We start from the raw sequence: 72,089 nt of genomic DNA on the forward strand, positions 1-72,089 counted from the left end.
GACCCCAACGGTTCTATATGCATGTTACAAGTACATGTATGTTCCCTCCAGTTCCAGTTATGAAGACGCAAATACATGTGCGTCCACCGTTAACATGTCCTCTTTTAGATCCGCCATGAATGAGCCGGATATTCCATTCCTAAGTACGAAAGGCCACCGCCTTTATATGGTTCACTTATGCCATTTTACAGTCCAGGCAAGTAGGCCCTGATCCTGTCATCAAGCTTTTCTGCTTTCTACCTCTGAAGCTCCAGTCTGAGCCTGCATCTGTGACCATGAACTTTGTCTCATCCTCTGCGCGGCTCACAGTGCCTGACATCAGCTTGCTGCCTGCCAAGAACTGTATTTCACCTTTGGAAATTATCTGCTCCGCTCCCTGCCCAATGCATTCCTGTCTAGTAGCTTAAGTAAACATTCTGCCAGCTACCGAGCAAAGGCCCGGCTTCTCTGTCTTTATGCAAGTAATTCATAGCCCTGTTACTATGGAAGATTCCTGCCCTCGCATCTAGTGTAGACACTTAGACGCTTGTACACGCACTAACAGTCAGTATAGTCAGTATAGAATAAGATTCTACTCCAAGAAGGCCTCTCTTTTGGATAACATAGTTCTTTAAACATAGGATGTTAGATATGATTTAGGGTTAGGTTGACTTGACCCTCCAGACATCTGTCGCCACATGTAGAGCTAAATGTCAAGTCCCCTTCACCTCCTAGCTGCACGTCAATCACACGTCATGCTGCTGCGCGCGCATCTCTGCAAAGTATTTCTGCTGACATTGCGAAATTATTTCATAGGTCCACCCATATGTAACATCACAACCAATGACGTTTCCTTGTTACTCCCAATTACGCCTCCTTCAGCTACGCATGTGAAATGTTATCTTTGCTATCAATTGTTACGCCTCTTGCATTTGCTTCGCTGTAATGCCTATTGTATAAAAGTTATTAACAATCAATAATGTACGTACTTCACTTCCTGAGCCTCCGTGGTGATGGAACCTGGAGTCCACGATTTCGAAATCGTCCATTGGAATAAAGCCCGTTCTTAACCTCTAATACCACGGATTCTGCCTCTTATTTATTGAGCTATTTTTATTATGTTCTGTATCAAATTAAGTCCCGGTAATTAAATTATTTACCACACCCTACTGAGACAGACGAAGGTAGCTGCATGTACACATAACAGTCACTTACGTTCATAGTCTCGACATACTCATACAGTAACTTGGTGAACACATTTAACAAAAAATCACTAATAGATTTATCATGATGGAGAATCTTTCCATCCAATGGTTCTAGTTTAGTATTAGGTGTTTCATTAGTGACATCACTCATTCTTTTTCCTGTTACATCATTAGTATTGTTTCCGTCATTAGATACCATTAGAATGGGTAAAAGGACAGTAAGTAATATCCAAATAAATGTTAACATCATGACACTACATAAGCAAGATTTAATACATTTACATTTCAGACTAGATTCTGGACGTTCAGTCACTTCTGCTTTAGCCATTTTGTATCCTAACAAGAAACAAAAAATCTATCTAAACCTACAAATGCTAAATAAAAATGTATGATGAAATAGTATATCGGTGCAAACTTACACCTTCTGACTTTCTTCTTTACCCCTTTTATTTCATTTTCTTTTCTTTGGTCTTCTGAGTCATTCAGTCTTTTTTTAGTTAGCAATTTTCACCATTCTCTAGTTCTCACAAAGTTCTTTTACGGTGGTCTTAACTTGCTTTCATCGACTCTCTTAGTATCAGAGCTGTCTTTTTCTTCACTTGGATCAGAGCTTTCATTTCTTCCAGAATTACATAGGTCCATTCTGGTGCCTTGTATCTTCTTCTTGGGATTCTTACTCTGTTTGTTTTCCATACTAGCTCTTCTCCTGACTTTTGTTGTTCTGTTTGACTTGAGACCTCGCTACTTTGTTCTGGCCTTCTTCTTGACTTTCTTCTCACCAGGGTGTATTTCGGTCTTTTTACCCCACTTAGCCAATTATCACCTTTTGTTTTGGTTTCTTGGTTTGAACTACTTTTTCTTCTTCTACGTCTGGTTCATAAGTTCTCTTATTCAGCCTTTCTCTAAGTTGTACTTCCTGATTTCCAACAACTTCTGGTTCTGCTGTCTCAACAGTACCTCCTCTTTCAACTGTGAAGTCACCTCCTTCTGGTTCAACAGCAGTTTCACTGGTTTCTTGTTCAGCTGTAAACTCACTTGGCTCCTGACAAGCAGTGAACTCACTTTCGTCTGGCTCAACAGCAGCCATTTGAGACCTAGTATCTGGCATCCACTCTACTTGACTTGTGCTCGGCTGTTCATCATCTGGTTGATCATCAGAATCTGTCATTCTAAATTCATCAGCTTCACACACTTCAGCCACTGGTTTTTGTTCTTCTCTTACCAGTTACTGTTCTTTTTGCCGTTCAAGTGGACTAGGGCTCGTTTGGTGTGTCTCGCATTAATCCAATTTGGCAAACCTCTACACTTCACTGCCGTTGTTGTCACCAGTATGACTTGATAGGGTCTGTACCACCAGGGTTCTAAACACAACTTCCTTATGTGCTTCTTGACATAGACCCATTCGCCTGGACTCAGATCATGACCTTGTTTTGGCTGTGTCGTAATGGCATCTTCTCCAACCTGATGAGACACAGAACGTACCAGGTCAGCCAGTCCTCTGCAATAATCGAGTACCAGGCCATTAGACAAACTCATCAATTTGTTGGCTTGTATGTATGCTTGTCTCATTGCTCTTTCCATGAGGATCTCATGTGGACTCAATCCCGTCTTTTTGTCTGGAATGCTTCTTACACTCATCAGTTCAAGGGGTAAAGCGTCAGGCCATTTCAGTGATGTGGATGCACACACCTTCCCTAACCTAGATTTTATAGTGCCATTGAGTTGCTCGACCACTCCAGATGCTTTGGGTCGATAGGCACAATGCAGCTTCTGCTCAATTTTCAATGCTGCACAAATCAGCCGAATTATCTCATTATTAAAATGTGTCCCTCTAGCTGTTTCTAAAGTGACTGGAATTCCGAATCTAGGAATAAGTTTTTTCAAAAGCAATTTGGCCACAGTAAGGCTATTGTTCTTTCTCGTCAGATACGTTTCCACCCAGCAAGAGAACAGACAGACAATGACTAGTACATACTTCAACCCATTACATGGAGGAAGTTCAATAAAGTCAGTTGAAGGTGGGAAAACGGTCCTCCTGCTTTCCCAGTTCATCCCCAACTAACAACTGTCTTTCTAGCTGGATTTTGCTGCCGACAGATTGCGCATCTCTTTCACAGACTCTCTGCAATATCCCTGAACTTTGGATTCTTCTCTTTTGCTACAGGCTGTTTTGTTCCATTTTTCCTTTTCCTCATCACTAGCCTCTTCCTGCATCTGTCTAACTTCCTCCCAAGTTTCAAATGTTGATGTAAACAAAAGATGGCAATCGGCATTTTCTCTTTTTCAATTGATCCGTTTAATGCCTTTGAATTTTGTGCACAAAAACTTGCAATTTGGTCAGCATATCTATTGCCCTGAGTCCCATAATTATCTCCTGATTAATGTGCAGCACATTTGATCACTGCAATTCTTTTAGGCAGTTGTAAAGCATCCAATAATTCTTTTAAAATGTTTCCATTATGGATAGGAGAACCTGAAGAAGTCAAAAATCCCCTCTGCATCCATAGCAGCCCAAAATCATGGACAACCCCAAATACGTATTGGCTATCAGTTAATATGGTTACTTTCAGACTTTTAGAAATTTTGCATGCTCTAATTAGAGCTATCAGCTCTGCACTTTGGGCCAAATGTACTCCCTTTAAACAGGATGCTTCAAGAACTCCTTCCAAGGTACACACAGCATAGGCAGTACATAATTCACCTTTCCCGTTTCTCAAACATGACCCATCCACAAATATCTCACAATCAGATACTTCTAATGGAGCATTCTCTATGTATGTCCTGGGTTTGGTACACAGTTCTGTCACATCCAAACAGTCATGATCAGCTTCCTCCCTTACTTCTTCACAGTGAGAGTTTGGCAACAGGGTTGCTGGGTTCACAGTAGTGCACCTTACCACAGTCACATTTTCAGCACCCAGAATCACTCTTTCATACTTAGTCAGCCGACTTGAGGTAAGATACTGCGTATGAGTACGTGTCAAAAGAATTTAACCAGAATGTGGCACATATACCATGACTGGGTATCCTATCTCAATTGGTTCACTTTGTTCCAGACTCATACAAGTAGCTGCTACTGCTTTCAAACATCCAGGCAATGCTGCAGCCACTGAATCTAAAGTAGCAGAAAAATATGCTACTGGACATCGGGCCATTCCATGTTCCTGTGTTAGGACTGAGTGTGTACATCCATCTCTCTCACAACAGTACAATGCAAATTCTTCAGAATAATCTGGCATTCCCAATGCAGGTGCATGACACAGACTGCTTCTCAATTTTACAAAAGCTTCCATACTTTCGTCACCCAGAACAATCGGATATTTCACATCCTTCCGTGTTAACCGCTGTACAGGTTTTGCAAACAGTGTGAAACCACTGATCCATTGGCTGCAATATCCAACCGTTCCCAAAAACATTTGCACTTCCTTTTGTGTTTTGGGTGGACTCATCTGTTTGATCACCTTTATTCTTTCAGGGGTCATTTTTCTAACTCCTTTCTATATTTTATGCCCTAGGTACTGGACTTCTTTACAAAATTGTAGCTTTCCTGGTGACACTTTGCATCTCCTTCTGCTAAATGATTCAATAGGGCAACTGTGTCCGTTACACATGCCTCTCGTGTCGCCAGTAGGTCATCAATGTATTGAACCAATACCGAATTTCCTGGCATGACTAAAGTCTCCAGACATTTTTTCAAGATCTGGTTGAAGATCGAGGGACTCTCCGTATACCCTTGCGGAACTTGGCACCATCTCAAGACACGGTCTCCAAACCGGAATGCTAACAAATATTGGCTTTCCATATGCAAAGGAATTGAGAAAAATGCTTGGCACAAGTTAATAACTGTGTAACATTCAGCATCACAGGAGATCTGATAAAGAATCACAGCCGGATTTGATACTACTGGACAAGAGGGAACTAATTTTGCACAAATACTGCACTATTCTGTATTTTCCACTAGGCTTTTTAATACCTATGATAGGTGAATTACAAGGACTGCTCATTATTTCTTTTAAAATTCCTTGTTTTTGATCATTTGATCAATCACAGGAGCAACTCCTGCAATTACTTCGGGACTCATTTCATACTGTGGTGGTTTGGATATACAGCACCATACTTAACTGTAATCTGGATTGGATTTGTCTTTAAACACATGTCTTTTCCTGAAAAATCCCACACATCTGATTTCACTGCACTTTTTAGTTCTTCAGGCAAACTCTCTTCTGTAAGAAGTGAATACAATTCATCCACTTCGCTAACATCATTTTGAATGCTACATCCTCATCAGGTGTCTGAAATGCAATTACAGCTGGTGTACAATAGATGGTGCAGTTCATCTTGCACAACAAATCTCTTCCCAAGAGATTTACTGGACTAGAATCACATACCACAAACCGATGCATGTCTTTGAAGTTACCAATGTGAACTTCAATCAGATTTGTAACTGGCATTCTAATATGCTTATTCGAGACTGCTACAACATGGATAGTTTCTTCCGAGAGGGTTAGGTTTGGAATTTCTGATGCTCTCACAGTAGAACGGGTAGCACCAGTGTCCACTAAAAATGTGATGTCATTCTGTTCCACCTTTCCATCAACAAATGGACCTGACTGATCTACCACCCAGGATGCGCTAAATATGCACTCCTCCTTCCTTCTCAGGCATCGTCACTGAGATGAGTCTGAATCATTCCCATTACACTGCAACCAATATTGTGGAGTGAATTGCAACATCTGATTCTTACCTATCTGATCACCTCAGTTATATGCAGTATTCACACTGTACCTCTGCACTTGAGCATTCGCATTATTTGTCATGGGAGATTTTGGCACCTGTAACTGTTGAGTAACTATCTGCTGCTGCGGCTGTTGATTTACACCCACCTTATTCTGTATCTGTGGAATAAAATTTTGATTACCCCTTTAATCTTTTTAGTAGATCTACACTCATTCATGACAAGGCAATTTCTTCATAGCCTCCTCTTTATTCATCCTTCCTCTTCCTTTCCCTGTACTATTATTTTGCCCATTTTGATTCTGCACACCCATCTGATTACTATTTTTTGAGAGCTATTATTCGCCTCTTGCTGCTCCGCCACCTTCACCTGTGCCCACATCATTTTCTCTTTGAACTTTTTGTGTCTTAATTCAATGTCATCACTACAATACTTGGCATATCTCAGAATGTCACCTATCGTTTTGCTTTGCCAGCAAATCATATGCTGTTGAATCATATTGCTAATTTCTGGTCTCAATCCAAATACAAAACGATACACAAAAGGTCCCATATCTTTGTCTCCAATAGTTTCAAACCCACTACATTGTTTAAATACATGCAACAACCTTTCATAGTAGGCATGTACCGACTCTTTTGGTTCCTGGGTTGTTCTATTAATTTTAACCCAGTCTGTTTCCTTTGGGGAAATTTTCCCTTTCAGAAACTTGATTACCTGATTATACTTTTTCATCACCTCATCAGATGGTGCACCTGTTTTAGCGTCTCTAGGGTATTCATCTTCTGTCCAGTCAACCGTAATCTCACACTCTGTCCACAAATCTGCTGGAACAACAATCTCAAACAATCCATCTAGATATTTTAACAACACCTTTGAGACCTTCACAAACTTTTCTACTTGTTTATACCATTCAACCAGTTTCTCTCTCAGCCTAGGAAAATCATTTGTGAAAGACAATATGTCCTGTCTGGACCATGACACGTATGCATATCCACCACCAGGAACTTCTCTCCTCGGACACACCCTTTCAGCCTGTTCTGTCTCTTTTAACAGAAACATAGATGTTCCTTTACTAGCTGCTTCTTCTTTCTTTTTCGCCCATCTAGTTTTCCATTGATCTACATCTCCCCATTTCTTAAAAATGTTAATCAATTCCCTTATCTGCAATATTTTCCCAGACACATTCAAACTTTCTAGGTCCTTGTCAGAGAAAGCCAATCTATATGACTTCTGTAACACTTTCAATTTTTTTATGTCTACTCCATACTCACTAGAACCTTCAGTTATCTTCTCATATATATTATTTGCTCTCCAAGTAATACTTTTACACACAAACAGCAATTTGTTATCTCGATAAGTCCCTAACCAATCTGGGCCTACTGTTCCAATAATCATTTCTTCCAAATCTACTTTCAATTGACTCACATTAATAATCTGGGGCTGTGGTTGTGGCTTTGTCATTTCCTTTATCTAATTACCGAATTCTTCCGGTGAAGGACCTGCTGAACTCCCTGCTACTGGAGTGAAATTCAGCCCTATTCTCCTTGGGTCTAATTGTATACCTCTTTGAGGGTTCTCTGTTTCAATTCACATACTGGAAGATATAACAATGTGGTATTCTGGTCAATTTAACTATTCTCATTCAGTGCTTTCACTACTCCACCTCTACTCCCACTACTTGGAACTGTCAATGAATGTACTTTTGGCAAATTCTGCCTTTCCCCATATAAAGGAACAACAAGACCAATTGTCACTTTTACTGTCAATGCTTCCGCATTCAGGCTTAACTGATTTATTTTCTGAACCTGTTCCAAACTGGCCTCATTCAACAAGTTTGTTTCATTTTCTCTCACTACTCTAGCTATCTCAGTAACCTGGGGAGTCAGTGCGGTTCCCATTTGTGGAGAACTCGGGGTTATTTCTCCTAAATTTTCTTCATAAGGCGGAGGTCTTTTAGACATCATATCCTCCAATAGATCATCATCCTCAGAATTATTCAGGTCATCTCTAAAACTAGAAGTCTCTATGTTCTTCTTTTTCTCTTTGCATTTTCCTCCTGTCTGTTCTTCAGCAACTAAAACTGGATAAAACCCTTCAGCTACTACAGTTCTTCTCCATCTTTTCAACTTCCCTTCCCTACTCTCGAAAGGATAACCATGTCTCCAACCCCTGTATCTTCCGTTACCTCCTCTGTATTTCTCTCTTTTAAACGCCTCCACTTCCTATTCTTCCAATGCTTCATACTGCGTCAATCTAGGATTTGGTTCTAATTCATTCATTCAATATCTCAAATTCTGCAATATCCTTACATTGAATGTACCATGTTATGGAAATGCCATGACACCATCGTCCATTGAACATGACTTTGGTCCCACGGTCGACTTCATTTTTTGGCAGATGTACGTCATTGTGGCCTTTGTTGCAGGGATTCTGCTCATGCACAGAACTATGCGCAGGAAACCAGGACCTCAGTGAATTGTGGTGTACCAAAAACTCACCTCAGAACCCAGAACCCCTATCCGACCAGCATCAGTGTCCCATTCGTTATCCGATTTTATCTCGGCGGTCCCAATGTATAGACAACCCAGAACAAGCGACTTAGTGTAGTCTCAGGAATGGTGGGAATCAGAAATACCTGTTCGTTATTATTCTCATATCAGTCCACAACACGAGTAAACAGAGACACGGTAAAGTTTAAAGAGTTTATTTTATAAACCTCGTGTCCTAAGATGCAGTACTTTGGCTAACATAAGCAGACAAATGATTAAAATCAAAACCATCAGCATAGTTAAAATACCATAGAAAATGAAAGGAGAAATCATAATAAAATGACAGTGGAATACAGCCACCTTCCTTTCGCTAGTAAACTAATATTATTATTATTAGACTAATAGAAGGTCTCTAGGCTTGAATGGGGAACCCCATACCGTAAAGATCAGCTTAGTGGAATCATATCACAGGATCAGGTATACTCTGCTCCTGGGAAAGCTCTTCTTCCGAATGAATGAATCAAGCAAGCAGCCTGCAATATTAAAAGCGCTCGACTCTCAGGTATTTGCAGCTGCGTGTGTGTTATGGCTAAATAGTGGGCCGATCAACCTGAACCCAAAAACATGCACCGTCTAGCGACCCAGACTGTTTCTTTACACAATGTTCAGACCAAGGTCGCAGCTCACTGTTAGGGATGTGAACAACAGACAGTTCTCATGTGAAGAAAAGGCGAGCAAGCATTTCTCAAATAATAACATGTAACTGCAGTGTCGTGTGCAAAAGCAGCAAAAGTGTCAAGATGGCTTTCTAACATCTAACGCGGTTATGCCAACTTAGCAATGTACGTATATAAATTGCAGCCCTCACTACACCTTCAACCTCAGACAATCCTTCTGCTGAGCACAGCGTGTCTGCCTTGCTTCTGTCAGTTTAGTTCTGATGTGTAGATAATCATGTCCCAAGTTAAATGTATTTTAGCCAGATGCCAATGTCATTGTAATGCAGTCCACAGGATATCATCATTCAGTGCCCGCAGAGGGGAGAGGAGCTGGCCTAACGGCTAGGGCGGTAGACCTTGAATCTGGGGAACCAGGTTCGAGTCTCGGCAATGACGCTGAACATCCTGTGATTCTGGGAAAATCACTTAATCTCCCAGTGCCTAACAAAATTGAATGTGTCCTTATGTAACGCAACTGGTGCTATGTAAAACGCTCTGATACCCAATTCGGGTCAAGTCCGCGCTATATAAAACTCTGTAAAAAATCAGAATAATTAATAAAAATGGCTTTTTGGTCAGAAATTCCAATGTTGTTCCCTCTGGAACAACAGTCAACAGACTGCTAATAGACATTCCAAAATTCCATATGATTTGATTGGATTTGATTTGGAAATTTCTAAAGCACACAATTACCCAAGGGCGTCTAGGCGCTGCGCGGTAAGGTGCCGGAATAAGAGTGAAAGTGGAAACAAATTAGTTAGTGAAGTGCCAAGTTTTTGTGCCTTTCTGAAGGAAAGCAAAGTTGGGCTGTTTTTTATGTCTGTTGGGAGTGAGTTCCACGACTGTCCCTTGGACTGAGAAAGCTACACTGGCTCCCAATGGAAAAATTCTTATGGCTAGCGTTCAAGGCATTGCATGGGAATGGTCCGCAGTACCTGAAACAACACTTTACCTGGTACTCTCCTGCCAGAAACCTACGGTCAGCACAGAGCAAACTCCTACAAACCCCCAGATTCAACAAAGCACGTTAGGGTGGAAGAAACGCACTCCCAAAAGACATAAAAAACAGCCCAACGTTGCTTTCCTTCAGAAAGGCACTAAAAACTTGGCTCTTCACTAACTAAGTTTTTTCCACTTTCACTCTTTTTCCGGCACCTTACCGCACAGCGCCTAGAGGCCCTTGGGCATTCTTGCACTTTAGAAATTTCCAAATCAAATCCAATCAAACCATATGGGTGATGTAGTGGAGTTTGCCTATAATCACCCATCTGATATCTTCTTCAGTATGTTGGGAAGTAAGAAAGTGTCTGGCTAATTTTGTGTTGGATTTCTTGCATCTTATGGAAATGCAGTGCTCGTAGTCATTCACACCTAATGGAGTTTGCAGTAACATGTAATTAGGTATATCACCCACTGGCGTTGCAGTTCACGTGGCTTTGCAATATCGACCGGGTCCTCAGTTCTAGGTCTATCTGGGTAAGAGATAGTGTCAGGTGGCAGACTGAACAAGATCCACAGGGGAAGTGTCCCTTTACAGGTGATAAAGACCATAACGTGTCTTGATGTTTTCTATGGGTCGTTTGTGGTCTAGTGTAGACCACTATGTCTCTAATGTTTTTTCTCAGTTCAAGGACAAATAAGGGTTTTTCAAGTTTACCTTCACCTGTGTTGAGAATATGTCAGTTTTTATTGATGGCCTTTTTTACGGTGTTTGTCAGGTGACTGAATGTGCTCATGCATTCCAATATATCTAAGGTGTGTTTGGGAAGTACCTCAAGAAGAGCATCTCTGTGATTATTTCTAGCCCTTTTTCCTACTGTTTAGATGAGGCTCTGTGGATACTGTCTCAGTGAAAGATTGTCACTAAGTTCTGTCGTATATTTTTTAACTTATCGAGTTCTGTACAGTTCCTCATTCTGAGGAACAGTCCCACTGAAAGGTTGTTGTAGAGTGCATGTGGGTGGAAACTGTTGTTAAACAGTAAAGAGTTTCAATCCATAGGAGTTTTATAATTCTGCGAATAGACCACCATCTTGTGGGTATAGTAACAGGTCTAATATGGGTAGCGAATCCTTGCTATATTTGCAGGTGAATTTGAGGCTGTTGTTCCTGGTATTTAGCCATTCCACAAAGTTATTTAGTCTAGTAAGATCACCCTGCCAGATGACCATGATGTCATCTTTGTATCTCTTCCATAGTTGGAGGGATGATTAGATGGGTAGATATAGGTGCTCTCAAAACTGTGCATGTAGAAGTTCGCCACACTTGGAGCAAAGATACTGCCCATAGAAGTCCCAGTGACCTAAATGTAAAGTTGGTAGGGAAAAGGTTTCCTAAATACACTAAGGACACTCAGTCTATGACAATGGAAGCAGGGGTTAAATACTCTCAATCTCTTTGTTCCAACTGTCCTTTTTTGCTGCGGTTAGAGGCAGTGACAATGCGGGATGTCATGCACTGCAGATGAAATAAGCATCAAGGAAGTGACCCATTGACATTTCCTGGGGAGATGCAGTATATGCTAAAAATGGAAATAAAAAGAGGTGATAGAAAGAAATGAAAGGGGACCTATGAAAGTAGAAAAAGGAAGGACTCCCCCATGTGCCCACTGAAGAGCACTCGTTTTCAGGCTGATGTGAACAGACAAATGCTATCACTGCAGGGCAATAGAACCAAAAGCTTAACTGGGCTGACCCACTGCCCCATCATATATGCTAACATGGTTTTAATGAGAGTGCAAATGAAACTTATACTGATCAATGACAGAAGAAGGTTAATCCAAAGCCCCTCTATTTATGCATGTATGTATACAGTTACCTCTGGGTAGTTATAGTTAAGACCACATTTCCATAGGAAAAGCATTTACTGGTTTTCTTATATCTTTAGTGTCGTTTGATGAACATTCACAAAACTTCCCCAAAAAAGTCTCATCTATGTCAGCTCTTTCCTGGAAGGTTTCGGGGTGATCAGTCAAGCGGATACCAAGAATAAGGATGCGCGAGGCAAAATGCATGTTTGTCATTCATTTTTCCATAGATAAATTAGACACAGCAACAGCCAAAAAGGCTAAAATGAATTGCACCCAATTTGGCAGAAAGATAGATCATTGTAGAGAATGTGTCTTTGAGATTTGGTGTAAATCTCTTTTTGAAAATTATGGCTAAAAATGTATAGGTATTTAATGCTGCAAACAGTCTGCAGAGCCAACAGATCTTGAAATAAGATCAGATTGTCTATTACTACATCAACAAAGATGTGATGGGGGCATGGCTGACCACACATTAGAAAGGCTGCATGGGCTTGAGCTCATGGGCTGGCTCCCTCTAATCACCCTATAAATCCTCCATTTTTATACTGGAGGGACCACATCCAGGGCTGAATATCATTGCTGAATGGTCCTCTCTTGAAGATGGAGTTGCACCACAGATTTCCAACTCTGATTTACAGGAGTCTTAATCAGCAAGCGCGTCATTAGCCTGACACGCTGTTGCACCTGAGTGACCATCCTCCAGGTCTAGGAAGCAGACAGCCCATTATGGCCTCGGTGGCCTTTCCAGACTCTGAGCTCATCACTTGTTGATCCCTGGTGCAATAGAACCTCAACACAGGATGGATCTGTGCCCCACCCACGACTCATATTCTGTGTTTATCAGCCTTAAAAGAGGTGATTACATGCATTACCCTTTAATGGCAATTCCTAGCTCCTCACAGCAGTAAGGACCTTGCAAAGTGTGATAGTGCTGTCTGGTTACATTTTGGACACACAGGAGGAGCTTAACTGTGAAAACTTCCTAGGCAACAAAACAACATGGTGAAACCTTAGCCACCCAGAGATCGTGACTCCCAGGAGGGAACCAGGGACATGAGGTGACATGCAGACCACGAGGGAGGCGAGACTTCAACGTGCAATGAAATACCTGTTATCCTTCAGCAACACCTGGATAAACTCTTGACAGCAATTAACGCCACAAAAGATGTCTTAAAGTCCAAGATTCTTGCTGGAGGTGGAGATTTTAGTTGCTCGCCACTGAAAACTGGTTGAAAGGGTTAAAGCTAATAAGGCCTGCCCTCATGAACTGAGTCCTAGTCACAAAGCAATGCAGATCGAAATGCAGGCCTTCACTGATTGCATAATGGAGCTGGAGCAGAAGGCAGAAGACGCGCCAGAACCATATATGGATAGTGGGCCTCCCTGAAGGAGCTGAGCAGCTCAGACATGATCACTTGTCTGGAAGAATTGCTGTGCAATGTCATAGTGCCACGCAAAATCTCACATATCTTGTCTTTAGAAAGGACACCTTCCTCTGATCATCCAGAGGGAAAGGCCTGTTCAAAGTGGAAAACTTTACAATCATATTATTTCCAGACTACACAATGATGGTGCAGTCTAAAAGGAACTTCTTCCAATCAGTCAAAAAAGCACTTTGAGAGGAGAATTGCTAAATAAAAGATGATGTTGGCCAGCACCTCTATGTTTTTCAGTGATCCAGTGAAGGCATAGGACTGGCTGGAGACTGATAAAAGCAGCATGGATGCACATACTATTCAGGCTCAGCCTCCCCTATTTCCCCAAAGAAAAGACGAAAGAGGAAACAACTTTGGTCAAGGATACCTAGTCCATCCAGACACTAACTTTCGAGTGTTAGAGCAGTACAGGCAGCCAAGGAGTTAGGAAATAAGAGACAGTCTGAAGCTGAGAGCACGGTATTCTCTGATCAGTGGTCCTCTGAACCTGAATTGGACAGGACCTCCACCCTAGGATATCCCCCTGTGGATTACTTCTAGAACTGCAGATGTTCTTTGAGTTGTGGAGCCGGTCATATTTGGTCTACTGACGTATTCACCAATTATTTCCGAGAACACTTGGCCCGCTATACATAATGCTATGTGATTGCATCATTCCTGGAAATTGCAGGTGATGGTACTGTTTCTGGGCACCTAGGATTTGGTATGACCTCAATGGATACAATGGGTGGGTCTCTGAGATATCAAAGCATTAAGTGAGAAATGAGAGGTTCGGGGGCCAGAGAATAGGCGATACTTGGACTAAGTTCCCCCTACGCAACCTGATTTTATTGGGTACGTTCATTCATCAAGAATGTTTACAATTACTTTATTTAGGCAGAAAGCTGTTGATATTTCGCCCTGGAGTTTGTTAGTTGGGTTGATAAGATTACACATGGCTTTTTGTACCAAATATGGTACTGGGTGGCACATCAGCAAGTGATGCAAGTGAGGCGCCATTAAAGGACCCTCAAACTCAACAGTATCATAGCCAATAAGTTAAAAACCTATAACCTCCTGACCTGGAATGTGAGAGGTCTGGAATCCATGGTCAAGAGACATAAAGTACTGGCTTCCATTAGGTGGAGAGGGGTGGATATATGTCTTCAGGAAACTCATTTATCTATTCAGGAGGTATCTCACCAGATGGAGGGGCAAATAATTTGCAATAACATATTCTGTTCATGCTAGATGAGTACTTGTCTTGGTAGGCCAGGGGTCCCATTCACACCCTCCAATACTAAGACTGACAGGAATTGGGAGATCACTCTTAGTTACAGGCAGATTAGATGGACAAAAAATCCTCTACAGAAGCCTCTATGCCACAAAACAGGGCCAACTGGATTTCCATAACACCCTCTCACATCAGCGGGCTCAAGTTGGGAGTTGCTTAGTGGTGATTATAACTGTGTCAGTGATTTAGACCTCAAGTTCTCCACAACTTCTCTCCCTGGAGTTCAATACATCAAAGTGACTAAGAATTTCTCAACTTGGCTTCATAACTGGAAACTGGTAGATATTTGGATGCTGCACCATAGAGAGGCTGGGGAATACTCATGCTACTCAAGTTTATAGGATATTCATGTCCACCCAACTTTGCTCTTGACTGCAGAGAGTGGAGTGCCTTGGATATCCACTATCTGACCATAACCCACTGCTGGTGACAGTGCAAACTGGTGCTCTGACATCTCCTGTGCTGACATGTAAAATATTGCCCGGCGCACTGACTGACCCGCCATTTAGAAATTCAATTAGCGAAGTTATCACTGAGTCCTTCAAAAATAACAAGGGAACGGCGTTGATGCCTTGTTGAATGTAAGTCACTAAAGGTTGTGGTTCTTGGCCACTGTATGGGGAAGCCAATTGGGATCAAAAGAGCCTTAGACACTGAACTGATAGCTTTAGAACAGTTGATTGATGATGACCTTCAACTGGAAACTATCTTGAATCCAGTAGTGAAGGAGAGGTTACACAACAGTAAACTTAGATGCACCCAGGTTTTTTGAACAACTACGATGGCATCATTATCGTGAAAATTTAGATCAGGAACATGAGGATGAAAGTAAGCCAGAAAGGCTGCTGGCTCAGTTAATCCAAGTCTGAAGGGTCTATGATCCCTTACATTTGAACTGAGGTAGATTCTATGGTGAATGAACAGGAACAAATTAATGGCATTGCCTATAATTACTATAAAAACGTATATGACCCACATCTAGAGATAGCCTCTGAAGAGATCCTGCCATTCCTAGATAGGGCACCCCTTGCCACACTGACCCAAGAAGACAGGGAAGAATGTGGTGGCTATATTACCCTAAACAAACTCAGGGGAGTCATCAAAGACCTGGCCAGAGGGAAAGGACAGAGGCTTGATGGGCTGCCCGCTTTAATAATTCCCTGACTGGTTGAGGTCTACAGGGTGGCCATATACTCCTCTAGGAAGTTGTAGTGATACCTCTGATCAAGCTAGTTGAACCCAGGGATGTCACCTGTCATGCTGCATCTAAACTTCAAAGTACTTTGCAAGGTATTGGCGAACAGTCTTTACCTTTATATGTCAACTTTGGTTCATAGCAACCAGAATGGGTTTATGGCAATAGAAATACCGAGCACAAATTGCAGAGGTTATATAGAGTATTGAACGAAACAGACAGAAAGGCCTTCCCCCATGAACTGGTGGCTTCAGTTGACCTGGAAAAGCATTTAATATGATACACTGAAGCTTTTTTAGAGCAACTACATGCTACTAAATGGGGAGGTGGTTTAAAGATCTAATATACTTGATCAGTTGCATGTGTTAAAACAGGGTACCATATTTCACCCCTACAACCCATCTTCCATGGTACCAGACAGGGCTGCCCCCTGTCCCCACTCCTATTTGCCATATCAATCAAACCATTGGTGACTGCGGCTCGAAGGGAGTGCAAAGATAGAGGTATTCCACTCTGCGACGACATCCATGTGATATTCCTATAAGTGGATTATTTTCTCTTTGATATTAGAGTCGAGAAGCAAGATCTGGCAGCTTCAGCAGTATTACTGGTGACTTTCTGCAATGCTAGGGATTGCAGTCGAACACCTCCAAAACAACACGGTTCCCAGTACAACTAAATCTGGATAAGGCAGGACTGGTCACATATGGGATTACCTTATGATAAGTAGGCATTAACATCTACTGTTTCCCTGTTGATCCCCGGAATGGGAACCGGGAGAGTTAGCACTTTGTGTTCTGAAGGGATCTGTGGCTTTCTGGTGCTCTCTGCAGTTGGGAATTATGGCATACAACACCCTAATACAATTGGTAATTCTTCCTCGACTACTTTATTTATTTGTCAATTTGCCCATCTGGATACCAAGCGGGTGGTTCCAGAGACTTGATATACCATGCAGAACATTGTTTTAGGCCTTGGGTAGGCAGCGGGTGACCCTTAGCACACTGTTAGGTTTGAAAACCCCATTCCTGCTATGCTCTCATTACATGTTATATTAGGTTTGCAGTGTGTGGCTAAATAGACACCATGTGTATTCATGTTATGCAACCAACTGAGTTATCCCTCTAATGTGCAAGCTTTAGTTAGCAAATGTGGCTCCATTTTATATTTCGTAATCCCTATTAGGCTGTTTAGGCTGTGCCTGAACTAGGCCTCATTACTCGTATTGCTTGCCTCAGCAGAACACTGTATTTCACTATTATTTTCTCTTCTGTTCAAGGCTACTTCCCAACTTACTAATGAATAGGCCATTCTGCCCTTGCATACCTACCCGAGTGTGTAGTTCTGCTCCCACGTTAGGAGACGCTGAGACTCAGCGCGGTAACCTTGAATTACAGATAGCATGTCCCATCTGGCAGGTGGTAGGCCATCCTTCTGTGCCTCCTTTGTTCATGTTCGGCCCAGGCCGGTAACTTTCCATTGTGGGCATGGTTGGAGGCTTCTGGGAGAAATGATTATGTGTTGTGGGCAGTTCCCTCTAATTTGTTTCCTCTGTGTGCGGCAGTGGAGGGTCTCTGTGCGCTGCAATTATGGCTATGTGCGCCAGGAACGAGACTGAGCGCGTGTGCAGCGCCAAACCTACTAATGCTAAAACCCTTCTGGCATACTCTTTACAACATACAATGCGTTTCAGCTGGGAGCTAGGAAGATTTCATAAAGCTACCTATTTTATTGATTAATCCTTTCTCTTCAAAAAGCCTTTTTTAGTAAAACACAAATAAAATATGATTCTCTTAAAGTCCATTCATAAAATCCATGCTTGAATTTGACATATTCTACTACTTCTGCTCCCCCAGACTCCACGTAGACTCCTGTTAAGGGCATTCTACACATCACAACCTGTCCCATCCAGTGCTTAAAGAAATATGATCTTATCACCCCCATCCTTATGGAACTCCGTTGGTCCCCTTTGCCGGTCCACACCACTTTCAATATCAGCTCCATCATTTACGATGGCATCATGACCACTTATCTAGCAGAAAAACTCACCATGCCTGATCACTCTTTGCTTATCTAAAGCCAGAACACCATCAGGCTGGATGCTACGAAGAGTAAATCCATCAGTACTTCCCCAACACTACTCAACTGTAAGAAATAGTTGAAGGCCTGCCTCTTTAATATCACTACATCTCAATGAAGTAATAGTATACTTCTGCTCCTAGAACCCAGCTACCTCACCTATGGCTTGTTGACTGTGTATTTGTTTTTGCTGCAGTACAGCGCTCTGCTGCCTCTTTGTCTAGGCTTGTGCTATATAAATACCAATAGGTTAATGGTGACCAGGCGTCCAGGATTTTTCACCAGCTGTCCCCGCAAATTTTTAGAAATGTATCTCAAATCTCTTTTTTTGGGAGAAGATTGACTGAAGACATGGAGAAGCAGTTTTTTAGGTGCTCTAAGGCAGGACGAGTTTGCAGCTCTTTTTAGAGCACGCTTTAAATAATACCCATGCGGCTTCGTTCAAAAGTGCCCTTTAATTTAGTTCCGTAGTGCCTCATTGTCTGTGTTGATGTGTGCTGTCATTTTGTGCCCCACAGATAATGTAAAAGTGTCGTTCTTCTTCTATGTTTGCTAAATGTTCCAGTTTTTGGTTTTTAACATGTGGTCACCCTAACATGGATACGTCCAATTAAATGGCTTTCTGCTAAGTGCTGCTAACTAATCATGCACTGGAGCTCAACATTGAAGCTTTTCTCCACCTGTGTTCAGTGGACTTGCTCTGAAAGCTAGGACATGAGCTAAATGTACAGAAAAATATGGTGAAAAACAGGACTGCCCAGCAAATCTGGAACATCCGGTCTCCCTACAATCACACAAAAATGGGCAAACAACAGGATGTTCTTTTTGTTAAGCAAGATGAACATCACCAGGAAAGTCATTATCTTAAGCCACATCATTTCATAGAGACCGCAATAAGGACCATGTCTTAGGTTAGTGAGCACCTGCCACCATGGGTCTACCTGTCACACACTTCTGCTTCTACCTAATACGCCCCTAGATTTGCACATGGGAATGTGGCCACTTGTGCTACATAACATTCAGGTATTTCAGTAAGGATACTACATGAGCATTCAGTATAGATCACAGCTAAGTTTAAAGTACTTTTTGAGGACATTCTCTTGTTTTGAATGTGCACTGATTATTTCCTCAGAGCTGTACATGTTACCATCCTAAGGGGCTTGATAACTTCGTATTAGCGAATTGAAAAGCCTTTCAATATCTTTCCCGTTTTGTGTGTCAGTCAAAATGAATAGCCTTTTGTGACGCTCCTACCAATCTGAATTTGCAGCCCTATCTAAGCGTAGTGGTGCTTTACCAGTGCTAAATTCATCCAAATACATCATTTTGTAGAATTCATGCTCGGCAGCTATGATGTTTACTAACTAACTAAAGAGCACCATTACAAAGAGCATCAGTACAACCAGGAATAAATTTCAGATCACCAATTACTGAGAGGCCTTAAAACCATCTTCAAAACCAAGCATCTGAAAATTCTGGGACAAATTCTAACCAATCTTTCAAGTCTACAATAAAAAGGGAACGGGGCATGTTGACCTACCCCACAATCTGTACGCATTTGCTCACGCTAGCTGGAGATGCCTTTACCCACTAGCAAGAAAACAGTATTCCGGTCACCTGAGATGGTTATTGCTTTCCCCCCCAAAGGGGGAGGGAAGACAGGGTATATGTCAGACCTTTTCAGGTGAACAAAGAAAATGAAAGCTGAAATACTTTAGCACCTCACCTGCACACAAGATTGCACACAGGCTGGGCTGGGATTTTATATGGAAAAAAACCTGGAAGCGCCTCCCTGTAGGCAACCCTCCCACCCAAGCACCAAAAAGGTTACCTCATCACTGTCATACCCATTCAAAAATACCCCCCACCCCTTTTAAAAAACAAAATGCTACACAAGTGATCAAAGCAGCTATCTAACGCAAAGTCCTCTGGTGACAAAGTTTCAAGGGGAGACATAGATAGGGAAGTGGAGTACAAATGGGCCCCCACCCAAAATGAAGCAGCCCAAATAATGTCTATGTGAAGTGTTGCTAAGAAATCAAATACACCATAGTCTTCTATTGCAACACCCTCTCTTGCCTCTCACTCACCTCTCTCCCAGTCGGTCCTTTCCTCTCTAAATAAAAATAAAAAAACATGGCTCTCTGGGTCGCTGTCCTTACACCTTGTGTCAATTTGATTATGTCTCCTATGTGAACTGTGAAGTACTACATACACCTCCTAACATCAAGTTAAAAGGTCGACATTTGTTTGCAAAAACATCTCCCCATGGGTTGATATTGCAATACACCAGTGTTAAGAAAGCTGGAGCAATATTACCCACTTTCCTATTTCGCAATGGCAATTGGCAAGCTAACAAGTCAGTGGCCAAAGAAAAGAAGTTGCATAAAAAGGCTTTGATGCCTTGGTGCCGGTGTTCTGCCTGCTCTGGGCTACAAAGCGCAAGCAAAGCTTGACGTTTGTACAGCGCGGTGCGGGGTAGATTGTGGGGTTTTGATTAAGTATTCATGTTAATCACAGCCTCTTCACGAGCTCTGATTAACATGAATACTTAAACAAAAGCCCACAATCTCTCTCGCAACCGCGCTTTACAAAAAAAAGAGTAGATTAAGTTTCAAAACACAGCGTGTACTTCCAGAAAGTACACGCTGTGTTTTTTAACTTGCTCTACTCTTTGGTTTGTAAAGCGCGGTGCGGGGAAGGTTGAGGGCTTTTGTTTAAGTATTCATGTTAATCACAGCTCCTGAAGGGGCTGTGATTAACATGAATACTTAAACAAAAGCCCACGATCTGCCCCACAAGTGCCAACAGCCGCAAGCCCCCAAGCCTGCCTTACCTGCACTCCCGAGTCCCGACTCTCCTCTGACACATCACCGCATCCAGGAAGTGACTAATTTTCGCGCCGCTCGCTTTTTTAAAGCAGCGGAGCGACCATCTTGCGGGATGCCCTGGGTGAGTGCGTGCTGCAGATACGGCAGTGCGCGCTCACGTTAAGAGAGGTGCATGAGCGCGCGCATCTTAATGGGAACAGTGGTTGCGGGCTGTTGGGGGTCAGTCCCTCAGAAGACATCTTAGGGTGCAGGTCAGATTGGACTCCTCTGCAGAGTATTGCTAATAAAAGCCTGTTTGTATTCTCTACTGTCTGACCGACTCTTCATTACTTGGGAAGGCATAGCAGGTGATTCTAAATAACCCGGGTGGCCCCTAAGGGCCACTTTCTTCAGTTGGCTTCCAACCCGGGACCCCGCCGGTGACCTGACTCACCCGCAATCGGGTTGCAGGGTCAGGGTTGCGTATGGTTGGTCGGGCGGATCGGGGTACCCCACACGATCGAGCTTGGTTCTCGCAGCTGCCCCACCCATCTGATCTGGCGACTCCTCATCTAGTGGTTACCGGCTGGGGTCCTGAGAAGGCGAAACCTTGGAGCTAACCATTTGGTCCGAAGAGTCAGCAGTGGAGAATAACTTGACTCGACCTGTGTGCACCAGGTGAGTGTTTTGATTCTTGGAAAAATGGCGCCATTCTTGAACGGTATGAGTCTACAGGCTGTGTCTTGGTACAGTCTCCGGACTGTCTTGGTGCAGTTTTTGGACTGCCTTGCTTGAACGGCACGCGCCGACAGGCTGTGTCTTGGTACGTTCTTCGGGCTTTCTTGGTTTTAATTTGGTGGGTTTGCGGACCCTTTAAAAGACATAGAGTGTTTGTGAACAGTCTATCAGGCCAACTGGAAATTTGGCCTATTTTTTAAAAGGCCTGGGACTGTTTGCGAACAATTTGCCAGGCCAACTGGAAATTTGGGGCCATATGTAGGTAAAACCCAAATTGCGAGTTCTTAATAGCGATTTTTACCGAATCGCTATTAAGAACTCGCAATTCTCAATTTAGCTTAAAAATCACCAAAAGATAGCGATTCGGTAATATCCTCTAAAATAAATACTGAATCCTTATTACCGAATCGGAATTAGCGAATACACATTACTGAATCGGTATTTAGCGAACCCGGTATTTAAAAAAATCGCAAATCTGTGAATCAGCCAATCCTGTGCTTCCTGATGACCTCACAACCAGGAAGTTGCCACACCCATGCAGTTACACTGATCCTGAAGCTGTGGGAGAGGCAGGGAGCAGAAGCAAAACCCCAGGAGCTGCACAGCAACCACCTTGCTGACACACCAAAAATACCATGAACACGCAGGAGAAGGGAAAGGATGCCAGAGAGAGGAAGAGAAAACACAAGTTCAGTGAGAGGGAGTTGGAGGTACTAATTGAGGAGGTGGTGAAGGATCACAACCAGCTGTTTGGAAAAAAATCACTGCACGTTCCCGAATCTCAAAAAAGAAAACTATGGCTTGTGATCTAGCAGAAAATAAATTCCATCGGCGTCACCCAGCGCTCGATAGAGGATCTTAAGAAGCACTGGTACGACCTTCGAAAATGTGCCAAGGAGAGGGTGACTGACAGGCTCAAACAAGCCAGGAAGACAGGTGGGGGGGGACATACACTGCGCCTGCACCAACTCCCTTGGAACAAATGGTGGAGTCCACCCTCCAGCCAGAGAGTGTGAGTGGCATTGGAGACGTGGACAGCTCAGCCACGGGAGCCAACTAACAAGGTAAGATACATGCACAGCATGCTGTGCCCCCTCCCTAACCTCAATCCCCAATTACCCGGCAAGAATATCACTCCAGTCCATGCTTAGCCAATAATCAGAAATTCATCATGGGAGATGTAGTCCCAATCAATTAATAGCATAGCAGGCAGTCCTCTGAACCCAATTGCATGTCACACACATCAGTAAATAAGCAAGCGGGGGACAAACAGTTAGATTGGCAGTCATTAAATTTATTGTAAGGCAAATGCTGCTAGACAAATGAGCAAATGGACATTCTGTATCCACAGGCGAGCCATCGCGCCAGGCTGCAGAAGCGGAGACAGAAGAGGCACCCAGGGAGCCCAACACACTGGATGAGGATGTCCTGTCACCTGCTGAGGTCACACCACCATCACCACTACCACCATCACCAACACCACCATCAACACCACCAACACCGAGAGCCAGGAGGTATACAGTGGGTAGCCTCCAGGAGATGGAGGGCTCAGAGGAGGAGAGCATGGGAGCGCAACAGATCCTGCAGGAAGAGGATGGACACACAGCAGGAACACAGTCCCCCATGGAGCTTGGCAACACAGGTGCCCGAAGATGCCGACCAAGGGCACACAGTCCTGATGCACCAGGAGAGGGGTCCAGTGTCTTTGCAGGTCTGGAGGGGAAGATGCTGAAGGTGCAGCATCTGCAAGGCAAAACAATGAGGGCAATGCAACACCAGATGGTGGCCAACAACAAAAACATGCATGAAATGAAGGAGGCCATATACTGCCTCAACAACACCGTGGCTTAGGGCATGCGGGACATGTCAGAGGCTGTTAGACTGTTATGCAGCAAGATTGAAAACGAACGTGGGGCAAGGCGCAGGGACAGACAGAGAGTGGACAGGTACACGAAGGCAGTGAACCGGCAATGCAATGCCACCCATGTCCTAAGCAGGCGCTTGGTGGCCATGCAGTTAGAGATGGCCAAGTGCAGCCGTGACGTCACAAGGGGATTGGTCACAGTCACCAGTGCTGTGGAGGTGCTGCAGATGATGCAAATCGCTGCCACAGGATCGGGGGATGGGGTGACGGTGAGGAGGCAACAAGCCGCAGCAGTATCACTCCCCCATTACAGGAGTCCAGGAGGCGCAGTGGAAGGCAGAGACCAGCCACAGGACAACCCTCTAGGGAGGACACTGTGCCTAGTGAATGCAGCAGTGCTGCACGTGGGCGCAGAAAATAAAACCAAGCATCCCCTGACATTGTGAGATGGATGAAGTAACCCATTTGACATAATGATGGGATTTGGAACATTGATGGGGAGTATCTATGCCATGCTGGGGTTGTTGAGGCACTGTGAGGCTATCATGGTGTGGCGGTGTGCTGTCCTATTGCTTGACTTAAGGTCAATAAAACACCGTTACGCTATTGCAGTTACTCGCTTTGTCTCATTACTTACTCAGAAATAGTTGTGTGTGATCTCAGCCCGTCTGTGTCTCCCATCTGGTGCTGCTGCGACACCTGCAGCGCTGAGCTGTGGCTGTGGACAATCCTCTCCCTCATCCTCTGATTCAGTGAGTTCCACGGGTGTTCCTTTCTTTGTAGGCAGATTATGCAGCATGGCACATGTTGCTGATATATTACAGCAGGTCAGAGGCCGGTACTGCCGTGCACCTCCACTTTTGTGGAGGCAGCGAAACCTGCTTTTCAGGAGTCCTAATGTATGCTCCACCACATTCCACGTAGATTTATGTGCAACATTATCACTTGGGGTAGATGGGTTGAGGTATGGAGTCAGGATAAATGCTCGCACCGCATAAGCGCTATCACCTAGGTGTTAAAGGAAGAAAGATTATTCGCAGTCATCAATGGATACATCAAAGGTATACATCAGGGTGTGTCACATTGATTTACTTAGCAGGTATCTTTCTCCAAATTCCCCCCCAGCAAGACGGGTATAGATCCCACTGTTCCTGAAGATGTCGGAAACATGCGTGCTCCCTGGAAATTTCGCAACGATGTCGGTAATCATGTGAGAGACGCATCACATATGACCTGTACATTGATTGAATGTGTTGATTTGCGGTTACGGTAGATGTACTCAGTAGTAGAGGAGGGGCAGATTGGTATATGTGTCCCGTCAATGCACCCTATTACATGTGGGAACTGGGCCTTCTGATAAAAGTCCATCTTTGTCTTCTGCAGTTCTGCCTGTGTGCTGGGGAACCGGATATAGTGGTGCATCCTTTGCATCATGGCATCCAGTAATTTGTTGAAAGAGCGCAACAGGCAACTCTGTAAGACACCACCAGCCACAGCTATTACCCTCTGGTAACTGCTGGATGCTAGTAGGTGCAGGCAACAGAGGACCTGTACATGTGGAGGTATTGCGTGCGCCCTTGGTGTCTGGTGCTCCAGGAGTGGTTGCAGGTCATGTATCAGGTCCAGGATGGTGGTTGGGTGAAGCCTGTACCTCTCATGGATTTCTGCCTATGTGAGTTGGAATAGTGAGATGCGCAGTCTGTATACGCGTTCCTGTCGTCTCCAGATCCTTTGAGCTGCAGCTTGTATCCGTATCCACCGTGCAATGACATAGAGGGCCGCCAATGTGTTCACGCAGATGCATTCTGGGGTTGTTTATATGCTGTGCACCTGGTTACCACCTGCTTTGAGTTAGTAGTAATTTGCTACACTTATTTAGCGATTTTTAATGGAATCGGCATTGGCGATTTTATGTACATTGTTCTGCCACTTTATTTAGCGATTCCTTATTTAGCAATTTGCTAAATAGTGAGTCGGTGTGGCATATTCGCAAAATAAGGAATCGCTACGTTTATTCCATTGGTTTTAGCGTTTCTTTATTTTGCGATTTGGTGTTTCTGCCTCTACATTTCACATGGGGTATTAGCGTTCGCAAAAGTGTAAATTCTGCAAATTTCGGTGTTTGCGGTCGCTAATTAATTCCCTACATCTGGCCCTTGGTCTGCCCTTGAAAAGGCCTGGGGCTAGAACCTGTCTTCTCGAACTTGGTACAGTCTCCGGACTGTCTTCTTGAACTTGGTACAGTCTCCGGACTGCAGGAAGTGGTCTTCGGACCGTTTTGGTTTGTTTCTTGAACAATTTTTTATTATTTATTTTTCTTTTTATTATTTTTGTTGGTGTTATACTTGTCCGTTGGGGACAGCGCATCTGTCTTATATTAAGATGTCTTGTCTAAGTAAACTGGGGTGTTTTGGATGTCGGTGTTGTTCTACTGAGGCTCGACTGGAAGAGAGCCAGCCTGCACCTCCGGAGGGTACCCCAAATTTTGATTTATACGTCAAGCACAGTATTGGCCCTATCATGTTTAGCACATTGTGGAATAAATATACGAGGGACAATGCTGGGTTACAATGGCCACTCACTGGCTTGTTTGATGAACACAAATTGAATTTCTTGCAGGACAAATTGTTTTCCCAAAAAGAGCAGGCAGTCAATGTTTGATTCTCTAAGTGTGTGGCAGAAGGAAGCAAAGCATGAGAGCAGAGAAAGAGGCAGACGCAAAATATAACGCAGAAAGCAGTGGCCAATAAAAGGGAAAAGATAGAGAAAAGCACAGAATGTGCAGATAGAAAGTTTCGATTGCAGACTGATAAATGTTATGTTACTAGAGAGGAATGTGATGTTTTCGTTGAAGAGCTATTGGATTCTCGTCCCTCGCGGGAACTATTTTGACGTCCCCCGAGGGAGGCAGTACTATCATGATGACTATGACATGGACGATGTGACGGGGATGTCTCACAGCTAGGAAAGCCAGGGACAGGACAAGGGACCAGTTCCGCTGCCTGTAGATCAATGCGGACCCTATGTCACTGTGGATCTGCAAGGTATGGCTAAGGCATTTTTGATTGACACTGGTGCTATGAATAGCTCTGTTTCTCGTTTGTTGGTCCCGGGGGCAGTTCTATATGGCCAAAATAATGTGTCAGTGGGTTTTTCAAGCATGCCGGCTGTTGGCCCCATTTCCAAACCTCTTGCTTTGACTAATTGCCCCTTTACGGTAGATTCACCATTTGTATTAACGTCAAATTGTGGGGAGAATTTGTTGGGATTGGATTTGTTAAAAAGGTTGCATGCTACAATTATTTGTTCTCCAGATGGCGTTTACATGACTATCGGAACGCAAGTGGCTCGTGCTAAACAATGCCTCGCTAAGGATGCCCCCATCCCTGCTGAGTTTAACGATGTGCCACGCACATCATGGGCTACGGATGTGGGGTTACTCCAGATCCCACCGGTCTCTATACAGATCAAAGACAATGCTGTATTGCCACGTATTCCCCAGTACAAGATATCCCAGGCAGGATAAAAGGCCTTACTTCAAATAATACAGGATTTGATCAGGTCTGGTGTGGTTGAGGAGACAGTGGCAAATGTGTGTAATAGCCCTATTCTTCCTATTCTTAAAAAGACACCCTTGGATTCTTCTGAGGCCCACCCTGATGTTCACCGTTTTGGAATTGATCTTAGAGAGGGTAACAAAATAGTGGTTCTCCAGTACCCAGTGGTTCCAGACATTACCACGATCTTGACAATGATTCCCCCGTCAGCAAAATTATTTTCTGTGATGGATTTGAAGAATGCTTTCTCCAGCATTCCAATCCATACAGATAGCAGATATCTGTTTGGATTTGCAATAGCCGGAAGGAGCATTAGATTCTGCCGTGCTCCACAAGGCTATACAGAAAGTCCCAGTATCTATAGCCAAGCTTTGAAAGCTCAATTGGATTCTTTGGAACTTCCCCCTGGTAATGTGCTGTTGCAGTACGTTGACGACCTACTTGTGGCTTCGGACTCTGAAGATGGTTGCAAAGAGGCCACAGTTAAATTACTGTTGCATTTGGCACACCATGGACACAAGGTGTCACTTTCAAAATGTCAATATTGTCAACAGGAGGTCACCTACTGTGGAAGGAGTGTTGCAGACTTACACCTGAAGGCATAGCTGCCATTACTAACATGCCTGTTCCTAAGACCCAACGCGAGGTACGTGCTTTCATTGGTATAACTTCATAGTGCCGCCACTGGATCCCTAATTATTCCTTACTGACAAAACCCCTCCTTTACCTGACCACCAAAGAAGTGCATGAACCCTTGCCTTGGACATCTGCATACCAACAAGCTTTTGAGCAGTTAAAGGTTGCGCTTTGCTCTGCTCCTGTGCTTGGTACTCCTGATTACCAGAAACCTTTTGTGCTCTACGTACACGAGGCGTATGGTTGCTCGCTTTCTGTTGTAACACAGGGTTTTGGTGGTAAGCAGAGACCCTGCTATTCTTGATAACGTCGCCAGAGCTCTACCAAGTTGCCTGAAAGCTGCCGCGGCAGTGGCACTTTCTATCAGATAATCGTCAGGTCTCGTCCTTGATACTGATCTCACAGTAATGGTCCCTTATGCTGTGGATACGCTACTGAATAAGACAAAGACGTAGCACATTACTAGTGCGCGTTTGACTGAATATGAATTAACCTTGTTTGCTCCGCAAAGTCCCATCAAATGATGTGCTACTCTGAACCCAGCCACGTTACTACCCCTCCCTTCCGAAGAAAAGGATAATGATGTCCATGATTGTTTATTTAGGACTGAGGAAGAAACAAAAGGAAGGGTATACCTGACTGATGTTCCCTTATCTGTCCCCCAAGGGGAACTATATGTCGATGGCTCTTGTTTCAAACTACCAGATGGCACTACCACTGCAGCTTATGCAATCACAACGTTACACACTGTAGTTGAGACATCCCGTATCCCATACCAATCGGCCCAAGCTGCAGAGTTGGTTGCCCTCCTTAGGGCTTGCGAGTTGAGTGAGGGACTGACTGTCAATGTCTACACCGACAGCCAGTATGCCTTTGGAGTGGCCCATAAGTTAGGGTGCCTCTGGGCGGAGAGAGGGTTCTTGACCTCGCATGGGCTGCGAATACAGCATGGTCCATCTATACGTAAACTGTTGTCAGCATTGACACTTCCTGATAAGTTGGCAATAATAAAATGTAGCGCTCACAAGGTAGTAACAGATGATGTTGGGAGGGGAAATTTGTTTGCAGATCAGACAGCTAAGGAGACAGCTAGATCGAAGATGAACAAGATGTTCATGGCAGGTCTCCCTAGGTGGGTCCCAGATAATGGAATGTTAAAAGACACATTAGAAAATGTCAGGGAAATACAGAGTGAGGTGACCTTAGATGAATTGGTAATATGGGAGGAAAGGACAGGGCTTTGGACGAGGATTGGTGCTGGATTGACCTGTCTGGGAAACAGAGATTGTTGCTGCCTAATGCCTATGTGCTCCCTGTTTTGACCACGGCCCACGGCCCAGCACATATTAGTTCCAAAGGAATATGTAAGCTACTGGACCCAGTATGGCAGAACGATAATATCTCTAAGGTAGCACACACCCAGTGAAGCACTGCATTATTTATCTGAAACATAATTCTGGGAATAGCACTCCTACACCTGCAGGTAACTTTGCACCGCCTTCCTTCCCTTTCAAGGTTCTCCTGCTGGATTTCATTGAAATGGAACGAGTTAACAATTTGAAGTATGTGCTAATAGTGATTTGTGCATTCAGTAAATGGATTGAGGCTTACCCCACTAAGGAGAATACGACTATGGTGACAGCGAAGTCACTCTTAAAAGAGTTCTTCCCGCGCTATGGACTGCCACGTGTGATCTGGAGTGACAACGGAAGTCACGTCAATTCAAAAGTCTTTGAATTGGTGTGCAAAGGCTTGCATATTAAGCAGAAGTTTCATGCAGCGAACCAGCCCCAGTCAGCTGACCTGGTTGACAAGTACAATGGTACTCTCAAAATGAAGTTACCGAAGATTCAAGAAAGCACAGGTTTGCAATGGCCCGATGCTCTACCTTTAGCTTTGTTATCTACCAGAGCGACAGCGTATTCTAGAACAGGGTTGTCCCCGTACGAAATGGTCTTTGGACGCCCCACCAATGTCTTGGGCGTTCCAAGACCCAAACACTTCTCCGAGTTAGAGTGCCCCCTGCTTGTGGACTATCTGTATGAGTTAACTAAAGATCTTCATTCTATCCATCAACAGATCCACGACATGCTGCAACCAGTACCAGAGGGGCCAGGCATCAGCTACAGCCCAAGGACTATGTATTGGTGAAGAATTTCCAGCAAAAAAGTTGCCTGGAGCCTCGTTGGAAGGAGCCACTGATGGTCCTTCTCACCACCCGCACCGCAGTAAAGCTTGTAGGCCAGAAGCACTGGGTACAAGGAACCCACGTCAAGAGGATCTCTCTCCCACTCCCGTATGACTGGTGGGTCCTCGATGGCGAGTGCCCTATTTTGTTCCCTTCTCTGATGCCTGATTGAGGTGGGTGCAGACAGACGAGCAAAGTGATGCGGCCTTGCTTGAGGCGGTCCTCCCGGAGATAAGGGCAGCCTCTGCACCTTCCCTATCTGATTCACAGGCACCTGAGTCTCAATGCCCTGCTGAGCCTCAATTTCAAACCCTTTTTGTGGATGAAGAGGTGCCTGAGGTTGCGCAGCTCCCCCGTGGGAGTGCTTCAGAGCACCATCATTGATGAACAATAGGAGTCTACCAGTGAGGCTCATAAAGACACTGGGTGACTTGTGCCCCTCTGGTTGGTTGTATTTTTGGGGCTCCAATTCCTAAGATTTGTTTCTATGTACCCATTTGGCCGTGCAGTCATGAAGGAGGAACAGCCTCTGGTGGCCCCAGCATTACAGCAGAATAGTCCTGTGTGGTCTAGTTGGTCCACTGGGAGTAGGGTGGTAGTGGTAGTATTCCTTCTCATAGTAATGCTAACACTATCTGGGGTGGTCTGGTATTTAGAAGAACAGCATCCTGTACACACTTTTAATAGGGACTACCCCGACTCCTTGTGAGCACTTGTTCGTTACACTGGCCCTGCATAAAGAGAGACATAGACAGACATGTCAAGAATGCTTTTCTACAGATGCTTTATCAGGTACACAGTACCACTAATGCCACAAATTGTTGGGTGTGTGGTTTACTCCCCTCGGTTATGCTCAAGAATGATTTAATGGTGTCATTGCCCCTGTCATACTTAGGTAGCTGTGAGGCAAAATTCCAGCTGCTTTCTATGGTGTACATGCACTATCAAGCTGACGCTATGACCATGGTACAGTCCGATTAAGAAGCAGTGTTGGAGAATTTAGTCGTACACCAAGGATACACACCTGGGGCAGATGGCAAGGAGGGTACCCTACATCTAGAAGCTTGTATGAATATTTATGAAGATAATAAGAATGTCACTTGGTTACAAAATGAAATGATGGATTTTCAAGGATTTAATGTTACCGAATACTTTAAATGTTTCCAGGAACAAAATGTCACTGAAGACAAAGCCATACCCATCCCTGTGATCAATGCAGCAGCTGGTTTCTGTATTGAAGGTGCAGGGAGCATTCCAATAGGACAGAGCAGTTGTAACTATACATACCGATTGAACACTACTAGTAGCCCACCTTTGCTTACACCTCCAAATGTATACTTCATTTGTGAGTAACAGGCTTATACCTGGCTTCCCAGGGGATGGTCTGGCTAGTGTTATGTCTCTTTTCTTTTACCTCCCATTTACATTACACCGTCTAATTATCACAAAGATCATAGGCTACAACGTAGGGGTCTACATTTGCACCGGGTCAAAAGAGTAGTCAATCCAGAAGATATAGATCAAACAGATACTTCCCTACAGCAATTTACTGAGATAATGAAGGGCATTCTGCCGTTCTGGGACCCCATGTTCAATAATTGTAATATTTGTCGCCTTGCTAGAGTATTTGAGGGAGTTATTAATACTATTGCAGGTATACTGACTAATCTTACAGTCGAGCATCAGGCTACAAGGCTCGTTGCTCTTCAAAACCGGATAGTTTTAGACGTTGTTCTTGCTGGTAAGGGTGGAGCCTGCTGCGTCATCGGCAGCAGTTGTTGAGTTTATATTCCTGGTAATGCTCCCAATGTATACTCCGCAATACAGAAATTACACAGGCTTGCTTCAGATATCCACCAGGATAATGGTTCATGGTCCCTCACAGGGTGGTTCTGGGGTCTGCTGATATCATGGGGTTGGAAGATACTACTTTTCCTAGTGGCTATCGCAGGTGTCATCTTTACAACTTGCTTATGTATTAATTGCCTTCCAGCCTGTTGCACCTATTGTGTGAGCAAGCTCACCCCTACCCCTAAATTGTCAGGACGTGATAATAAGGTCTCTACTATGATGATGCAGGATATACAGAGAGCATGATGCTTATCGGCGAGGGTAATTATGAATACTGAGCAGATTTTGATACTCATGTGTAGCCTTATCCTCCCTTGTAACTTGAGTGACTATGCATTTTCTTTCTTCCCACTTAGAAGTGTAAAGACCCTACCAGATAGCCTCAATAAAGCATTTAGCCACCCATGCTAAAAGGAGGGTCTGTTCGGTTTGAAAACCCCATTCCTGCTATGCTCTTGTTACATGTTGTATTAGGTTAGCAGTGTGTGGCTAAATAGACACCATATGTATTCACATTATGCAACCAACTGAGTTATCCCTGTAATGTGCAAGTTATCGAGTGTGACTCTATTTTGTATTTCGTAATCCCTATTAGGATGCTTAGACTGTGCCTGAACTAGGCCTCATTATTACTCGTATTGCTTGCCTCAGCAGAACACTGTATTTTGTTATTATTTTCTCTTCTGTTCAAGGCTACTTTCTGACTTACTAAGGAATAGGCCATTCTGCCTTTGCATACCTACCCAAGTGGTTAGTTCTGCTCCCACATTAGGATACGCTGAGACTCAGCGCGGTAACCTTGAGTTACAGATAGCATGTACAGGCCGGTAACTTTCCACTGTGGGCATGGTTGGAGGCTTCTGGGAGGAATGATTATGTGTTGTGGGCTGTGGGGGGGGGGTCAGTCACTCGGCAGACATCTCAGGGTGCAGGTCAGATTGGACTCCTCTGTTGAGTATTGCTAATAAAAGCCTGTTTGTATTCTCTACTGTCTGACTGACTCTTCATTACTTGGGAAGGCATAGCGGGTGGTTGTAAGTAACCTGGGTTGCCTCTAAGGTCCACTTCCTTCAACACTTACAATCCCCATTGTGGCGGGTGGCCTGGGGGTTCCAGAACTCAAGTTGTATTCTCCAGCAGCACAACTGCAGTGGATAGCCAATAGCTAGATGGTGAGGGTGTTTGCAAGATGAGCAACATGGGAAGTGTTAGACCTGGCATCCTTTGCATAGTTTTCCCTGTCTTTTTGCCTACTATATTTTTAATTGTATGCTGGATTAGGTACTCGGTGCACTTTGCTGATCGGTGCTAAAGTGCAAGTGCTCCATGTGTTAAATTATTATTATGATTAGTTATCCATGATTGGCATATTTGGATCACTGGTAAGTCCCTGGTAAAGTGCACTGTGCATGCTCAGAGACTGTAAATCAAATGCTACTAGTGGGCCTGCAGCACTGGTTGTACCACCCACTTGAGTAGCCCTGTAAACTTGTCTCAGGTCTGCCATTGCAGTGTCCGTGAGGGCACTTTTAGATTGCCATATTGACCTGGCAAGTGCACCCACTTGCCAGGCCTGAAGAAATCAAAACTCCTTCTCCGTGTTAAATTAACAAAAAGAAGTTGGCACAGAAACTGAAATATAAAAGAATATCTTTTTTAAACTCAAAATAAGTGTGACTATGTCACCCAGAAGCCGCATCAACTGAATGAGGCAGTCCAAAGAGAGCAGAATACTGGGGCCTTATATATGTGAGGGTTACATACTCAGCATAAAAGAAAGGGGCAGTCCTAGCTCATGCAAGCATGCAAAATGCCAATATGGACATGCAAGATCTGCCAAATATTAGCCAATAGGAAAACATTCAAAACAAGGCATCATGTAACCAGAACGTCCCCCTTGAGTCGTGTTTTTGCCCAACCCCATAAGTCAATCAATGACAGCACCTTTAGGTCAATCAGTAACGGCAGGACATGTTTGTGTGCTTCAAAGGACAACTTGCAAAATAGGATAATGCGGAGAAAGAATACTGAAGGCCATCAAATAGTTGGGACAAGGATTAGTCAGTCTAGGCAAGGATTTAGTCAGTCTGGCTAGTTCCTGGAATTGGCTTCACAACAAGGAAGGGAAGGTTATTTGACACGTGGCAGTACAAAGGGCAAAAACACTTGGTTTACCAAGCTGCCTGAGTGAGGGCAACAAAATGGTGACAGAATACAGAAGGGAGTTAAAACTGAATTACCTTAGACCCTCCTTTTGCCATTACTCAGGCAAATCCTAATTCATTGCTAGGTGAGCATTTTCCATTCTATACATTTCATTTAAGCAGGTATATGTAAACTATCAACAGCGATACAAAGAGAACAAAGCATCGAGTCATAATTAACATTCAGATAGCAGAAGAAAGTAATGACCATTATTACAAACAGGATTATCATTTTTTCACAACCCTAGGCAAAAGCAAATCCTAAAATTATTTAGCGAACCTTTTCAGGGCTCTTATGCATTTCAGTGACTATTGTATACACAGGTGAAACAGTGGCGATCCTCATCAATACTCTCAGGTGAAATGGGGATACTCTTCAACAGAGGATAGACCTCATTCTGCTTTTACTAAACAGAATACTACTCTAAAACAATGCCAGCAAAACAATAAGAATCAGTCTCCTAACACCCATTCTATGCAATTGCCCGGGAACCGCTTGTGCAACCATAACTATGCCCAACATCCATTTTATGCCTCTCTGGTTATCTTCTATCGTCCATCAAATCTGCTTCTGTTGTTTTCTTCCGCATTGGGCCCCTTCATTCAGGCCTTTCATGAAAAAAGTGCTTCTCAGTATCTGTTGGAGTGCCCTCCTGGCAAACACTCACAGCTTACTCGAAAGTCTCAATGTCTCAAGGCAGTGCACCAATATATTTCCTCTGCGGCAGGCACAACAGATATTGTGCTCTTCGTTGGTCATGGGCACAGATCATTTCGTGCAGACCCAAGTACTATTAATCGGAAAGAGCAACAGACTTTCACGCTCAGCAACACTTTCAGGCTCCAACACTCGCTATTCAGTGTCAGAGGATGTTTGGGCTACTCTTTCATTTAATTTTCCTATCATCATGTAGTGCCTTAGATCCTCCGGTGCACTGCCCTTCCGTTGGAGCAAAGAAAAGAGAGGGTGGGTGGCCAAAACTCAGGCCAAGGGGCTCAAGGGACTGCACACTGTCAGAGGTTACCAGCACATGACAGGTAGAAAACTGAAGCCTCAAACCAGCTCTGCCATCAACAACAGGGATCCTTCTCTTTCGCTCTTTTACACTGAAACTCTGGTTTTGTGATGTCCAACGCCGTCTGATGGAGCAAGTACGATGCTTTGGAGATACCATTGATGGCACACTGGTGATCGCTGTCCAGCCTTGCTACTTTCTGGGTGCTGGGATTGTAGGGCCAAGACGTCCGCCTTTCATCTGTAGCTGTCACTGATGGGAATTAGGCTTAAATCAGTGTTCTGCAGGTTATTATGACTTAATTCCCGCAGAATCTAGTGACGTAGGAAATGTGACACAGTTGTTAGTTTCCTTCAGTTTAGTATAAAAACAGTTCATTGTATTTAACAATGGGACTGCAAGCAGGTGGCCTACAATCTGCAAGGGAGTGACCATACGCCATAGGACAACTCTGGTCTAGAATACACTGTCATTCTCAAAGGCAGTACTTCTAGTCTCTTCCATTTGGGTACCCTTCATTATCCTCTGCCATCTGAGGGTAGATAATTACATGGGAATTCTATCACATGGTGGCATTGCCTAATGGGGTAAACATTATTATTATTATTATTTTTTTTGCAATGATTACGTCTAGGTGTTCCTAAATTCCTTATCTAGAACACCTCAAAAGAGAAATCACATGATACAGATTATCAGGGACATGTAGATACCTCCCTTTAATAACTGTGCATCAGGTGCACTATGCAATACACAGGCTAATAATCAAATGTGGAAACAAAAGACAAGAACTAGAGAGTCCTGGTATTTCCATGATTTAGAACACATCTGATCCCACCGAAAATTAAAGAAGCAGGAACAAAAGGGTAAAAAACCAAATTAAAATAGTCATTGAAAATTTGTCATGTTCAAAAAAAGAAATGTAAGGTATCTCCTATTGAGGTGGAAAACTTGCCTTACTATAGTATTGAGTCAGTTAACCAGTCCATCACTACCCTGACAGTCAGACTGGAAAACATCGAAGTAGGCCTACAGAAAATTCTTAAAAACCAGTCTGGTCATACAAAAAGGTAATTATACTTAATATGGGGGTCCCTGGTACATTACTACAGTCTGGAAATGTGAACCTGAACAATACACCAATAATAATAAAAGGGCTGACTGGTGAAAGGAATTCGAAAAAGAGAAATGGGACTAGGACATAGCTAAAATCCCCAATAAGTAGGCACAATGCAACATCAATCAGGGGAGAAGCGGCAAAAGAAAAATCCATAGGAAGAACGAAAAATTACTCGGGTGATAGTCAAGTTTCTGACACAATACCAAGAGTATGGGTGATACACAAAAGTCAAAATAGTACACAAATTTTAACTCTACCGCTGGCCCCTACACCATATACGGTAATCTCAGCTAATGTTCCAGTTCCTCACAACACCATGTCATGTACTTTATGCACTATAAACCTGCAGCCCAAAACCCAATATTCGGGCCTGCTTAATTTGTCAGGCTTAAAAGGAAAATTACACTTTTTTACTTTCCTAACCCTCCGTTTGACAGCTGGTCACCAGTTAGTGGTGTCCGGCTGTCAAATATAAATTACTGTGTCGCTTCTGACACACAGGACCAGCAGGAACAATCCATAGAAGGACAAAATGCAAAAACATATAAAACACACAAACATTTTGTTTTGTTTTCAAAGAAGTCATACAAAAAAAAGAAATCATCTTGTTTCAACCTACTGCTGATACTTCACATAACACACAAAATATTAATTGTAACCAACCATCTTAAATTAAGGCAACTACATGGACAGTATTTTTCAAAAGCAAAAATATGAATGTATCACCTCCTTTGAGGCCCTGCTTTGAGCGAGGCCGTGCAGGAATGCACTTCTCGACCTTGCACAGTCCTCCAAAAGCTAAGAATAACACCTCAGCAGAACTTTCTGGGCTGCGATCCAGCCTCAGCCAGCATTCCTGGTCCCCGCCACTTTTCAAGGTTCCTATAGTGTGCAAGCATTAATGTCTTCTTGTCAGAGAAGCTTTTCCAAGCAATGGTTTCTCCATCTGTTTACACTCACTCCTAACTCCCACCTTACTGACCTCAAGGTCAAAATCTGCCGCGCTCTGCGCTCCTCAGCCCTGTCTCTCTCCTCACCCTGAAGCTTGTCACAGACAAAAAAACCTTCCTAACTCTTCCTAACCTGCAATAATTAACCCTTTTTAAAAACACATGTTATGTATATTACTTCTTTTAGGGGCTACAATTTATTTATATTCTTAAATTATTAAAACATTTACTGTGAATAACTCACAGAACATAATAACATAACATACTAGCTTTAGAACAGATGTTTGTTACTACCCTATGCAACGGTACTTAGTTCATCAACCTTAAAAGGATGAACGTCTCAGTAGGTCTAGCTAGAGTTAGAACCTTCAATCTTGATATTAAACCCAAACCTCTGCACTGGGCACATTGGCTCACTGAGACATTAAAAGCAACCCCAAATGGGAACAACCTGCAAATTTGTATTATACCTAAATATATGCATTTACTGAAGCCTAAGGCACTTTAAAGCTATTGTAAAGGGCAAGAATGCTGTTTAAATAGTCTATTTTACCCAATTTCGACTTTGATATTTGGGGCACTTAAAAATAAATATCCTATAATTGTGCTACATATTAATCATCCTCAGAATGTTCTTTACAGATTGCAGATATTGGACATTAGACATATCTCTTGCAAATCCTTTAGAAAAATGAGTTTTTTTAAGCCTGCGCCAAGTGAAATTCCATATACAAATGTCCTCATTATGCAGTACAACACAACTTAAATTAAATTATAATGCTAGGAGGTCACAGTATGAGTATTAAGCTTTATAAATAGTAAAAAAAAAATGAATTTAGAAGCACTTATTTTTAATAATTATTTTTCATAATTAATAATTATTTTTGATAAACCCAATAATTTTTGATAATTTCACATATAAAAGCAAGCTGCATCCCATGTCTATCATTTTAGATGCATTCATTTATAAGTCTAAGCACAGAAGCCTAACTTAAAACATGCCAAAAAAAAAACTCGCCATTTTTTTTTTTAACAGAACAAATATTTTAACATTAGAACCAAGAATATTCTTATAAAAATGCTTAAAGAGAGGAAACCCTTAATTGAAATGTCTTCCTGTAATACAAAATAATGAACCTTAGTTTTGGAACCTTTTTAAAACAACATTTTGAAATGCAAAGTTTCACCCGTGTTCAACTGAGAGCGAAGTCCTGGCTGAGTAAACATTCCTGTCTATTAGAGCTGCTTGCTTAGCGACAATAAAAGCTTGTCTCTCAATGTTGTAACATGAGCACGGTGGCAGTCTTTTTCAAACTAAGACATATTAATGCGTGTTGCGTTTGAGTTCAGCAAAAATTTACTTCAGCTGAAGTGTTTGCCTGTTAATATCTAATACAATGCATGTAAGTAAAAAATACTATACGTTTATTTTTCTACAAAACACACAATTTCGTTTTTGAGGCCATTGTATTCCTAGTGAATGTGAATTTAAATTTTATTTTTTTAAGCATTTAACAGTTTGTACATGTGCATAATTGCTTACTCTAGAAATTATATAGCAACATATAGCTATTTAGCATATCACATGGTTCATTTCTGGATTTTTATTTAATTTCTACTTAACATTAATTAACTGACATTTTGCTTAACAGACTGAAAACATCAAGAAAAACCACAAACACACATTGAGCTCTTTTCAGAAATAAACAGAAAGGGGCCAAACACTCAGGACACATATATTTAACCCGCAGAAACACACATTTAACCCACAGATCAACACTTAGGACAGAAACAAAGGACAACCCACAGACTGTACTTAAACCAAACCATTTGTAAATACTAGTTGCAAGTCATATTTACAAGAAACGCTTCTTAATAGTGTTCCAAAAGACTGAAAAAAAGCCAGCACAACAGACTGCTATATGTCCAAGAAGCCAAAATACACTCCATTCATAAGATTGCGCAGAACAAAGGATCCTTGTATGTATTATGTCCATATTTTAATTCCCTGGGGATACAGAATCACCAAGGAAGAAATATGTTGTTATACCTAAACCTATTTAGGTATTCCCTCAAGGGAGCCGGCTAATTTAATTCACATCTTACTATGGTACCTTCAAAAAAAACAACACATTCTTCGATGTGAGCTTGAAACAGGCATGCCAAAAAAATACTGCAGAATATGCAAGTATTTATAATCAGGGTAGTGCTTAAGGTACTCTCCGTACGTTGCACCATTCAAATTTTATACAAAGTAGAGTAAAATCTCCTCATGACCTGCCTACACAAATTGCAATTTGCATATCAATCCAATACAAATCCAAAATTGGCCAACACAAATTCATAACGACTATTACCAATAAAAAGGTTGTCCAAATTCTAACTGCCAAGTTCTGAATGACCTAACGCTCTTTTTAGAATACTCACGCCCAAAAAAAAGTTCTCAGTCAGGAGTGATATCATGTGGAGGATCAAACTCAGGAAGATCAGAAATATACTGGGCTGCAGAGACAAAGAATCCCCAGAATCTCCGTGCACAGAGTACCTCCTTAGTAGAGTCCTGTCCTGTCCTCCTCAGTAGATTTCAGTCTCCTGACAAGATCGCTCCCTCAGATAGCCACTCCTGATGATCCTCAGAGAGGGCACCAATTGAAGAAATCAAAACTCCTTCTCCGTGTTAAACTAACAAAAAGAAGTTGGCACAGAAACTGAAATATAAAAGAATATCTTTATTAAACTCAAAATGAGTGTGACTATGTCACCCAGAAGCCGCAGCAACTGAATGAAGCAGTCCAAAGAGAGCAGAACACTGGGGCCTTATATATGTGAGGGTTACATACTCAGCATAAAAGAAAGGGGCAGTCCTAGCTCATGCAAGCATGCAAAATGCCAATATGGACATGCAAGATCTGCCAAATATTAGCCAATAGGAAAACATTCAAAACAAGGCATCATGTAACCAGAACGTCCCCCTTGAGTCGTGTGTTTGCCCAACCCCATAAGTCAATCAATGACAGCACCTATAGGTCAATCAGTAACGGCAGGACATGTTTGTGTGCTTCAAAGGGCAACTTGCAAAATAGGATAATGCGGAGAAAGAATACTGAAGGCCATCAAATAGTTGGGACAAGGATTAGTCAGTATAGGCAAGGATTTAGTCAGTCTGGCTAGTTCCTGTAATTGGCTTCACAACAAGAAAGGGAAGGTTATTTGACATGTGGCAGTACAAAGGGCAAAAACACTCGGTTTACCAAGCTGCCTGAGTGATGGCAACAAAATGGCGACAGAATACAGAATGGAGTTAAAACTGAATTACCTCAGGCCCTAACCTTCTCTCTTACTACATGTAAAGCACTACTAAGGTAGGCCCAAGGTAGCTCCATGGGCAGGGCGCAGTGTGTGTGAAAGGAAGGACACATGCTGACTGGTGTTTTTTACATGTCCTGAGAGTGAAACACTGTCAATTGTGTTTTTCACTATTTCAAGGACTAGCTCTCCCATAGGCTATCATTGGAGCTTCCTTGTAACATTTTACAAGTGTAACTTTCAATTAGAAAGAGATAGAGATTTGAAGTTTGGGCTCCCTGAGCTCAGAATTTAAAAATATATCTTTTTACTCAGGTAGTTTTTAGTTTGTGCGTTTGAAAATGCCATTTTTAGAAAGTGGGCATTTTCTTCTTTAACCACCCTGTGGGCTACAATTTATTTCTATTCTTAAATTATTAAAACATTTACTGTGAATAACTCACAGAACATAATATCATAACATTCTAGCTTTAGAACAGATGTTTGTTACTACCCTATGCAACGGTACTTAGTTCATCAACCTTAAAAGGATGAACGTCTCAGTAGGTCTAGCTAGAGTTAGAACCTTCAATCTTGATATTAAACCCAAACCTCTGCACTGGGCACATTGGCTCACTGAGACATTAAAAGCAACCCCAAATGGGAACAACCTGCAAATTTGTATTATACCTAAATATATGCATTTACTGAAGCCTAAGGCACTTTAAAGCTATTGTAAAGGGCAAGAATGCTGTTTAAATAGTCTATTTTACCCAATTTCGACTTTGATATTTGGGGCACTTAAAAATAAATATCCTATAATTGTGCTACATATTAATCATCCTCAGAATGTTCTTTACAGATTGCAGATATTGGACATTAGACATATCTCTTGCAAATCCTTTAGAAAAATGAGTTTTTTTAAGCCTGTGCCAAGTGAAATTCCATATACAAATGTCCTCATTATGCAGTACAACACAACTTAAATTAAATTATAATGCTAGGAGGTCACAGTATGAGTATTAAGCTTTATAAATAGTAAAAAAAAAATGAATTTAGAAGCACTTATTTTTAATAATTATTTTTCATAATTAATAATTATTTTTGATAAACCCAATAATTTTTGATAATTTCACATATAAAAGCAAGCTGCATCCCATGTCTATCATTTTAGATGCATTCATTTATAAGTCTAAGCACAGAAGCCTAACTTAAAACATGCCAAAAAAAAAACTCGCCATTTTTTTTTTTAACAGAACAAATATTTTAACATTAGAACCAAGAATATTCTTATAAAAATGCTTAAAGAGAGGAAACCCTTAATTGAAATGTCTTCCTGTAATACAAAATAATGAACCTTAGTTTTGGAACCTTTTTAAAACAACATTTTGAAATGCAAAGTTTCACCCGTGTTCAACTGAGAGCGAAGTCCTGGCTGAGTAAACATTCCTGTCTATTAGAGCTGCTTGCTTAGCGACAATAAAAGCTTGTCTCTCAATGTTGTAACATGAGCACGGTGGCAGTCTTTTTCAAACTAAGACATATTAATGCGTGTTGCGTTTGAGTTCAGCAAAAATTTACTTCAGCTGAAGTGTTTGCCTGTTAATATCTAATACAATGCATGTAAGTAAAAAATACTATACGTTTATTTTTCTACAAAACACACAATTTCGTTTTTGAGGCCATTGTATTCCTAGTGAATGTGAATTTAAATTTTATTTTTTTAAGCATTTAACAGTTTGTACATGTGCATAATTGCTTACTCTAGAAATTATATAGCAACATATAGCTATTTAGCATATCACATGGTTCATTTCTGGATTTTTATTTAATTTCTACTTAATATTAATTAACTGACATTTTGCTTAACAGACTGACAACATCAAGAAAAACCACAAACACACATTGAGCTCTTTTCAGAAATAAACAGAAAGGGGCCAAACACTCAGGACACATATATTTAACCCGCAGAAACACACATTTAACCCACAGATCAACACTTAGGACAGAAACAAAGGACAACCCACAGACTGTACTTAAACCAAACCATTTGTAAATACTAGTTGCAAGTCATATTTACAAGAAACGCTTCTTAATAGTGTTCCAAAAGACTGAAAAAAAGCCAGCCCAACAGACTGCTATATGTCCAAGAAGCCAAAATACACTCCATTCATAAGATTGCGCAGAACAAAGGATCCTTGTATGTATTATGTCCATATTTTAATTCCCTGGGGATACAGAATCACCAAGGAAGTATTATGTTGTTATACCTAAACCTATTTAGGTATTCCCTCAAGGGAGCCGGCTAATTTAATTCACATCTTACTATGGTACCTTCAAAAAAAACAACACATTCTTCGATGTGAGCTTGAAACAGGCATGCCAAAAAAATACTGCAGAATATGCAAGTATTTATAATCAGGGTAGTGCTTAAGGTACTCTCCGTACGTTGCACCATTCAAATTTTATACAAAGTAGAGAAAAATCTCCTCATGACCTGCCTACACAAATTGCAATTTGCATATCAATCCAATACAAATCCAAAATTGGCCAACACAAATTCATAACGACTATTACCAATAAAAAGGTTGTCCAAATTCTAACTGCCAAGTTCTGAATGACCTAACGCTCTTTTTAGAATACTCACGCCCAAAAAAAAGTTCTCAGTCAGGAGTGATATCATGTGGAGGATCAAACTCAGGAAGATCAGAAATATACTGGGCTGCAGAGACAAAGAATCCCCAGAATCTCCGTGCACAGAGTACCTCCTTAGTAGAGTCCTGTCCTGTCCTCCTCAGTAGATTTCAGTCTCCTGACAAGATCGCTCCCTCAGATAGCCACTCCTGATGATCCTCAGAGAGGGCACCAATTGAAGAAATCAAAACTCCTTCTCCGTGTTAAACTAACAAAAAGAAGTTGGCACAGAAACTGAAATATAAAAGAATATCTTTATTAAACTCAAAATGAGTGTGACTACGTCACCCAGAAGCCGCAGCAACTGAATGAAGCAGTCCAAAGAGAGCAGAACACTGGGGCCTTATATATGTGAGGGTTACATACTCAGCATAAAAGAAAGGGGCAGTCCTAGCTCATGCAAGCATGCAAAATGCCAATATGGACATGCAAGATCTGCCAAATATTAGCCAATAGGAAAACATTCAAAACAAGGCATCATGTAACCAGAACGTCCCCCTTGAGTCGTGTGTTTGCCCAACCCCATAAGTCAATCAATGACAGCACCTATAGGTCAATCAGTAACGGCAGGACATGTTTGTGTGCTTCAAAGGACAACTTGCAAAATAGGATAATGCGGAGAAAGAATACTGAAGGCCATCAAATAGTTGGGACAAGGATTAGTCAGTATAGGCAAGGATTTAGTCAGTCTGGCTAGTTCCTGTAATTGGCTTCACAACAAGAAAGGGAAGGTTATTTGACATGTGGCAGTACAAAGGGCAAAAACACTCGGTTTACCAAGCTGCCTGAGTGATGGCAACAAAATGGCGACAGAATACAGAATGGAGTTAAAACTGAATTACCTCAGGCCCTAACCTTCTCTCTTACTACATGTAAAGCACTACTAAGGTAGGCCCAAGGTAGCTCCATGGGCAGGGCGCAGTGTGTGTGAAAGGAAGGACACATGCTGACTGGTGTTTTTTACATGTCCTGAGAGTGAAACACTGTCAATTGTGTTTTTCACTATTTCAAGGACTAGCTCTCCCATAGGCTATCATTGGAGCTTCCTTGTAACATTTTACAAGTGTAACTTTCAATTAGAAAGAGATAGAGATTTGAAGTTTGGGCTCCCTGAGCTCAGAATTTAAAAATATATCTTTTTACTCAGGTAGTTTTTAGTTTGTGCGTTTGAAAATGCCATTTTTAGAAAGTGGGCATTTTCTTCTTTAACCACCCTGTGCCTCTGTCTCCTGTGAACTCAATGTCTGGTTTAAACTTACAGTGGCCTGCTTGTACATTCACTCCAGATAGTCACACAAAGGGAGCTGAGGTGTGCCCTGCATATCCTAATGACCCTCACAAGGCTGATGAGCCTTCCTGAACTAGATTGGTGGGAGGAGTAGTCTCTGACACCTGCAGAGGGCTATGCCAGTCCTCTCACAATGCTGTCTCCACCCCCCTGGAGTGTGTCTGGAGCCAAGGCAGGGCAAGGCAGGAACATGTAAACTATAAAGACTTAAAAGCCGAAAAGGGGTATAAGTATTGGACCTAAAACCTTGGACTTTTGGAAACACTTTTGGATCAAGAGGCACCTCTGCCTTGGAGAAGAGCTGAAGAGCGGGGAGGAAGAGTAGTGCCCCTTTGCTGTGGGTTGCTTTGCTGGGTGAGCCAGCAGTTGCTGATTCTGCTTAGAAAGGGAAAAGTACTGGACCTTTGCTTTGTAACCTGCTTGTGAAGTTTCTCCAAGGGCTTGTGTGTGGTTGCCTCCAGTTAGAAGTCTCAGGGCCGTCAAATATTTAATCTGCAGCATCCCTGAACTTCACTGCTGGGAGTTCTGGCCTACCTTGTGGTGCCAATTCCAGTTCTAGCCCTTGGAGGTTGTCCTGCTCTGCGGCTGAAAGAATTGACGCATTTTGCGACCGCGACAGAAGAAATCGACACAGCACCTGTTTGCCGCCACCGCATCAACCTTCAGTGCATTCGGATTTCCATGTATCACACCTGTGTGGCAACTTATATCCAAAGCATCACCTGCAGACCAGAACTATCATGGATTTTGACACATTGCGTCCACCTACATTCCGGATTTATTGCAACACTTCTCCTGCATGCAGCAGAACTGATGCATCACCTCCCTGTAGACTCAGGACCAATTCATCACTGTGTTTTCCGATGCTTCCTTAAGCTGAGTCAGTTTTGCCTTGTGTATTTTGATGCATTTGAGGTACTTTGTGTAATATCACTGCATTCATAGAGGTCTATGGACAGAGTTGCTTCAAGCCTTTTAAAAATCATATTTTGAGTTGTGTATGTTGGATTTTTGTCATTTTGGTCTTGGTTGGTTTATATAAAAATACTTTATTTTTCTAAACCAGTGTGGTGTCCATTTATTGTGTTTTCGCTTTGTTACTGTGTGTGTTATGTACTAAACTTTACACATTGCCTCTGAAATAGTCCTGACTGTTTGTGCCAAGCTACCAAGGGGATGAGCAGGGGCTTATCTTGGGTGTGTAATCCCTTTATCCTGATTAAAAGGAAGGTTCCCTACTTGGACAGGGTGTATATCATTGCCACTAGAGACCCCATTCCTAACATTGATGCTCCAGGGACAGGATTGGGCTTGTGTTTGGACTTGACATACAGTGATAGGTGTACAATACTGGATAGTGCAGACCATTACATGACCACATATTGTTTTCAGATTTTTCCACTTTTGTGACAACCCTCAAAGTAATTGTTAGGAATAGGATTTCTGGTTGGCTAGGGCTTGCAAGTAAGCCAGGCAGAAACCACCACTCTACACGCTGAAGATAACCCCTGCTCACCCCCTGGTAGCTTGGCACGAGCAGTCAGGCTTATCCCAGAGGCAATGTGTAAGCGTTTGCGCAACACACACACACACAGCAGCAACACACTAGGTGCACCATGTAAGAAATTGGCCTGGTATATGCTGTCCACTAATTATAGTGAGCATCCTGTACCAGTCCAAACAACCCCTTATTTGTTATAGGTTAAATACAACCTTTATTGAAAGCTATCCTAGTGATAGCTATGGAGAGCTGCCTTCTGGCTAAGTCTAGGCCTGTGCTAAAATTCCGTTCCGCTCGCGGAAATTGCGATAATTTGACATTTCTCGTTCCGCATCTTCGCGATATTTCCTCATGTTTGCGGAGATTTTTAACATTTTTGTGATAATTTGCAAAAGTGAATTTCGCAAATTCCGCCCACTCCTAGCTAAGTCTTGAAGGAATGTAAAGCAGCTTGTTTTACCAGTCTATAATCTCTTGAGTGCCTAAATGAAAGACAACCACACCAGGTATATATATAAAATATATGTATTTCTTACTAAACACACCCTCCTAGTCTCTTTATGAGGCTAGAGGTCAAAACACATAAGTTACACCTCAAATATGACAGTAAAATAGCACAAATACACGTCAGGCCCTAGGGGCGAGCCAAACCATATACTAAAATAGTGGTATAAGAACCACGACTTAACTAGACACAAGGCATAGAGCCTGTAGAATTGCTGGGACTCCAAGGGACCACCCAAGGTAGTGACACAGGGGACCCACAGGGCCGTATGCAGTGTGAGAACACAGCCGTGAGCTTGCGTTAACTTCTATGGGGAAAGTCGCGGTTAGATTTTTAAAGATTAGGGACACTTAGAATTGAATCAGGACCAAACCCTTTGGAACTTAGGAAGTTCTAGGGCCAACACCCACGGGAGCACTGGAGTACTCGTGTTACCTCACCCAGGGAAGCCGGGTGCATAGGTGTCTAATGGTGTCGGGTCGCGTCGTCGATTTCAATGGGAGCTGGCAAAGACGTGCTGCTGCCGGGAAGATGCGAAGTGTCCGAAGAGATCCAAGCCTGGATCGAAGATGATAAGAACCTGAAAACAAAGGGGACAGAGTCTGGGTCACTAGCCAGTGACCAGTAAGGGGATAGGCAGATGCCCACCGATGTTGGGTGATTTCAGGTGAAGAAGGTGAAGCTTGACTCTTCAGCCACGAGGAACAGGAGGCGTCAAGGACAACCAGGACCTGGATTCGAGCTGTCCCATGAAGGATATCAAATGCTGAAGTGTCGGTGCCTGGATTGGACACAACAAGCCTTAGCAACAGCAACCCACTCAGAAAGGAGAAAGATGCTTCGGTGCAGACCAGCAAGGTCTGTGGGACTCACCACTTGGTTGGGAGTCAGGGCATGTCTGGAGCAACCAGGGAAGCCCAAGGAAAATCAAAGTTATCTCCTCAGGGACCCACCAGTCGACGGATCAGGGATCGCAAAGGGACCTTGAGAGGAAACACAAAATGGCGGCCCACGGGTCACTCAGGGTGACTAGGCTGACAATCTTCGAGGTGGGGGCTACAAGTATCCCCAAGCATCACTTCAAGCAATGTCGAGGAGTCAATGCACTTGCAAAAGTGCACAGTGACCAGGAGTTCCGGTTCCACGCTACTCACGAGGGCTGAGGGTCTCAGCTTTGCTGGGGACTCGGGTCAGCCACTGAGATGTCAGGAAATCCTCTTCCTGGGGTGCAAATACTTCGGCGTCCAGCGGGAGATTTGGAAATGCAGACCGGCAAAATGCTTCGTTGGTGCCTGCCAAGCAGGGGAGTCACTCCATGACCCTAAGGGAGGTTTCTTCAGTCCTCTAGTCTTTAGTAGAGCATCGAAGTTCCAGGATTTTGCTTCAGTGTTCCGTCGAGGGATATCTAAAGTTCTGGTTACAGAGGTCCCTTACTTATACATAAGGCAGGGGTTGGACTAATTCTGTGGACCCACCTATGGGAGGGTTTGGAAAGAGGGGTGGCAACACCCATTTCCTTTGTCCAGTTTCGCGCCAGAGCAGGGGCTGACAGCCCCTGAACCGGTTTGAGCTGGACTATGCACAGAGACACCAAATGTGCCCGCAGTGCAGGACTTCAAAGCACTCAGAGAGTGCTTCCACCCAGCCCCAATACACATAAGCCTGTCTGGGAGGTGGTTGAGGTGGTTACACCTTCCTGTGACAGGAAACCTATTGTTCAGGCCTCCCCTGCTGGAGTTTCGGTCAGCAGCAGGAGGCCAGACACGTGTCTGTGGCTGCAACATACATTTTGTGATGCCAGGGCTCTAGTAGAGTCCTACCGGGTATACCAGTACTGCCATGTCTCTCCCTCTAGAAGGTTGGAATCATATCCTCACATCAACAACTGATGTGGAGGCATGATTCCAAGGTGTTTGACACCAAACACAACATGTTTCCATGCAGCAAGTCCAAAGTTAGCATTAACCATTTAAGATATGATACACTTAAGAGTATATGGTCAGGCTGCACCACTGACAACACCAGAGAAGAGATTTCGAAGGCTGCAGAGGGGCTCAGCTGATGCCGGGGCACCCTCTCACATATAACCAGGCACTCTGCCTTCAGGATTGTTAAGGCCTGCCATAGGAGTGACTGATAGGTTTGTATGTGCAGTGATAGGTGAGGTATAGTGAACCTATACCTCAGTAAGGGGTGCATGCACCACCTTACCCAGGCTGCAGTAGCAGACCTGTGGTGTCATTTTGCATGGCTTTCCAGAGGTGGCACAATACATGCTTCAGCCCCTGGTAGGCCTCTGGGGTATCTATGCCCTGGGTACATAGTATACCATATATTAGGGACTCACAAGGGAACCCCAGAATCCAATCTAGAGTGTACCTAAAGTACATCCAATCAATTCAGAGAGGAAGCAGCTAGGCTGGGGCCCTGAATAGAAGGGTCCCAGCCATACTATAGTTGAAAAACAGTGAAACACCAGCAAAAAGTGGGGGTATACATGTGAAGCAGATCCTACTCTCCAACACACCACAACAGAAACTCCACACAAGGTTATATAAAAAATAGCCTTTGGCGGGCAAGATGGCCGAGCGGACGTGATCCGTCTCGGCTCCCGGTCTGCACACTGGTTTACCCGACTGCAAGGCTGCCAACGATCATCGGATGTGGAAACCCGGGCTCCGAAGCTGAGAGAAACTGCTTGGGTCCCGCGAATGCCTCTCTTAAGAGCAGACGGGGCTGCAATCTGCCGGGTTCCGGCGAGGCCGGGCTCCAATCGGGAGCCGGCAACATGGCGGCGCCCAGGCCGAGCCTCCGTTAAGAGTGGGGAGCGATCCCGAGCCGACTCTACCTCAAAGATCCCTCCGGCGGGAGGCTGTCCGGACCGCAGTTGGGTGAGGCGCCCGCCGGCGCTGGACAACACAGGACAGCCACCCCTGGTCCAACGGTTCTACCGCTAGGTGCGCGCTGGGCTTGTCCGACCCGGCTGGGTCACTGCGGCGGTGGCACCATTCGGGAGCCATGTGAAGGAGGCGGATGGGGGCTGCGGCGTGCATACGGCCGGGGGGGTCATCCCCCCAAGACATGTAGCCAGAGGAGGAAGACGGCACAATTCGAGGGCAGACCGATGAGTGGAGAGCGGACCGGCATGCCTGACCCAAACATGGCGGCCGGGGCCTAACGCGTCCAGCAGAGCGCTGATTACCAGACACAAGCGGGGGACTACCTCTCCAGAGGCACGAGTGTGTAGGTCCCGAAGGAGGCGAGGACTGAACTGGGACTGCCCACCTTGGCGAGTGAGGAGCTGATGTGGGTCGGGCTGTGCATAACGGCAGGAGGGCCTCCCCGCGGGGCTACACCGTCTTCCCAGGCCTGAGGGAGCCACGACCACCAAACAGTCACCAAGTGGACGTCCTCCCCCCTTGGGCACTCTGTCCTGCCCGGGGCCCGCCAACTGGCGGCAACAGGCGGTCCCGACACTGATCCTGGCACCTCAGGAACACACACCCGGCCCTTATTGATACCACGGACTCGATGACCGCCTACAAATTGAGGTGTTTGGCCCCAGTAGTGGCGTGACTTTATGTCTCCCAAGAGGGTTATCCCGAAGAAGACTGCAACTGTTTCCTCCTTCTTTGGGACGACGGACAAGGCTCCGGCCGTGGCGACGGACAGGCCCACCGACGCCGTGGTGCTAACCAAGGAGGACCTACTAGCTTCCCTACAGGTATTTAAGACCGACCTCTGCAAGGAACTGGGCCAGGACATCCAAGAGGCCATCGGCCAGCTGCGTACGGACTTGCAGGGGCAACTGGCGGGGATCCAACGGGACGTCGATTCTGTGGGCACTAGAGTGCTTGACCTAGAGACTCAATCCCAGGCCTTAGAACACAAAGCATCGGCCTGCTCCCGCCAACTGATCGACCTGCAAGATCAGCTTCACCAGACCCAACTGAAGGTCGAGGATTTAGAGAACAGGGCCCGGCGGGACAACATCCGCATCCGCTTTCTGGAGGAAAAGGCAGAGGGTCCGGACTTGGAGGCTTTTCTGGAGGGTCTCTTTGCGGAGGTTCTGAAGCCCCAGGTGCTGAAAATCAAACTGGATCAGGCCCACCGGGTTGGTCACCTCCAGGTCGGAGAGAAGAAGCGCCCTCGCGACATACTAGCGAAATTTCACTCGCATAAAGCTAAGGAGGCGGTTCTGTCGGCCGCTAGGGCCATGTCTGAGGTTTCTTTCCAAGGTTATTCCTGTGCTCTCTATCAAGACCTGGCCCCTGCCACTCTAGCCAGGAGACAACAGTTTCGCCCCATAACAGCGCACCGGAGGGATGAGAAGATCCGTTATCGATGGACCTTCCCATTTAGTCTCTCATTTGAATATAAGAACAAACCGCGACATGTTACGGAACTTCGGGCTGGACTTGCCCTGTTGGGGCTTCCGACATCTGGAGCGGGCACGGCGCCCCCCGATGGCCCCGAGGGGGCCCAGGCGGGAGGGGCCTCATCTTCTTGGGTCACGGCGGGTCACTCGCCGCGCTGATGAAGATTTCACTGGGATGGCTATGTGATTGGTTCTACGGAGGCGGTCCTATTCCTGGGCCCGGGCCAGACTGGGTTTAGGGTTAGAGGGGGACCTCATGGGGTGCCCCCCTGAAACGAACCTTACTGAATCTTTGAGCTCTTTGTTGGTTTGTAGCACTGTTGGCAGTCTCGAGTGCATTTTTTTTTTTCTGTTAGTACATCGGGTTGGGTGGCGGACGGGTTCCCCACGCTCTGCCCGAAATCAATGTTACCACATGGAGAGTTTTTGGCTCTCTGGGTATTGTATTTCTATCCTTTCTTCTCTTTCCTCTCCTTTTCTTCTTTTCCAGGAGTTGGGTCGGGGTGTCACCACCACGAAAATGGGGGCGGTGGGGATGGAGCGCCGAAAAGGCGTTTGACCGGGTGGATTGGGGCTTCCTCTTCGCGACTCTTCGACGGATGGGCTTTGTGGAGGAGTTTATCAGAATGATCAAGGCTAACTACTCTCTCCCTTACTCCAGAGTGCAGGTCAATGGGGTCCTCTCCTCCCCCTTTAAATTGTCCAGGGGTACTCGGCAGGGCTGCCCTCTCTCTCCTCTCCTTTTTGCTCTGAGTTTCGAGCCCTTCGCGATGGCCATTAGGCACAATCCACTTATATCGGGTATCCCTTCACAGGAGAAGAGCACAAAATATCGCTATTTGCGGATGATGTCCTCATGTCGCTCGCCCAGCCCGCCAGTTCTCTCCCCGCCCTCCACGACGAGCTAACTCAGTTTGAAAGGGTAGCAGGGTTCAAAATTAACGCAGACAAATCCTATATCCTTAATTTGACGGTACCGGCAGAGGACCTACTGAATCTTAAGGCCTGCACGCCGCTGCAATGGGCAGACCGCTCTTTACAGTATTTGGGGGTACACCTTACCCCCGCTGTGGAGGGGCTATATAAGGCCAACTTCCCCCCCATTATAGGACAAATAAAGGCGGACTTGGCTCGCTGGAAACCCCTGTTTATCTCCTGGTTGGGGAGGGTCCACGCGTTGAAGATGACGTTACTCCCCAAACTACTATATCTCTTCCAGGCCCTTCCAATAGAACTCCCCACATCCTTTTTCTCCACTCTGCGGTCTTTTTTTACCCGTTTCATATAGCAGGATTAACGTGCCCGATTTGCATACTCGCTGCTTCGCAAGCCTAGACGGGGAGGTGGAGTGGGTCTCCCAGACCCTCGCCTCTATTACAAGGCGGCTCAACTTCGCGTGATCGTCGAGTGGTCCAAAAGGGAATCGGATAAACACTGGCTCCACATGGACCGTTCGGTAACAGGGGAGACTTGATTTGGTGCCCAGAGAAGGACAGACCAGCGAATGTGTATGTAAGCACACCCACGAGAACGACTCTGAAAGTCTGGGACTCGGTCTCTCACGATGCACACTGGACCAGCTTTCCTTCTCCCCAAACCCCGATCCATCGTAACCCCGCTTTTCCACCAGCTCATCATGGGAGCTCCTACGCCTCCTGGGAGAACGGCGGGTGCCTGATGCTCGGACACTTATTCCTCAACCAAAAGATTCTTTCATTCCAGGAGTGTAGGAATGACTTTGATCTCCCCCAGACGGAACTCTTCCACTACATACAGCTGAAACATTGGCTGCAATCCCCTGTGGTCCAATTGGCAATCTCCAGGCCCCTCTCGCGTTTTGAACGCTTCATACGCTCCACAGTCAACATGCGGGGGGTTATCTCATTCCTTTACAGTTACCTCTTAGATACCACAGATACCCCGCGTCCACGCTACACTGATATGTGGGAAGGGATCATTAATCGGGACATTTCTGAGGGAGAATGGGCGGCTTTATGTGATGTGATGTGAAAAACATTTATACAGCGCGGCGTACACTATACAGTTTCTTGGCGCTGTTTATGGTCAGACATAGCTAAACACAACCACTCGATGGAACTTCGGGAAGCCCACACGAAAACTATGATGGACTGGTACCTCTACCCCTCTAAACTCAATCGCATCTTCCCCGCAACTTCTGACCGTTGCTGGCGGGGGTGTGGACTGCTAGGAGACTTTCGCCACATCTGGTGGGACTGCCCGACTATTAGACCATTCTGGGAGGAAATTTTGTCTCACATTAAGGATATCCTGGGGTACCCCATCCCGACCACAATTGAGTCCGCAAGGCTTGGCCTCTGGGATCCCTCTCTGCGCTTCCAAACTAGGGCGGACAAGGCCATAATGTGGACATGCCTGGGGGCAGCCAAGGTGGCCATCGCAGCATCTTGGAAGAAGCAGAGTGCTCCCACTAGCTCGATATGGCATTCCCACCTGTGGTGCCTCCTCAGCCTGGAACGCATGGCCGACATATTTCGTGATGACTATGCAGGTTTTGAATTGAAGTGGGGCCCCCTGGTCTCGTTCCTCTCACGGGGTCTCCCTTCGGCGGTTTGTCCACCTTACATTAGGGGTCTCCACCTCTTTCAAATATAGACCTGAGCGCAGGCGTTGGTACTCCAAGCTACAGGATCTCTCCCTCGGCTTACCCTGGACTGTCTCTTTCTCTCTTCTTTCTTTCTAACTTTCTCTCACTTTTTGTGGGTTGTGGTGGGTGGGGAGGGGGGGAGGGAGGGAGAGGGTCTCTTGTTTGGGGGTTTTTGTATAAAATGTTTAGTTATTAATTACACCCATTCCGAGTCTCGCTCGCTAGAATGAGAGCATGTTGGTGGCTTGCTGTCTGACTATCGGCGCGCAAGTCACCAAAGGACACAGATCCTGCTACCTGGTTAAGCTCTGGACTTACAGAATAACTGTTCCACTCCATATGCTTCTGTTTCGCTTCCTAGAGCTAACCGGTCCACACGTTGATAACAAGTCTTTTCCTTTGGGGTCCATGCGAGAGCTGGTCAGCTGTCGTGTTGTCATATGTTGCTGCTCAAAGCACAGTAGCTGTTGTACTTGGTTGTCGAGTATAAATTTCAATAAATAAATGTTTGAAAAAAAAAATAGCCTTTGTATTATCATAAACACATTAGATCCTAACCACACATATACACTGTGCCAACTGGCACCAGGTAGTAATTTACAGGGAGGTTATATACAAAACAGGGTCAATCGTGCCGCTGTCAGAACCATAAGATCTCACTTAATAGTAATAGAAAACAACCAGTAACTACTGGTAAAGGCAAAATTAGCATAAACACATTATGCATCCATCACGTTAGGTAAGAACCATATTATGAAACCACATTTAGGCATCAACAACGCAACATGGCACCGTGTAGCATCTTATGCCAATAGATCTGGATCCCAATGCATTATAACTGCGCATCATCAGTAGGTCCCATCATTACTGTGTAACCTATTGGGAACCCAAGCCCTTCAACAGGTGTATCCCCACTCAGCAAGGGTCCCACTCACTCTGGTCGCCTCAAAGGAATTCCCCCGATACTATGACTCGTTTAGGGCAGCTGCCCACTACCACCCGGAGCAGCTGCTCTGCACGTAGGGGGAATGCCGGTATGGCCCTTTGTCAGGCCTCTTAAAAATGCTATGCCTCCACATCGCATGAGCCAGGCATCCAACCCATAGGTACCAATACTGGAGGGGCCGTCTCAGTCCATACGCAGGGCTCTCCTTGACCATAGGAGCCCCACCCACAAGCAGGCGACCTTCGTCTGACTTCCGGTGGCCTCTCCCGGACCGCTCCTATTGGTTGGCCACAAATTAGCCCTGCCCACAACCAGGCACAGGCTTCTGCCTGTCTTCCGATGGCTTTTTATTTGGGGATGGGAAATGTGGGGTAGTCTCTCATCTGTCTTCCGAGGTCAGGGATTCCCCAGGAATTTTGAACCTCCTCGCAGCTCGGGGCCACTTAGAAGGGCCCCGGATGGGAGCCCGACAAGTGGGCACGGCCAGGAGCGGAAGAGCATTTCTTACGTCTCGGCTCTCACCTCCGTTTCTCAGGCCCCAAGAGAGAGGGAGGTGATGCCCATGATGCAGGTCCAAAAAGCGCTCCTCTCCTCTCCTCCTGCTACAGCTGCTTGGCATCATAGGGCAGGATCCCCCAAGCCCTGAGGGGAAAACAGATCAAGCGCTCACCAGGCGCTAAGCCCCAGAGTCCAAAATCATCAGGGGTAGAGCTGGGCATGGGCAGCCCAGCATGTAGGGACCCCCAGGAAGCAGCAGCTGGGTCCCACGGCGGTTCGTCCTGTTGCCCACTACTCCTTCACCCCAGAACAGGTACCAGCAAGCACACTGACATGGGGTCACAGCCCCAATATTTATACTAACATTCTCTTTGTTCTGCCCTGGCACAGGGCTTGGGGACCCAGTCTCAAATGGTGCTTGGGGGTACTGGAGCACGTTGTGTACAGTGCTCACACCATGCTTTGTGAGGTGGGGGCTTGGCCATCAGGCACACCACAGGGTGGTGGAGCCAACATTCATCCAGGCAGGCACAGACCTATTTAGGGTCAGGTCCACTCAGAACAGGGGTACCCCAATTTGGAATATAGAGAGAGCAGTAGGGGAAAAAAGTCAATAACTCAAACAAAAATAAAGCTCTACCTTTCCATATATAGGTGGATCAAATAAATCTCACTGGTATGTCACCCAAATTAGGTTGTCAGCAGCCACATCATTTGGAAGAGAGCACACAAACAAATTGAATTTGAGGTTGAAGATAATGTTTTTTATCTTTATTATTTTGGTACAAAAGTTCAATTAATGAATCTACAAATAGCTCATGTACTAGGGATAAACGACACAACAATTTTTTTTGGAAGTGATATATACAAAAAATCAAGGTGGGCCCCCATAGGGGAATAGAAAGAGTATATGTACAATTAAATAGCAATCATTTTATCAAGCAATCCATACATTCATACACAGTCAGTCAAAAACATAAAGCATACATTTACTCTTCATTAAAATATTAGTGAATATACGGAGGAGCAACCTCCTCACAGTATTGAGGTGTCTAAAGTGTTAGACACCACTAGATCATATAGAGGGATACGCCAGATCGAACAAAAGGACACGCCGACGCGCGTTTCGGTGCAATCACCCACTCATCAGGGTGCCACCTTCTTCAGGGCATTTTCTCTAATTACAGGGGGCCTGCAAATAGGTGAAATTAGAAACAATGAGAGATGAAAAAAAGAAAAGAAAAGATATATAACAATAAAAGATCATATTAAAAACTAACACAATTGAAAATCAAAAATATACATTACATATAGCAATGCTGAAATGAATCACATCTCTTAATGATAAAGATTAATTCACAGGTCACCAATAGACCGCAATGGTGTGGCATGCAGACGCTCAAGTTGGGTTTCAAACAATATAACTGGATGCTGAACATCTAAACCAATAATTGGTAAACATCTTGATGTATGAACCTAAAAACAACTGCACATAGTGGGTCATCTCTCATGGGATGGGTAGCCCATGAAGGAACCAAAGACAGAAATCTAAGAAACTAAACGCAAATCGTGCCAAAGAACATAAAGAGAGCAACAGCCCATACTAGAAAAAGACATGATGATTTGATGTAAAAAATGTGAGTTTGAAGTCTCACCCAATTTAAAATTCAGCAGAACCTCGTAAAGGGTAAAGCATCTATAGCGAGGAAGGTGATAGGTAGATCCACTTAAAATAAGTGTCCTAAATAAAAAACAATTTGACAAAGCACCGAATTAGGAGTTGTTTAACCTAAGTTATGCTGAATCTATAAACAAAATAACAGGATCAATGAAAGTCCCGCTTGCCTTTCACAATGTGCGGCGGAGTCTATAGTCAGTGAATCTTCAGGACTGATGAGTATGCCCCAATATCTGTGGGTGGAGACGGTTAACTCCGTTGATAGCTTGAAAGCTGAGAACAAAAACAGAATGGTACAGATAACAATGAGGGCTGGGGATGAGTAACTGAGAAACATCCATTCCACAGCCGATCATGGTACAGGTGAAGTAGAATGTAAGCATTTAAAACTGAGAAGACTCGCTGATTGCTGACAATTACAAATGAATTGTCAGACAATTCAGTCTTACCTAGAGATTAGTGGCACGGTGTTCAAGAGGCAACTGAATGCACGGTGCAATAAATCTTCAGGACTGATGAAAATGCCCCAATGTCTGTGGGTGGAGACGGTTAACTCCGTTGATAGCTTGAAAGCTGAGTGCAAAAACAGAATGATAAAGATGAAAATAAGGGCTGGGAGTAAGTAACTAAGAGCATCCATTACATGGCCGATAACGGTACGAGTGAGGTAGAATGTTAGTATTAACACTGAGAACACTCGCTAATTGCCGATAGTTTCAAATGGATTGTCGGACAGTTCAGTCGTACCTTGTAATTGAAAGTACGGTATTCAAGAAGCAACTGAATACATTGTCGTATCACAACGAGTAGAATGGGCAATAAATCCCGGGAGCAGCCGCTCAAATGGAGATAAGGATAATTGTCGGAGTGGTGAGGTTAAACTAAAAAGTGGGAAGAAAGGAATATAATCAAAAAAACTTATTAAGGAAAAGATAAGCTGTGAGGGCGTACTAGGTTTTTACGTAAAAGTCACGTAATAGATTAAACTACAATACACAGTGTCAAGGACAAAGGGGGACAAGGAAAAAATCTACACGTCTGTTCGTTTACCTTAGGGTTAGATTCCTGATGTCTAAAGCCGACGTGGGGCAGAAGAAACGAGGTTCCGGGTGAGTGGTTACCGTAACAGGTAGCCGCGTGAACAGCGGGTCAAACGACAGATCTTTAAATACGCCCGTAAACCAATGAGGAGACAACAGGGCTGTGACGTGAATGGGCGTGTAATGAAGATGTAAGAATAACGACGTCGATTGGAGCTCTGACTAGGTCAAGAAGATGAAAAAAAGTGACCTGAACGATACCCGATAGGCTAGATATCAACATCAGTCACGGGGTGAGACAGAGAGAAGCAAGGTCCCGGGAATGTAGCCGGTAGATCTATTTCTACGCAGACATTTAACAGAGTTTAGAGAATGAAATTAGATACGGAATAAAACAGCGTGTAAACAAATAAACAGAGAGTCTAGCTCTGTGTGCACAAATATGAAAATGTCATTCAGAATCATGGATCAAAGGGTAGGATGGTAAAGACTGACCAGAGGGAGATAATCGGTCACAAAAGTTAACAGTCATTAAAGCGATAGCCATAATTGAAAGACATCCAATCAAAAAGCTCTGATTGGAGATATGAAGGGTGTGAGTCCCATATGAGAATGCCCGGACGAATCAACATAATAGGGGTCAATGGGGGTGGTAAATGCCAGGACAGCAAAATGTGACGTCGCCAAAAGAACAGTTGAATGGAATTATAAGATGGCGTTTTCCCATGGTAGGGATTCATTCAGGCCGTTTTTCTGAGAATCAAGGAGGAAAATCCAAAATACCTCACGTTTTTTACGGATATTGGTGATGTTGACGACCTTGTGGCTTTGTATTTTTTCCAGGATGGTGTAGCGTAAATCACTTTCATTGTGGTTAGCCTCTTTCCAATGAGGAACGAGTGGGGCTGAGAGATTGTTCTGTCTGATGTTGGATTTATGCTCTCCAATACGTATCCTGCATTCCCTACCAGTTTCCCCGACATAGGGTAATTCCCACGGACACAGGATGATGTAAATACAATTCGAAGTGCGGCAGTTGGTCATTTCGCCTAATTCAACCGAACGGTGACGAAGGTTGATTCTTTCACTGACAATGGCATTCGCACATGCATGGCATGTTCCACATTTGTGGTGGCCACGGACGGGTTTGTTTCCCGTAATGGATTTCTGTACAAGCGGGGTCTTAAGGCTAGTGTATTTGGCCTTCACTAACAGGTTCCTCAAGTTTTTGTTGCGTCTGAAGGCAAATAGTGGTTTCGGAATCCTGGGTGTATCGGCGTCAAGATTTAATAAGTGCCATTGGGAATTCACGATGTGTCGGATTCTGTTGTTGAATGGCGAATGTTTGGTAATACAAATCAGTTGTTCAGTTTGTTTTTTCTCCTTGGGGATAAACAGAGTGTCCCGATTGTAGTAGCGAGCTCTTTTGAAGGCATCGCGCACTACTTTTTTGGGATATCCCCTTTGAATAAATTTGAGTTTCATGGCTTCTGAGTGCTGAAGGTAATCCTGAATAGAAGTGCAATTTCTACGCAACCGTAGAAATTGGCCGAATGGGATGCTGTTTTTCTGGCTGGACGGATGGAAACTATCAAAATGAAGGAGAGTGTTTCTAGATGTTGGTTTAGTGAATAGTGTAACTATCAGTTGGGCATTTTCATGTTTGACTTCCACATCCAGGAATTCCAAACTTATGTTGCTAATCTGGGCAGTGAATCTCAGATTGGGATCTGCCAGGTTGATCCAAGATAGGAATTGATCTAAGTTATCCCTTTCGCCCTGCCACACAAAGAAGATGTCGTCAATGAAGCGTGCCCTGTATCGGATATTCTCATAGTATGGGGCCACTTCATTGTAGATGTTCTTTTTTTCAAAGTGCCCCATGTATAGACAAGCCACACTTGGGGCACATGATGCCCCCATACTGACTCCTTTGATTTGATGATAGATGTCTCCGTCAAACTCAAAGTAGTTTTCCTCAAGGACAGTTTTAAGGCATTCAATGAGGAATTTGCTGTTATGTAGTGTCGTCTGGGTTTCCAGGATATCTTTAATGACCATGAGGGCATCTTCCTGTGGGATGTTCGAATATAAGTATTTGATATCCATTGACACTAAGAATTCCTTTTGATGGTTAAAATGAAGGCCCTCAATTTTAGATATAAAATGTCGTTTGACCCGCTGTTCACTCACCCGGAACCTCGTTTCTTCTGCCCCACGTCGGTTTTAGACATCAGGAATCTAACCCTAAGGTAAACAAACAGACGTGTAGATTTTTTCCTTGTCCCCCTTTGTCCTTGACACTGTGTATTGTAGTTTAATCTATTACGTGACTTTTACGTAAAAACCTAGTACGCCCTCACAGCTTATCTTTTCCTTAATAAGTTTTTTTGATTATATTCCTTTCTTCCCACTTTTTAGTTTAACCTCACCGCTCCAACAATTATCCTTATCTCCATTTGAGCGGCTGCTCCCGGGATTTATTGCCCATTCTACTCGTTGTGATACGACAATGTATTCAGTTGCTTCTTGAATACCGTACTTTCAATTACAAGGTACGACTGAACTGTCCGACAATCCATTTGAAACTATCGGCAATTAGCGAGTGTTCTCAGTGTTAATACTAACATTCTACCTCACTCGTACCGTTATCGGCCATGTAATGGATGCTCTTAGTTACTTACTCCCAGCCCTTATTTTCATCTTTATCATTCTGTTTTTGCACTCAGCTTTCAAGCTATCAACGGAGTTAACCGTCTTCACCCACAGACATTGGGGCATTTTCATCAGTACTGAAGATTTATTGCACCGTGCATTCAGTTGCCTCTTGAACACCGTGCCACTAATCTCTAGGTAAGACTGAATTGTCTGACAATTCATTTGTAATTGTCAGCAATCAGCGAGTCTTCTCAGTTTTAAATGCTTACATTCTACTTCACCTGTACCATGATCGGCTGTGGAATGGATGTTTCTCAGTTACTCATCCCCAGCCCTCATTGTTATCTGTACCATTCTGTTTTTGTTCTCAGCTTTCAAGCTATCAACGGAGTTAACCGTCTCCACCCACAGATATTGGGGCATTCTCATCAGTCCTGAAGATTCACTGACTATAGACTCCGCCGCATATTGTGAAAGGCAAGCGGGACTTTCATTGATCCTGTTATTTTGTTTATAGATTCAGCATAACTTAGGTTAAACAACTCCTAATTCGGTGCTTTGTCAAATTGTTTTTTATTTAGGACACTTATTTTAAGTGGATCTACCTATCACCTTCCTCGCTATAGATGCTTTACCCTTTACGAGGTTCTGCTGAATTTCAAATTGGGTGAGACTTCAAACTCACATTTTTTACATCAAATCATCATGTCTTTTTCTAGTATGGGCTGTTGCTCTCTTTATGTTCTTTGGCACGATTTGCGTTTAGTTTCTTAGATTTCTGTCTTTGGTTCCTTCATGGGCTACCCATCCCATGAGAGATGACCCACTATGTGCAGTTGTTTTTAGGTTCATACATCAAGATGTTTACCAATTATTGGTTTAGATGTTCAGCATCCAGTTATATTGTTTGAAACCCAACTTGAGCGTCTGCATGCCACACCATTGCGGTCTATTGGTGACCTGTGAATTAATCTTTATCATTAAGAGATGTGATTCATTTCAGCATTGCTATATGTAATGTATATTTTTGATTTTCAATTGTGTTAGTTTTTAATATGATCTTTTATTGTTATATATCTTTTCTTTTCTTTTTTTCATCTCTCATTGTTTCTAATTTCACCTATTTGCAGGCCCCCTGTAATTAGAGAAAATGCCCTGAAGAAGGTGGCACCCTGATGAGTGGGTGATTGCACCGAAACGCGCGTCGGCGTGTCCTTTTGTTCGATCTGGCGTATCCCTCTATACGATCTAGTGGTGTCTAACACTTTAGACACCTCAATACTGTGAGGAGGTTGCTCCTCCGTATATTCACTAATATTTTAATGAAGAGTAAATGTATGCTTTATGTTTTTGACTGACTGTGTATGAATGTATGGATTGCTTGATAAAATGATTGCTATTTAATTGTACATATACTCTTTCTATTCCCATATGGGGGCCCACCTTGATTTTTTGTATATATCACTTCCAAAAAAATGTGTTGTGTCGTTTATCCCTAGTACATGAGCTATTTGTAGATTCATTAATTGAACTATTGTACCAAAATAATAAAGATAAAAAACATTATCTTCAACCTCAAATTCAATTTGTTTGTGTGCTCTCTTCCAAATGATGTGGCTGCTGACAACCTAATTTGGGTGACATACCAGTGAGATTTATTTGATCCACCTATATATGGAAAGGTAGAGCTTTAAATTTTGTTTGAGTTATTGACTATTTAGGGTCAGGGACTACTCCTCCCACTACTCCAAATGCAGATCTGCTCATTCAGCGGAGTGCTGACTCACCCTGCCTTCCCTGGAGCCATTCACCTCACCAGCCCCCGTCACTCCAGAGCCAGACATGCAATACACATCAGGCAGGCAGACACATAGCACACAGAAATGCCAACTTCTAAAAGTGGCATTTCTAAAATAGTAATAATAAATATGCGCACACCATTGCACAGCATTTATTATTACTATTCCAAACATACCAAACTTTACCACGCTGCTCCTCTCATATCAGGAATTACCACTGAAACACTTATCAGGGAATCCCCAATGCATTTCTATGGGAGGACAGACTCACAGCAGAGAGAAACCAAAATGGCTGTTTGTCACAACCAGGACATGTCACACACTTAAGGTACATGTCCTCCCTTTTACCTACAATGCACCCTGCCCATAGCTAGGGCCTATCTTAGGGGTAACTGTTATGCAGTATAAGGGGGGGGTCACAGACGTGGCGTGCATTTTAGGTGTCACGTCACAGCGGCAGTAACACTGCGCGCACAGGTTCTACAATGGCAGACACCTGAGACAGGTTTGAAAGGCTACTTTGGTAGGTGGCGCAATCAGTGCTGCAAGCCTACCAGTATCATTTAATTTACTGGCCCCGGGTATATGAGATATCACATTACTGGGGACTGACAGGTCAATTAAATTTGCCAAACAGGTGTAGACCAATCTTACCATGCTTACCACAGAGGCACATGCACTTTACACTGGACAGCAGTGCTAAAGTGCCCAAAGTCCTAAAACCACCAACACCAGGTCAGAAAAAATACTAAGAGGAAGGCAAAAGGTTCAGTGATGACCCTGCAAAAAGGGCCAAGTCCAACAGTAATCTACAGATGATGTTTCAGTTTAGGGTGGCAGCAAGTGAGGTTGCAAGTTTGGTGTTAGAGATTGAGAAATTGCAGTCTTACAAAGTAGATCCGCTCAAATAATTTTGCATAGATTTTGGATGCCCAGTTAAAAGCTCTGCTAGGAAGGTGGAGATGTAAAAGGCGCTAAGGGCATGTTGGGCAACAAGTGAGGCTGGGAAAGCTGAGCTTGAGAATGTGGATATGGAGCTTGGGGTCTGCCTGTGGGGGGGGGATTGCCTTCCAGGCTTGGCAGCAGTGTGGCATCTATAAGTCTGTCCCCAGACAGAGAGCCAGGGAGCATGAGTTGGATCTAATAAGGTTCCAGCTTAAAAAGTTTGAAATTTAGCAAAAACTGCAAGAAAAATGCAAAGGAGAAGGCCCTTGATCTGGAAGAGATGACTCTTGGCTTGGAAGAAAATAAATTGCTGCTGGCTCATGAATTAAGTTTGAAGGTGCTGGACATCAAGGCCAAGCAGGTGGAGTCCAGTTCAAATGGTGTTTTCAGTGCACAAAGGAGGGAGAGTGCATATGCCTAAAGATGTGGTGAAATATGTTGTGGTGTGGATGAAATTGATCAGTGGCTTAGGGCTTGTGAGGTAGCAATGCAGTCCCACACGGTCCCTGAGAGATATTGGGTGGCCGGTTTGTGGAACAGCTTCACAGCAGAGGGGAGGGGCATCTTGCTAACCTTACCCACAGAGGATCAGAAACAAGTACTCTCTCATGAAAGAGGTCCTGGTCAGGAAATATGGGTTAGCCCCAGCAAGATATGGACAGACGTTCAGGGCCTTTAAGCTTGAGTCACAGACATGACTTGAATATATTGCTTCCTTCTGCAGCGCATTGGAGGGTTGGGTGATGGGCAGCGAGGCAACTGATTTTTAAAGACTTTATGATTTGATTGCATTGGATCACTTGCCTAATTATATTTTTCCAGAGCTGTGCCTGCACTTGATTGACAGTAAGCTTACTGACCCCAGGAAGCTTGCTCAGAAGGCAGACTGCTGGGTGAGTACCAGGGTCCACAAGGGGTATGTGGGAGACTCAGCCAAGGGTGGGCAGGGTCCCAGGCAGAAGAGTGGGGGACAAGGGTAAACAGAGGGATTTATCTAAAAGGCCCATATCTAGTTCCAAGGATAACAGTTCTTGTCTCCCAGGTAAGAAAAAGCAATGGATCTCTACAAAGAAACCTGCAGAGAGCAGTCCCAACAAGTGTTATGCATGTGGTCAGGTGGGTCACATAAGGGTGGTTCCCAAGTGGAAACCGGAACCCACTTGTGTGCAGTCACAGGGGTTGGCTAGTGTAGCACTCGGGGAGGAATTGATTCCAGGTGAAGGGTGGGAGCCATATGAAATTACCCTTCTCTCACTAGGAGACAGTGAGATGGTCCAGAAGACCCTTGTGCCCGAAAGATCTCAGGAATAGAGGCAATGAGTGATCATCAATGGACAGAGGGTGGAGGCTCTGAGAGATACAGTGTGACTACAGTAAGGTGTCACCTGGTGTCTGAAGAGCAGGTGGTACCCAATGTGCTTCTCCAGGTAGTTGCTGTGGACAGCTCTGAGTGTCATTACGAGGTGGCGCATGTTTCCTTTGAGTGTGGGGGGCGGGGTCTCAAGCTCCCTTCAGGCAGGCTGTGAGTCCAACCATGCCTGTGACTGTCTACTAGGGAAAGACCTGAAGGATTCCTCACTGGCAAAGGGCCAGGCACACTTAGACATGGTGGGTCTGCCGGATTGGGAGTGTGTGACCACTCAGTCGATGGTAGCCAGTAGCGGTGATCAAAAGGACCTAGAGACTGAAAAAGCGGTCCATGTACCTGCCAGAAAGAGGAGGGCAGAGGCCATGGAAAACCAGCCCCAGAAGTTCCCACGGTCTAGAAGGAGGCGGACCCCGAGGAGGACACACCAGAGCCTACAGATGAGCAAGGGGCAGATCTGGGGTAAGTGCCAGAGCTGACTCATTGGCAGCAAGAGGGGGGTCCTACCAGGGTGGAATTCTGTAAGGGGAAGCAGGAATGTCCTTCTCTTGAGGGTTTGCGGTAGGAGGCTGCAAACCAGGCAACTGGTGATCAGTCTGGGTCACGTTGGTTCTACTGGGAGAATGGTCTCCTATACAGGGAGACAATGTTACTGAGCCTGGGTCAGCCTGTGTGCTGGTGGTACACCGGCCTGTGTGCTGGTGGTTCAGAGCTTTCCTACTGGGTCTGGCTCATGATGTGCTGTTGGCAGGAGATTTGGGGCAGGACAAGACTTTTGAAAGACACTACTGGTGGCCCCAAATGTAGGTGGATCCAACACAGAAGACCATATTGCAAATATTCTCTCCCCAAGGTTTTTTCGAGTTGGTCACCAACATCAAAACCCTTGCCTGTTATGATAATTTGTGAGATTTATTTGACTTAACAAATTAGCTGCCTACAGGGCTTAGAAAGTGTAATAGAATTCTTGCTTAAAAACCTATTGCCTTCAAAATATGCTTGGCACAATAACTAAATCAGTCCTGCTTGCTGTCCTATGTTTTCATATTAAACTGATCATATGGAATCATATGCAATCAGACACAGCATTTCCCAATGAATCACTAAGGCCTATAACTTTTGCATTTGGCTTGTTCCCTTAACTAATAAATGCCTACTGAATAGCACATAAGCTGATTACTTTCAGGCATGCAGTTATAAATTTACAAATATGTATAACATTACATCTGGCAAAAAATATACACCCCCGATTAAAAAAGCATAAAGCAGATTATCACAATATGCTAATCTGTGAAGGTTCAGCTAACATAATGCTGTCTACAACTCTGTAACTATGTAATAACAATCCCCCATTAAAAAATATTCTCTATACTAAATGGTTTTCATAATGACTAAGCCAAGTCTACTGCCATTGTCATAACCTTTTAAATACATTTATCAGACATATGCCATTGTACATAACTTTGCCTGATGAACCAAATAGGCTCCTATATCCTTGGGTTGTCACAATAACCGACTCAAGCCTTATCCGGCATGGATCGGGGTTGGTGGGGCGGGGGGATTTAAAATAAATCAAATCACTTACCTTATGACTGCGTCTTTTCTCCGTCAGACTCGGCTGAACCAGGAAGCACTGCAAGGCTCCCCTTACCAATTTGTAAGCACCCAGGCTCCCCTGACCACTCACAATGCAGCGTTGTGATTGGTCTGAGTGCCGTGGCTCGGTGCTCAGTGGGGAACTGGGGGCCTTGATGTGTTCTCCATGCAGGCTGTAGTGCAGCCTGCATGGACAACATGGTAAGTGTGCATGACGGTTTGACTGGCCTGAAAGGGCATCATTGCGTACTTGCACTCCCCTGCCCTGCTCTGGAATTATATATTTCTGCACAAGCACTTGGTTTGTCGATTAGTTATTTAACTTTTTTATGATTATTTCTTCATTATTTCTTGATTTCTCTTCTGGTATTTCTGTATCTTTTTATTTTATTATTTTATTTTTGTCTTGGTGGTTTATCACTAAGGCTTACATGCATGACACTGTTTTTTGATTGTTGATCTTGTACTATGCTGGATGCAATTAGTGACCCCTTTATATTAATTGTGATACCCCCTTTGTGTCCATATTTATTCCAGATCATAATATTGGACGCTCTACCATTAATACTGTTTGTCATGATAATGACCATTCAAGTTTAGTTTGGTTGAAACGCCTTCAACGCATATATATGTGGCCTTGATTGAAGAGAATGCAATCTTTTCTATTTCAGTTTTTTGTTTTGTCTGAACAGTTTTTGTGTAATACTTTTTCCTCAGCCACTGCTTACGTTTACTCTGGCGATTGTCTTTATATTGTTTGTTGTGTAATTAAGAGAGCACCATTTTCTTCTGGTTTTATATTGTGTAGGGGTATTACTTGGCAATATCATTATGTTTTGCACAGTTTGTCTTGTTTTATGTGATGTATTTTTTACATTGGTTTACTTAATGTTCTATGTAATGTATTACTTGAATCTTTGTTAGGATTCTAGTCTTTACCTTGCCCCTGGCTCGGGTAATAGGGCTGCCCCTGTTGTTGGTAACACATTTATAAAAGTGCCATTTTCTAAATTTTAATCTAAAACACGACTTCACAATTAACTAAGATTTTAAATGAGGAATTCAGAGATACCAAACTTGCATCAGTCACATCTTCCCATTCAAAAATTACACTTATAAAATGTAATAATGTAATACGAATGTTATCCTATTGGTGATATAGGCCTTTCAGTAGTGAAAAACAAATGTAATGGTGTTTTTACTACCAGGACATGTCAAACTCCAAAGCACATGCCCTGCTTTTTAAACACATTGCCCCCTGGGCAGTTCAGGGCCTACCCTAGAAGTGACATATACGTACTAAAAAGGAAGGTTTGGACCTGTTGAAACGGTTTATTTAGACAGATCGAAATGGCAGTTTAAACTGTACATATAGACTCTTTAATGGCAGGCCTAAGACATGTTTAAAGGACTACTTAGGTGGGTGGCATTACTAGTGCTACGGACCCACTAGTAGCACTTAATCTGCAGGTTCTGGGCACTGGTAGTGCACTTTACTAGGGACTTATAAGTAAATTCAATATGCCAATTGGGTAAAAGCCAATGCTACCATGTTTTAGGGAATGAGCACATGCACTTTAGCATTGGTTATCAGTGATAAAGTGTGCAGAGTTCTAGGCCCACTAAAAACAAAGTCATCAACACCAGGACGTCTGAAGGCAAAAACGGGAAATCATGCCAAGGATGCCAGCTGTAACACTTGTCCTCCCTAGCTGAAAGTGGGGAGAACTCCCCAACCCCTTGGGAGTTCTCTTCACTGAGATGTAAGAATCTAGAGAGACCATCACCATTGGAGTGGTCTGTTCCAGAGTGGTGTTCCACCTTAAAGTCAATTTTCTGTAGGGAGATCGACCACCACAACTGTTTGGGATTCTCACCTCTCATGTCGATCAACCATCTGAGGGGTCTGTAGTCTGTCTGAACTAGGCCTTGACAGAGTTCATGGAAAATGACAATAAAACTCAGCCGCGCTACGTGGAGTTCTGCAAGCAGCAGAGTGCTTTACGTCATGCCATTGGTGCTGGTTTGTAGCACTGGGTGTTTGTCCCTAGTTTCATGGCATAAACAGAACCACGTACAAGAGGGTGCTGCTTCTTTCTACCGCTTGAGTAGATGTTCTGCTCAAGCAGCAGCTTCCTCAACGTGAACGAAGGTTTCTCAACGTGAGCGATAGTGACCATCTGTGACTGCCCGCGTTGAGAAATCTCGCCGAGAGGTGGTTTAGAGTAAGATTTTCCTCACTCGTGCTCACCAACTTAATGTTGGAGAGCGAGGAACAAACTCCGCTCTGTGGTGTTTTCCAGAACTTTGCATGCCACGGAGTGGGGAAAGCCTAGTCTGAACCCAGAAGTGAGCAGGTATGATCTGAGCTTCTTCAGTGCCCAGACCACAGCAAAGGCTTCCCTCTCAATTGTGCTACACCTCTGTTCTCAGAGTAGTACCCTCCCACTGAAGAAGGTTGCAGGCTATTCCAGGCCTTCTTTATTTAGGTATTAGAGCTATGAGAACATAACTCCTAACCATGCTATGAGGAATCTGGCTGCATGATGAATTCTTGGGAGAAGTTAGGGGTCTTGAGCACGGTATGGCACTCTTGAAGGAGCTGACTTCCAAGAAGCAGCCACGTACAGTGATCTGTCAGACATGTCAGAACACTTTTGACACCCTGAAGGCCACCATGTGCATATGGGTCTCCTTCAGGGTGACAAAAGTGCTCTAGCGTGCCTTAGTCTAGATCACCTGACATGGCTGCTACTGGAAGTCAGCTCTGTCAAGGGTGCAACAATGATGCTATACACCTTGACAAATCTCCTGTAAAATCCAGTGAGGCCTAAAAAAGCTCTCATCTCTTAATGGGTCAGAGGTGGGCCAAAATCAAAGCCAAAATGGTTCTGATCTTTGCCCGTAGGGGGTGCACCTTGCTTGTTCCCACTTAGTTACCCAAGGATATGACTGACCATCTGCCCTATATCGCACTGATTGTCTTTGTTAGTCAGGTCTGCCATCTGCTGAGCCTGCATCACTTCTCTGAGGTGGCACAGGTGGTCCTCCCAGCTAGAACTTAAGACCACAGTGTAGTCCATATAGATGCCACACAATTTCTCCAACCCAGCCAGGACCTGGCTGTACAACTTCTGGAAAGTGGCAGAGGCATTCTTCAACCGAATGGACATCACCCAGAACTGGAACTGCCTTCTGGGGTTGAGATCGCAGACCTCTCTTTGGTCCTCTTGTTCAAGGCATCTAACAGTTCCCAGATGTTAGATCAAATGAGCTGAGGAATTTGGCAGCTCCTAGCCAATCAATGAGCTCATCAGCTTGAAGGATGAGGTGTGAGTCAGTCTTGGTGACTACATTGAGCCCACAGTACTCTACACAGGACTGAAATTCAGGAGTCATACCTGGAGGGGCAGCCTTGGGGATCAGCAATAGTGGGCTGAACCAAGGGCTATTGGAGGACTCAATAATCGCTAGTGGAAAACTCATAGTTTACCCCACATTCCTTTCACATGGCTTTCATGTACATGAAGTGGGCACCACAGCCTAGTAACACCTCCTTGGGGAATCCCACGTGAGTGAAGATTCCCATCAGTGCCCTGGACCTTGTGGATGCAGTCACTGTTATCAGAGGGATAGCCTCCGGGTACTGGGTGGCATGGTCCACGAAGACCAAGATTAACCTATTGCCCATGGCTGTTAGCTGTCTTGGGGTTCAAATGTCCATTGATGTTGATGCCCACCCTGTCAAAGGGGGTGCCAATTAACATAAAAGGTTACCGGTGAGCTTTTAGCACTTTCCTTCTGATTTGCCACTGGCATGGCAGGTAGGGCAGGACCTGCAGAATGCATCTGAGGCCAGTAAAAGTGGGCAGCAAGCCTGTCAAATTTCTTGTTCTACCCCCAAATGACCCTCCAGGAGTACAGCCCCAGTAGGAAGGCCCTGTAGCACTGGGAAACCACCAACGCACGAGTTGAACCAGGCTCAGGAACCTTAGGCTCAGTAAACAGGAGTCAATTTTCCTAGTAAATCAGGCGATCACCTAAGGTGCCAGCAGCTGCCTGGGTCTCGGCCTGCTGTCATCGATCCTCTTCCTGCTGCCAGTTGGCCAGCTTAGGCAGGTTTCTCTGTTCAGCAACATCCTCCCCTGTAGGCTCCAGGGCATCCCCCTCAGCCTTCTCCCAGACCGTGGGAGTTTTAGGAACGGGTTGCCACTGCCCCTTGCCCTTGCCCTTCTACTTCATGACAGGCACTTGGGATATTTTTCCAGGCTCAAAGTCCTCCTGACTAACCTCTTGGGCTACCATGGACTAGGCAACCCTAACATCCCCAAGTGGAACCCGATCTTCACCTCCTTCCAGTAGTCATGCTCCAGATCATTGCTGAGCAGACAATCACAGACATGGACATACTCACAGCTACCCACAAGGAACCTGAGACCACCCTTCCCACTCAAATGGAACCAGAGCCACTGGATAGTAACTCTCATGGTTGTCAGCTGCAATAACCTGTTGGAATGCATTAGAGACTACCTGCTTTGAGGTCACTAGATGACATCTGACAGTTGTCATGCTGGCTTCAATGTCTCTCAGAACCTACACCCTCTGCCTATGGATGGTGACCCACTGCCTGTATTTCCTAGTATTACTAGGCATGTGAGTTCCCTGCACCATCTCTCCATCACCTAGGGACACTGGGGTAACTTCTACTCTGTCCCCTACACTATTTGGGACAATCCCCTCCACAAGCGCTAGACTAGCCAACCCCAGTGACTGCCCACCAGTCGAGGACTCTGCCAGCTTGGTACACTTGGCATCCCCAATTGCACTTGGGTGGGTGCCTTCCATGAAGACTTACTGTCAGGGAACCATCTATTATTATCGGTTGGAGGATGGGAGTCGTGACCCGTGGAACTATTTTCACGCTCTTTTGAGAAGTCCTTGTTTTTATGTTTGTCCCCCCCCCCTTTCTTCTTTTGATAGGGACCCTGCCCACCCTTTTAGTGATCCTTCCAAGATAGATACTGGTGCTGAGCCAGCTGTCTGCCTCCTTAGCAAGCTCCCTGAGGTCACTATGCTTACTATCAATCAAGTGTTGGTGCAGCTCTGTAAATGAATTGCTGAACATGTGCTTTCTTGCAAACAGATAGTACAGTCCTTTGTAATCATTTACCTCACTGCCTTTCACCCAACTATCAAGTGCTTTGAAAAAGGAATCCACAAAATCCACCCAGGACTGCTTGGGCAGCTTCTGGTTGTCCTTGAACCTTTGCCTGTACTTCTCTGGGGTCAGATCATATTTCCTTACAAGGGTTTCCTTCATGTGCAGATACAACATTCTTTCCTCCTTCTCTAGGGACAGTAGGGTGTCTCCCCCTCACTTATCAATATCGTCTCCACAACAAAGTCAGACACCAGCCTTTTGGGAATATGGACGCTCTTGTCTCCAGAGTGCATTGAAGAGATGTTGCCACCATCACTGTTGGACTCTGCCTATTTGAGCTTGATGTCCAGCTCCTTAATGCTCTTCTCATGAGCCAAACAGTCCAAGCATTTCTCTCCTCCTTGGCCAGTTTAATTTGCTAGGCTTCCATGGCCAACAACTTTTCTTCTACAGCCAGTTTCCTTTGCTCTGCCTTTATGGCCAACCTCTTTTCCTCCATTCGGGGCGTAGCTATTTCCAGCCTGTACTCCCTTCTCAACTTTCTCTCCACCAGCACATCTGGGGACAGGTTGTGGGAGGAAACACTGTTCCTGCAGATGAAGGGATCTCTAATCCTGGGGGTAGGTTACCCCTGTCCTCAGCATGTCACAGTCCAAGATCCTCCTTTTGGTCCTGTTCTGTGCCTTCCTCATCCTGCTCTCCCTCTCAACTGTTTCTGTTGCCAGAAATTGATGGACTTCTGCCCAGGTCCTCAGCACCTTTTGCAGCTCCACCTTCCTGGTAGTCCTCTTTCCTGGAAGCCCTATTTTTTTGCAAAACTCCTTGAGCAGGGCCACACTTTAGGACTCCAGGTTAGCCAGTTCAAATTCCAGGCGGCCGTTGTTGAGAGAGTTGAGCATCTGACAGTAGTTGTGCTGAGTCGGTGGTGAAGCATTGGTTCCAAGGTCTGTGAGGCCAACACAGGTTTTTGCAATGGGTCCAATCCATGCAGCAGCAGCAATGCATTGGTTCCCTTGAGGATGCCCCACTCAGTTGAGGAGATTTCTTGGTTCTGGTAGGGAATGTGCTGCTTAACAGAGAAGATGCATCGATTCTGCTGGCAAGCACCTTACACCCACTTCCAAGCGTCCAGGACTGGGGTGGCACCACTTAGCAGGGTAGATACACAGATGTCAGTGTCCAGGTGCAGCTGCAAGGAGGTTGGAAGCCTGTTATGTCCCTGAGGCTTCAGATCAAGAGGCTAGCAAAATAGGCCTTGGAGTTACTCTGGGTCCA

This window comes from Triturus cristatus, chromosome 4_1, assembly GCF_964204655.1.
Source record: "Triturus cristatus chromosome 4_1, aTriCri1.1, whole genome shotgun sequence".
Taxonomy (NCBI): Eukaryota; Metazoa; Chordata; class Amphibia; order Caudata; family Salamandridae; genus Triturus; species Triturus cristatus.